Genomic DNA, 53231 nt, shown 5'->3' on the forward strand with positions numbered 1-53231 from the left:
GAAGCAGGTTCCCGGCCGAGCAGGGAGCCCCACGCAGGGCTCGATCCCAGGACCCTGAGACCATGACCCGAGCGGAAGGCAGAGGCTTAACCCACTGAGCCACCCAGGCGCCCGTGGGCTTTGCCTTTCAACACAGCTTGGAGAGCTCATCTTCTGATGAGTTAAACTCACTTCTATTTATTGTAATTTCTGCTACACTGGGGTATGTTTGAGCTGTTTTTCTGGTTTCTCTGTTTGCTCGTTCTATCCCGTCCCAGAAAAGAAAACTTGACCTCGCTGACTCATCTTGAGGGTTATACGTTCTACTTTTTCCCTCCTGGTGGCTGCTCCCAACTTAAGACCAAGGTTTATATGTTTTAAGAGTTTAATAAATTAATATCCTGCCACCCACCACCAAATAAAGCAAGGGCTTTGGGTGTCTTCAGGAACCTGCCCTGCTACACACCAGCCACCGCGGAAGGATCTAGAATTGCAGTGACTTGTCCGTGTGGAGGGCTTCATCATTCAGTCGGTAGCAGATCTCATTAGGCCTTCCAGTGACTGTGGGGTTTCCCGCGTGTAGCATCTAATTTCTCCCTTTTCTGCCCCGCCCAGCTGGGGTGCCAGAGGATCTCCTGTCCCTTCCGAGACTCTGGACTTGGAGCATGTTTTTCCCCATTGATGTCAGTGATAGTTCCACTGGATGTAAAATTTGAGTATTTTTTCTTCAACACTTCGGGCCGTCACAGTCCTGTCTTCTGACGCTGACCTGACTTCTCAGGAGAATTTCCATTGTCTTTGTCATGTTTTGCATGAAAGAATCTAAGGGTGTCGGGTTTTTTGGTTTTTTTAGAGAGGGGAGGGGAGGGTCAGCGGGAGAAGGCGGGGGGCGGGGGAATCTGCAGAGGCTCCGGCTGAGCGCAGAGCCGCCCGTGGGGCTCCGCCGCGGGGCTCCGTCTCCAGACCCGGGGAGCATGACCTGAGCGGAAACCGACCCAGACCCGTCACCAGCTGAGCCCCCAGATGCCCTCTAAGCTTGCATTTTAAAAGTCAATCCCGTTTGGGTTTCGAGCCTGCAGTGCGAGGTCTCAGGTCTCCTCGAATTCTCTGATTTCTAACACGACGCGATTTCCGCGCTCCGCAGCCCTCGTCCTCTTGCCCCCGTTTCGTCGTGGGACCCGCCGGGACACCGACACTCACATTCTCTCTTTCTCGTCCCATCTGAGCCCCGGGAGACGCCTCCCCACGGATGGTGCCGCCCGGGTTCCGGGGTGTCCGAGACGGCCCGGCCGCCGGCCTCTTGTCTCGCGCCCTCGCACGGGGCTGCGCCGCCCCTGCTTTACCGCTGCGAGCCCCGGCCCCGCGGCGCTCCGTCCACGCTCCCCTCTCTGAAGGCGCCGTGACCCTGGTGAACAGGGAGAGCGCGCGTGTGCGTGGCCGTCTGGAGGCCGCGCCGTCGGCCCGGTCAGCCTCTCAGCTCCCCGACGCTTCGTCTCCCCGACCCGGCGGCCGTGGGCGCGTGTCTGTGTCCGGGAGCGCGTGAGTGGGAAGGTGAGCGTGAGCCCGCGTGTGTGTGGAGGCTCTGGGTGCTACCGTGGCCTCACGTGGACTCGTGCAGTCAGCCACGGGGGAGGGCACAGGATCGCTGTCCCCAGCCCGCTGACTGGGCCGCGGCAGATCGGGGCGGGCGGGGCGGGGAGCCGGTGCCCTCTCCTGCCTCCCGGACGGAGCAGCCCAGGGCGGGTGCCTCACGTCTGCCCCCCACCCCGACAGGGTCCCCCTGGCCGAGACTTCACGCCCGGGGAGCCAGCCGCATGGCTTCTACTCACGGTGAGATGGCGGCCCCCACACTTCTGTCCTCAGAACCTGCCCTCCCCCGCCCAGACCGCTCCCCCCAGGGCTCAGCCTCCTGCGGGCAGCTCCGACCTCCGCCCGCCCTCATCAGCTCTGTCTCCGTCCCTGAGGTCTCCCCCACAGCCCGTGTAAGAAGCTCAGGAGCCCCAGAGGCCTCCTAAGTCGAGGTCCAGACCCCAGCCCACCTGCCCCTGGCCCTGGGCTCCACTTTCTCTGTCCCCCCGCCGTTCCAGGTGCCGCGGTCCAGGCCTCCACGCTGCGTCCCTGCTAGAGCCTTCTGCCAGCGTCCACTTCCCTCGTGTTTGTCTCTGCTCAAATGTCCCCTCAGAAGCCTTTGTGGGAGTCCGCATCTAAAGGAGGCCTGCCCCGAGCTCTCCCGAGCCCCGGGAACGGGGGCGGCCTTGACAGGCTGTGGCGGGTGTGGCCCCAGACCCTCTGCTGGGAAGGTCTCTCCGTGAGCAAAAGTGGGACATGGCTGGGGTGGGGCACGGCACCAGCTGCCCTATCCAGGCTGCTGGGCGGGAGCGGGGGGCACTGGCCCTGACAAGGCACGGGGCCAGCCGGTCAGGGTCCCCATGAGGCCCGAGCACAGAAGAGGTGAGCCAGCCGCTCCCGTGTCAGAGACGGCCTGCTTCGGGAGGTGAGGATCCCCCAAGACTGTCCAAACCCCACACCTGGCTGGGCACCGTGTTTGAAGACCCCCCACCCACCGTAGCTCAGAGTGCAGCTGAGAAGTTGTGTCCCGGGGCACGGAGTCACGCCGTAACGGAGACGGTGGGACAGGGGTCCTCAAGGCCATGGAAGGGTGACACTTCTCTCTGAGGGCCCAGGGTGGGGAGCCCTGGCCTCGCCCCGGCAGGGATGGGCTCCAGGCCCCAGGGACACCCCTCCCTGGAGAGAGCAGCCCCCCTTGGCCAGCACGATGCCATTCATCTGAGTGCGGAAAACAGTACAAAGGAAAGGCTCCCACCACCCCCTTCGGCCCCCAGGTCCCCCCCAGGACTTGCTGCTCCTGCCTCTTCCTCCCGCCCGCACAGCCGTTCTCGGTGCCGAGTCTGGGGGGGGCGGTGCAGGGTCACTGTGGGCAGCATGGGGGCCATCCTGGCAGGAGAGAAGGGGGGACAGGTCTGAAGGAGGTGGTAGGCCGCAAACACCCAGCCCACCGGGCACCACAGACTCGAGCCCCCCGCCCCCCTGGGTCTCGGTGGGGCCAGCGGGGCCAGAGGGTGTGCTTCTCATGGCACCACTCGGACGTGTCCCCCACCCAGGGCACTTCACCCACTTGGGTCAGGTGCCCACTGCCGGGCACGGGTGGTCTGCACTCCTGACATGCCCACCCCTGGCTGGGGCCTCCCTGGGCTCCCCTGTTGCCCCCACATCTGCCCTTGGGCTGGTGAGACCCAGGAAGCCCCCCTAGTACCTGTACCTCAGCCAGCCGGTAGGCCCTGCTCCTTGGCACCCGCACTCCGCCCGCGCTGCCCCCGGCGCGCACCTGCTCCCCAGGACCCCCTCCTCCCACAGGTGGGGGCTCACCTGCTCCCCCTGGGCGTCCTGGAGGCTTGTTCCCTTCCAGCCCCGGGGTGCCCATGTGACTGAGGGCTCCGGGTTCCCCTGGGCAGGAGAGAGCTGTGTTAAGCTGAGAGGTGCAGGAGGTGACACTCTCCATTCTTGGGGACCCTGTCCTGACAGACCGGAAGTCGGGAGCCTGACCCCCAGACAGACACCAGCTCTTGGCTCCGCCAGGTCAGTGGTGTGGTGGGGCCCCAGCGGGGGAGGCTCGGTGGGGGCCCTCATGACGGCCTGGGCCAGCCTTGTCAGAGAGGGGGTGCTCATCCCGCAGGCCGTGTCTGGAGAACCGGGATGGGCTGTGGTGGGAAGGGGCTTCCCACAGCGAGGCCCTCTCCCCAACCCGATGTGTAGCCGGGGGTGGGAGGCAGGGCCCCTCTCTGCCGCTCCCTTCTCCCTGTCCAGGCCCACGGGCTCTGTCTCCCCGTCCGTCCTAGCGCTTGAGCTGTGACCAGCGGTGCAGCCCCAGTCAGGCGGAGGGACATAGGACAAGGTCATTAGACCAAGCCCCCTGTTGGGGCGCCTGGGTGGCTCAGTGGGTTAAAGCCTCTGCCCTGTTGCACCCGAGCACGTGAGGAGGACAGAGGGAGAGATGGCAGGACCCTCTGGGGACCCCAGGAAGTCCATTCCTGCCCCAAGCAAACTCGGTGTGTGCTTCGGGGCCCCAGGACGATGGGGAACCGGGCCCACAGGAACCCCAGCCCAGTACAAGGGGAGGGGCTGCAGTGCACCTGACCCTCCCCACGGAGCCAGTTCCTCTGTTCTCGGGGCGCAGGCCGTCGTCCCCCGCTTCTCCAGGGAGCTTCACCGAGTGTGCTGGGGGGCCCGGGGGCCTCCAAGATGGGTCTGGGGGGCCTGGCGCTCTCACGGAGGAAGGAGTGGTTCGGTACATGAGCTGGGGTTGGGGCGGAGGGGGCATCAGCAGGGTGGGCGTGGAGTGAAGGGCGCCCCACATACTTTCCCCCTCACTCCACGGTGCGTGGCCAAGGAGAATGGCCACGCCAGGCTGGGCTTGCTGGCGACGAGGGGCCCAGGCTGCTGTGAGCACAGAGGCTGCACCGGAAGCCCGGGAGGCTCTGGGGTCCTCACAAGGAAGCTGCACCACTCACCCTGGATGGCAGCCTCGCAGGCCTGGCCCAGGAGCTGGTAGATGGTGGCCAGGGACTGTGGCTCGCCCTGCAAGGGAGAGTGGGCCACATGGCCACGAGCCACGCCCAGTGGCTCCGCATACTCCCCAGGAAGTGCCCAGACCCCAGCGAGGGGCCGACCCCTTCTCGCTCCCCTGTGGGTCCTGGTAGGCCCTTAAGCAGAGGAAAAGGAGAAAGTGACAGAGAAGTGAACTAACAGCAGAGGAGCCACGTCTGGACCCCATCCTGGCTCCCCTCTGGGCGGGGTGCCCCCTGACTCTGCTCCCAGTGGGGCAGGGGTCCCACCCATGTGGGGGGAGGAAGACCCGGCAGGGCGTAGCCTGATCCCAGGGAGCCGCAGGGAGTGCCCCAGGGACAAAGGGCCTGCCCTTAGCAGGCAAGCGCGGGACGAAGCCCAGAAACCCACGGGCCTGTACAGAGCATGTCCCCACCCGTGGGCCTGGTTTCCTCCCCCTCCCCAGCTGGAGCCCACCCCGGCTTATAGGCCCCGTGTGCCCCCCACCCTGGAGCCCAGAGCCCCCATGTCGGGACGCTCTGTAGGCGGCTCCGGGCCCTCTCTGCTCCGGGTGAGCCCCAGACCCAAGCGCTTTGCAGGCCCGGCTCTACGAGGCGGCCTGAGGCTTTTGCTCACATTTGCTCCCTGCCCCCCAACTCCTGGGTGGGACTTACCGTGGGCCCCACGGCCCCCGGGGGTCCTCTCTCCCCACTGGTGCCCCTGGCCCTGGCCGTGCCATGGAAGCCCTGCAGAGGTGCGGGGTTAGCTGTCCGCCCCCCAAGAACGTGGCTCCTCCCCCTCCCGCGCTGGCTCCCTGCAGCCTTGGACCAAGAGTGGATCCCTTAACGGGTCCTAGCCTCCCATCCCCACCGCGGGGCTGGTCCACGCCCCAGGCCCAGGGCAGAGGCCACCTGCCCCACCTCTCAGCCCTGATTCTTTCCTACAATATCCCTTGACGCTATTCCAGCTGTCCTGACTCCCACCATCCCTGAAGGGCCCGTGGGGGAGAGGCACCAGGCTGAGCCTGCCCTGCTTCTCCACCCCTCCCGCCAGCCCCGCTCAGAGCAGCAGGGACCCCGCTGGCTGGGGAGGGCAGCCGAGAAGGAGAAGGGGCCCCGGTCGTGTCCTGCAGCCTGCCTCACCCCCCCCCGCCAGGCCCACCTGAGTCGGCTCCCACCACGTGGGTCTCATGCAGGGGTGCCTGGGGCTGTCCAACCCGCCTGGGGAGGTGGGAAAGGCCCTCGCACGGTGCTCGACGGGCCCCGGGGACCTCTGCAGGGCTCCGGCCCAGGAGAAGAGGCCTCCTGTCACCCCCTCCAGCGGGGGCCCGCTCTGTGTTCAGCCCCAAGCCCGGGCAGGGGCGGTGGGGTGAAGGGCTGGGGTAGAGCGTCGCAGGGCACATGGTGCCTACCCTGGGGCCTGGAGGTCCAGGCAGGCTGGCGCTCCCCTCAAGGCCTCGCATTCCCTGAGTGCAAAGGAAGAGGCAAGCTGGGGCAGGAGAGGGACTGGCGGCCCTACACGCCATCCCCCGGACGCCCACGTGGTCGCAGACACGACCGGTCCCCGGGAAGGTGGCGCGCTCCCCTGTGCGTCACTCAGAGCCGAGGCGGCCAGCCCAGCTCAGGGCCTGCCTCCCCGCCCCGGGGCACTGACCGCAGCCCCCTCCCTGCAGGCCAGGCCACCACCCCCACAGCCTCTGGCCAAGACCCCTCCTGTGGCAGGCTTTTCTCCCACCTTTGGTCCCTGGAGGCCGACCTTCCCGGGGGCGCCCTGGTGACCAGGGTGGCCCTAGAAGGGAACATAGATGGCTGGCCAGGCTGAGGCCAAGGTCTGAAGTTGGGGAGGAGGCCCGGTTCCCGAGACCCACGTCCCCAGCCTGTACCCTCCCCGCCCATGTGCCCCGAGTGGTCTGACCCCACTACCTTCAAGCCTGGAAATCCATGGTCCCCTTTCTCTCCTTTGACCCCTGGTGGGCCCTGGAGAGGAAAGAGACTCGGCAGGAAGTCTGTTCTGGAGGAAGGGGGAGGCAGCACCTACTCCAGGTCCCCGCACGGTTCGGGCCTCAGTCCCTGGCGACCCCTGCCGACCTACCTGCAAGACCCTCAGGTCCCATCTGTTTGGGTGGCCCAGGCTCTCCCTGCAGACGTAGGCAGGGGAGGGGCTGAGAAGGCCTGGGGAGACTCTAGCAGCCCCTCCCTGGATCCTGTCCCTATTGGTACCCCGGCCCTCCAGCTGACTTTGGTACCCAGACCCAGGCTTGTGCAGAGACGTCTGCACTGCACTGCCCACCCCAGGAGGGGTCCTGCGGCGACCCTCTCTACAGCCAGGAACGGACCGAGGCCACGGCTCCAGGTCCCAGAGCCTCGGAACCTGTCCTTCCTTTCTGACCTGGAGGGGCGCAGAAACGGCTGGGGCAGTGCCGACCCGGACAGGCAGTCGCAGCCTCCAAAGCCCAGGCCCCAGACTCAGGCCTGGCTGGAGCATCCTTCCCAGACTCTGAGGGACACGGGGACACCCACTGCTTCCACTGCTTGACATCGCGGGGGCGGTGAGAGGATGCTCTCAGGTAACGCTCGTGAGCCAGGCGTGGAAGGTACCGACCTCCACAAAAAAAAACGGCGGCGTGAGCTTGTGCGCACGCAAGGCAGCCCAGGATCCGGCAGGACACTCAGATCAGTCACCAAACTAGCAGCTCCAGGACGAGAGGTTGTTGGGCTGTGTCCACAGCAGCGAACCTGATTTAGCACCCACACTCGAGTTCCAGTCTAGTAAGACAAGACGCGCAGACGGGGCAGCCACACCCCAAAGCCTCTGTGCCCGCCCCGCACTGGGTCTGCACAGCCACGGGCGGTTAAACGTGGTCAAGACTCAGGCACATGGTAGTTTCCACAGAGCGTGAACGCCCCCAAGAATTAGTAAGAAAAGCGACCCGGTGGAAAGGGTTCAAAGGACATTTGTCCGACAAGAAAATTCCAGCAACTTCCACAGGGAGCTGGAGCTGCTTTAGGAGAAAAGCCTGTTAAACCGGCAGCAACAGGGTCCCCTGGTCAGAGCGCTCAGGGTCAGGGTCATTTCTGGGGCTGGGGTGGGGAGCTGGCCCCTCCCTGGGGAGGGCACCTAGCTTCTAGCGGTGGGGCTCCCTCTGCATTCTCAGGAAAGGTAGGGTCCGGCCCCATGCGACTCCCCACTACTCACCCTGGGCCCTGGGAAGCCCTGCTCTCCTGGGGCTCTGTTCCTTCCAGGGAGGCCCTGCAGGGCACGGTAAGGGCTCAGCGCAGTCCCCCCAAGGGCCCCACAGTATTGGCCTGGGCTGCAGTCCCCAAGTTTAGGTGGAGAAGGGGAAGTGTCTTCCAGGACAAGAGAACCCCAGCCTATCCTTCCCTCCCACAGCCTCTGCGTAGAGCAGGCTCCCGTTCTGGCAGGTCCTGTTTCAAATCCTGACCCCGTCTGGTATGGGCCACAGAGCCCAGAGCCAGTGCTTGTCCACCAACAGTCTCACTGCAGGCCCCGCCCAGTGGGGGATGGCCCAGGGCCTAGAGAGTGGCCTCCCAGGGTCCCCCAGCCAGAGTACCCAGGACAGAGGCCGCCCACGTGGCTGTGATGCATGGCCAGGCCTTGTCACACTCACTGGTCCCCAGCAGTACAGTGCTGTAGCCCCACGGGGAAATTGGGGATATGCTGGCCCCCACACCAGAGAGGGCTCAGCTCAGGGGAGGGCAGCTGGGGGGAAGGAGAGGCTTGCCGGGAGGGGTCGCACGAGGCAACTGGGGGGCGTGAGAGCCCGTGCGGCCGGCTGGGGCCGCTGCTCGGTGCTGTGACCATGGAATGTTGCCAGGAGCCCCTGGTCACCCCAGGGGAGGACTCACTGGAGGTCCTGGGGGCCCTGGGGGCCCAGGGGTCTGCGAGGAACAGGTGCAGGCAGAAGAGAAGGCAAGGCGGTCTCTCCATCCTTCTGGGAGAAAGGAGACGCCACTCATTAAGTGCATCCTCAGCTGTTCTCGTCTGAGCTAGAGCTCAGAGGAGCCAGACTCTGGGGTTCTAGGACGCCTGGCAGGCTGGGAATGAAGGGCAGGGACCCCATCCTGGGTGCCGCCCTTCAAGGCTGCCCTGCCTGGGCCATCTCACGGTCCCTCCTAAGTCCCGAGCATGGCCAAGCCCAGGGTGGGTCCAGTGCGAGGAACCCGGCCACACTTGCAAGGTGTAGAGGCCGACCAAGTCTCTGGTGGTCCCTCTGGCTTTGCCGGCTGAGCCCCTTCCTGGCCCGCAGCGTACACCCCAGCTGTGCCTGCAGGAAAGGGCAGTGGGCACCCCTGCAGCCGGGGACTTCCTGACACATTCCAGCCTGCCTGGCCCCCAGGGCCTTGGACTGCCCAGGGTGCCGGCTGTGGCCCAGAGGCCACCTTCTCCAGGAAGCCTGTCCTGCTCTCCCCCAGCCCCATGGTGATGGACATGCTGCCTACCCCCAGACTCTAGGAGCCTCGGCAGGCGCGGGGAGCTCGCAGCACACGTCCTTCCCTGCCAGGAGTCCCTGCACACGAAGTGCAGCAGCTGGAGCTGTAACTACAACAGAGAGGGTCAGCCAGACCAGGCCGGGTTTCCGTGGCCCCCTCCGGCCTGGCCCGGCAGGACAAGTCCCGTGCTCACTGTGGCTGAGCTGCTCCGGGGGCCCCGGGCCTTGGCCAGCCTCCCCAGCATCACAAAGCCCGTGGCAGGTGGGCTCCCGGCCTCCCCAATAGGCCTCTCGGCCACCTTCTGGCAGTCCACGTAGAGCCTGACCTTGGAGTGGCCCACGGCCACGTGCACCTGCCGGACACCAGCACGGGTTCCCCTATGGCCCCAGCCAGCCAGGGGGAGCAAGGGCCCGTCACAAGGGTGGCAGGACCCTGACTCCACCTCAGGTCTCATGGGACACCCCCTCGTGGGGCCTCAGTTTCCCCTTTATAGAGGAGACTGAATCGCACCGTCCCAGGGGAGGGGTCCAGGAAGGGCTGGGATGCTCTCGGACCCACGTGAAGACATCTGTCGAGAGGGGAGTGCGGGGCAGAGGCTCAGACAGGCCAGACAGGACTTTTCAGGAAAACGGGGGACGCAGGGGCGGGCCGCGGTGTGTGACGGGGGCTGCGGGTAGCAGGCAGTCACGTCCTGCGTGTCCTGTGGGGGCCTGTCCCCAAACTCAGGGACAGTCACGTCCTGCGTGTCCTGTGGGGGCCTGTCCCCAAACTCAGGGACTGGAGGAGGGTCTTGGGGGAGGCACACTCCAGTCGTTCAGGAACCTTCCAGGACCTTGTGGAAGCTTCCAAAGAAAATCTTCCTCACTTCAGGCAGGTCAAAGGTCACCTCTTGCAGGGTGGCCCTGGGGTTAAGTGGTTGAAGTAGGTCAGAGACTTCCTGCCAGCTGCAGGGGAGGGGGAGGAGCGCATGGGACCCCCAGAGCAGAGTGGGGCGGCCCCAGGCAGGGCAGCACGCCGACGCACCCCAAGCCTCAGGGGCCCGAGCATGGACGTGGCTCTGCCTGGGGCATCCTGGGCTGGTGCGGCACAGAGCTCCTCCGGATGCACAGACCCGGGCCTGGCACCCTCCCCACGGACTGACCGTCCAGCAGGACCCCCGGGATGGGCTGCAGGTCCTCAGCCGTCATCTGCTGTAAAGCAAAGGCCTCACGGGGAGTCTCGGGCAGCGCGCGCAGCAGGAAGACCACCGTGTGCTCCGGCGGGGGTGCAGCCAGCTGGGAGCCGCTGTGGGGGCACAGGTGGGGGTGACTGCAGGCCCAAGAGCAGTGGGGGGGTCCCACCATCCCCCAGACCCACGGCGCTGCAGTGCGGGGGTCTGCGACCACGCTAGGCCTCTCCTGCTCCATCCCCAACAGTAACATGCGGTCTGTGGGGGACAGAAGCGCCCCAGGCTGGTGGGGGTTCAGCCACACATGCTCTGTGGCCGGGACCAAAGCTCACCCTACCAGAGTCAGTGTTCACGACACTCCTGGGCAGGGTCCTCCAAGACCCCATTCCCTGGGGGTGCTACAGGAGCAGAAGGGGGCAGGTCACGGGGGCCTGGCAGGAGGGTGTCGGCCTGTGTCCTGGGGTTAGGAGCCCACAAGCCCACAGGTGGCTCCGCCCTCAGGAGTCGCCCCCGCTGACCCGAGCTTGTTGGTGTGCTCAGAACAGGCAGACAGGGGGTGTGTCTGTGCCAGCGCCCAGTGGCGCCCGCTGAGGGGTGGGAAGGGCAGGGAGCAGGGTGTTAGGTCACCCAGTAACATTGTTCCTGCAGGCCTACAGCTTCGCTCTCTGCCCTTCGTTTGCTCTTAGGATGACCAAGAGCCCAAAGAGCCAGCCCTGCACATTCTTGAGGTTCTCTGAGTAAGCGGACCCCAGGGCCTTGGCACAGGCTGCTCCTTCTTCCTCAGTGCTTTTCCCCTTCCCTGTTGTCTCCCTGGTGGCCCTTACTTGTCTGCCACTTCCTCGGCAGGCCTTCCTGACCCTCCAACTCTTCCCAGCCTGGAGCCCCACTCTGGCAGCTATCACGGCAGGGGGCACTTGGCGCTGGGTGACCTCGCCTGGGGTGGCTGATCGCATCTGGGGTGGGGGCCACACCGGCAGAACCGTGAGCTCCGGAGGGTGGATAGTGAGGGCCTGAGACAGTCTGTCGCTTGCAGAAAAGGGACAAGGATGGCAGACCAGGCGTCGTCCAGGGAGGACAGCCTCAGGGTTCCGGACACTCCGAGCAGCCCGCCCTGATAGAGACCCCAGATTCAAGCTCGGACGGGAGGAAGGGGCCACTGAGAAAGAGACCGGCTTCAGCCACCCACACGCAGAGGAAGACCTGTCACCCCCTGAAAGAAACGTTAGCGCGGGAGCAGCTGGGGTGGGTGGGAGTCAGCGGGCGCTGAGGGAGCGCGAGCTCAGGCGGGAGCGCGGCGGCCGGCAGAGCCGCACCTTCCACAGCCGCTCCAGGCCCCCCACCTGGCCCAGCGGGTCAGCCGAGCGTCCTTCAAGAGCGTGAAGGTCCGGGCACCGCCGGACGCAGCACACTCCATGGCAACGCCTCGGAGGGACGCGTGCTCCTGCCCCACCAGCCCGAAGGTGGCCACGAGGTCGAAGCCGGCCACGAGGTGGAAGCCTGGGTGGGCGTGGCCACAACAAAGCGGTGATCAGAGACTCGGGAAGGAGAGAAAACACCAGGGGTCCAGGGAGGGCGGAGAGGAGCAGCCCAGGGCACACAGACGGGAAGACGGTGACTGCGAAGACCATGGACCGACGCACCCTTGGGGCCCGCGGTGGGTGGGAGTCGGGCTGGGTGACGCCAGGGTGACGCCACCCCTGGTAGCGGCAAGGGTGCCCCCCCACCGCACCTGGGCCGACTCAGCTCACGGCGTCTGCGCCTGCTCTGACGTCAGGGGCACGAGTGAATGTGACCTTGCCTCCCTGGGTGTCCAGTGTGGCCCTGGGCCCGGGGCGGGAGCAGGGGGAGGTGGGAGAAGCCACACCTTACTGCGGGCAGATCTGCCACTCACATGTCAGCCCCGTGTCAGGGGCCGTCCCTGGGTGACCCCGGCCTTGGCCCCTCTCCCAGCTCCCAGTTAGCAGAGAGCCTGCGGGAGGCCGAGCAGGACCCACGGCCCCGGCCTGGTCTCTGCATGGCCACGTCCTCTCTGTAACCTCCATAGTGACATGAGAAGAAAGCACCAGCTCATGGGGACCCCCTGCCTCACTGCTTCTAGTGACCCCATGACCTGGTGCAGCCACTGCCCCTTCATGGCAGGTGGAGGTCCCCGGCTGCCTTCCCCACGAGGACGCAACAGGAGGGTCAGGTGGGACATGGGAGGGTCCCTACCTGGGCGGGGCCGTCGGGGCTGAGGTGGGGCAGGCTGCCGGGAGGGAGTCAGGGTCGGTGGTGGGTTCGACTCCATCCGGGGCCCCTGGTGGTCACCGTGTCCTCAAGTCCACAGTGCATGGGAGCCACAGCCTCATCCATACCAGCTTACTGCTCTCCAGGCCTGGGGGCCCCACACCACGGAGGCGGGACAGAGAAGGGACAGGGACGGTATCCTGCTCCCCTGGTGGCCACAGTTCCAGCCCCGGAAGACAGTGCCCGGCCATGGGGGCTCCGACTGGGTGCTGCACCCTGACACTGGCCACCCAAGGTGCCAAGGGGCCAGGAAGATGCGTGGCTGTGGGGATGTGCTAACCTGGCCATGCAGGCTTCCTCCACGGCCAGGGGCACGGGAGGTGCTCTGAAGTGGTCCGCGGGCCGGTAAAGGCACCACAGAGGGAGGACACAATCCCGAGGCATTCAAGCGAAAACTGGACGGCCCTGTGGAGGGCCACAGAAGGAAGCTGCAGTGGCTGAGCTGAATGGCCTCTGAGGGTCCTCTGTTCTGAGTGTCTGATTTTCCAAGGAAACCAGCAACAAACCAGAACCAGCAGGGTCCTCGCCTGCGGGTGGCAGTCCCCCAGGGACCACTGAGGCCTTGTCCATGAACTTGATACATCAAGGGAGGTGAGCCTGGGCCTCTGCAAGTAGTGCCCCTGTGACCATCACCTGCCCTCTCTGTGATCTGCATTCGGCTGGCCCAGGACTCCTGCCAGGCTGGATGTCTGCCCTGACCTCCTGGACACACGTACAGAACCACGAGCCCACTCTGCAGTTCCGAGTAGCTGCGGGCAAGGGCTCCATCTGGCCCCCAGCCGCACCAAGCCGCACCCGTTATATTGGACTGATACGGTCTTAACCGTGGGCTTTCTGTCCCCGCTGCACAGCAGGGAAGGTTTCCATGAAAACCCCGGAGCGCCCTTCTGCTACCTCTGCTGCTGGGTGACGTGCGGAGTGCAACAGACAGCACGTCCTGCTGGCAGGTCCCCAGGGCCCAGGCGTCCAGGTGCCTGCCTGGGTCTGGGGCCTGCCTGGGTCTGGGATCTGGCTGGGTCTGACTGGGGGCTGCCTGGGCATGAGGGTCTGGGGTCCAGCTGGGGTCTGGATGGGTCTGGATCTGGCTGGGGCCTGGAGAGGTGTGAGTGTGGGGTCTGTCTGGGTCTGGTGGTCTTGGTGCCCACTCACTCATCCGGCCTGAGGCAGACACGGGCGCGTTCTCCCTTGCTCCGTAGACCGCCGAGACCTGGACCCTATATTTGGTGGCTGCCAGCAGGTCGGGGAGCGTCACGTGGTTCCTGGGTCCTGGGACAGAGATCTGGGAGGGGGACACGTCCCCTGAGCCCCCACCCCAGACCATCTCTGCTCTCATTTGTCTGTGTTCTGCCACGGAAGTGTTGCCCCCCTCCACAGACGGGGTGGGCTCGCTCCCCGCCACGGCGCCCGGGACCTGGGGGCCCATGGGGAGCCTCCCTGCTCCGCCAAGACCCACCGACTTCTCTGGTCCTGAGCCTGAGTCCAGCACGTAGGTGAGCTGGTAGTGGAGGACGTGGCCACTCGGGGGCATCCAGGTGACTCGCAGGCTGCTGGGTGACTTGGAAGCCAAGGCCAGGTCGGAGGGCGGGCTCCGGCGTGCTGTGGGGTGGGCAGCACCTGGGGGCTCAGAGAGGGCGGCCTGGAGGTCGGCCAGCATGCCCCGCCGCCACAGCCCTCTGCCCCCTAGGCTCGGCATGGGTGGGGCCACTGGCACAGTCCTGAGGACAGCCAGGGATGTGAAACCTCACCAACCCCCACCCCGGAAACACCTGCCGAGGTGCTCAGGGAGAGCCTGTGGACGCAGTGGTCAGGCCACAGGGTCAGGGATTCAGGGAGCTGTCAACAGGTCTGGGAGTCTGAGGTCCTGGGCTGGGAGCTGGGTGAGTCTGGGGTCCCTCTTGGCTGTTCCTGGTCCTCACGCAGCTGAGGAGCACAGCAGGGTCACCTAAGGGGCGTGTAGTAGAGGGACACCGGGTCACTGCGGGCCCCGTGCCTGTAGAAGGCCACGATGGTGATCTCGTACTCCAAGTGGCTTCGGAGGCCAGGCAGGACCGCGACGCCCAGGCTCCCTGGGACAGAGATCTGTGGAGAGAAGGGACAGGCTTGCGCCCTGAGGACAGGGGTCCTCATGCAGGGCTCTGCCCACAGGCTGCGGGAAGTCGGGTGCCCCTGGGATGAAGGGCCAGGGTCTGAGCGCCTCTGAGGGGCGTGGTCTTCCTCTCCCCGCCCCACACCTCTCCGGCCTTCCCATCCCCCACGGGCGTCCACTTGATCTGGTGGACGAGCGCTCCAGAAGCCGAGGCGGCCGCCCACTCCAGCTGCACCTCGTCTCCGGGGAGCTCCGTTGCTGAGAGCTTGCTCGGGCTGGGGACTTTCCCTGGGAGACAGAGCGGGGACACCGAGGCTGGGGCAGTGGGGCCCGGACGAGCAACGGCGCGAGGAGGGGCCAGTGCACCCGCCGAGGCTCGGGGTCCCCATGGTCCCACCCTGGGCAGCTCACTCGACGCCTGTCCCCGCGCTCTTGGAGGCTCCGCGGCTGCGGGATGACAGCTGGGGGACCACACAGAGGGGGGCCCCGGGCCCCCCAACAGCCATACCCACATTTCTCCCCTTTCCCCAGGGCCCGGCTGCAGCTTGGGCTGGGCTGCTTCTCGAAGGGCCCCAGGTCCTGCCCTCCAGGGCCCTGTGCCCCACATCACACCCGCCGTGTCCATGTGCTGCCGCCTAGCTCAGGACCGCCCACAGCTGCCCCTCAGCCGATGCGTGAGCTTGAACCAGCCTTTGGGGGAGAGATAAAGCCGGCCTAGGGACCCCGGCCCGACCTCGGTGCACTCACGCGTGGTCAGCCGGCCAGTCACTGTGGAGGAGCCGCCCGCGGGGTCGAGGCTGGTGACGCGGACGGAGTAGGTGGTGGAGAACAGGGGACCCAGAGTGGCTGAGGTGGCCTTCCCAGGGGCCTCCACCTGTGAGGCAGACAAGACACACAGGTGCAGGCCTGGGGCCAACTCCCCACGCTGGGGAGGGGTCAGATCTGGCAGGAGGGGACCCCGGCCCGGGACGTGTCCTGGAGGGGGGAAGCTGCCATCCAGGCAGGTCCTCCTGGGCCCCCGCCTGCTCCCACCCCCTCTCTCAAAGAGCCCGACAAGCCTCTCGTGAGGCCCCGAGACCTGCAACCCACTGCCCGGAGGTGGTTTACGGGCCTGCGTCTGAGTCCTGGCTCCACACCTGTCCCTTCCCTGCGCCTGCAGCCTGGGGCTCCCAGAGGCCGGATGGAGGCTGCGGCTTGCTGTCCCCCCACAGCAGCCCAGGCTGGGGTCCGGGGGCTCCTCCAATAGCCAGCAACTGTGAGCACAGGTGGGGGGCTGGGGGCTGGCCCCTGTGTTCACCTTGACCCACTGGACCCCAGGGCCCCCAGGTAGGGGCTGCTCTCACCTGCCCTGAGTGGCTGCCCTCACTGGTGACAAAGCCGACCCTGAACAGGAGCACGGGCCTTGGGACGCCCTCCCAGAATACACGGGCTGAGTCGTGACTCCCGTCGGAGAAGCCAAGGTGTCTGCGCGCGCCAGGGTGGCTGAGGGACACATTACAGCCTCAGGGACCGGCCGGCACCCACTCCCCAGCCAGCAAGGCCACCAGAGGGCTCTGGGGACCAACACCTGGAGGAAGGGGCACTTGTCCAGGGGGCAGCCATCGGGGGGGTGGACGCTTACCAGTCCTGGCACGGATGCCCTGGGCCTCGCTGGCCTCTGGCCCTTGCAAGCTCTGCACCTGGACGTCGTAGTCCGTGCCAGGCTTCAGGCCATCCAGCAGCACCTCTGGCTGCCCCACCTGCACCTGCAGGGGTGCGGCAGGCAAGCTGGCCCCTGCCCGTGGCGCTGCCCAGCCCCGCAGCCCTCAGAGCACCCTCCTCTGCCTCCCCTCCCGGTGGCTCGGGGAGGCTGGCGAGCATCGCACCAGGTACTGCGTGGCCTCGCGGATGGCCGCCAGGTGAGGCGGACGGTGGTGGGCGTCCCTGCAGCCAGGGTCAGTGCCTGGGGCGGAGGCAGAGGCGCTGGGGGCGGGGGGACATTTTAGGGACGCAGCACCCTGCAGAAAGCATACGCACACACACGGGGGGGCCTCACTCAAGTGACAGAGGGCCCTGGGCCATGCCGACCTTGCGGTGGGTCTCAGTGGAGACGGAGGCGGGAGGGTGGGGGCACCCACAGACCCCTCCGACTCTGTCCCCAGACTTCGCTTTGGGCCGTGTTTCCAGTGGACAGCTCTGCGGGTTTCTGTTTAAGACTGCCTGCCCTGAGGGTGGGCGTGCCCGGCCCCCAGGTGAGAAGCCCCTCGGAGAAGCCACACGGCGTAGGGTCCAGAAACGGCAAATCTACGTGGACCGCCGCAGACAGGGGAGTGCCAGGGGCTGAGGGGCTGGGGGGCCGGCGGCAGCAGCTTGGGGGTGAGGAGCTACTCTGGTGAGGAGCTATTCCACAGCCAACTGTGGACAACGGCAGGACCCACGGAGCCTCACACCACACGCTGAGTTGTTGCAACATGGGAATTACGTCTCGAGAAAGCTTCTAAGGGGGCTCGTGGCCGCCCGAGATGGCAGGAGACCCACAGCAGGCGCGAGCAACTCAGAAGAGGACACCGAGGGTCAGGAAGGCCCAGTGACACCGCGGGCGGGCTGAGACCAGGCCAGGCTCTGCACCACCCCTGCTGGCGGGGGTGACCCCCAAACCCCAGCGTGATGCCACCCTACCCACCTGTGGTCACGAGGCCCCCCAGGCCCTCGCCGACCCCGGCCTCGCTGACAGGGAGCACAGACACCAAGTACTCGGTGCCGACGGTCAGGTTGTGAAGCGTCATGGACAAGGCAGGCCCGTCCAGCACCACCTGGAACAGGAGCCACAGTTGAGCCTGTGGGGTGGGCAGCGCAGGGGCGTGGGGCACAGGGGTGCAGGGTGCAGGGTTGCGGGGCAGTGCAGGGGTGTGGGGCAGGCACACAATCAGCTCTGGTGGGGCTGAGGTCAGTCCTGGCTTCCCACGGTGACCTCGGCCACCACACAGCCACGGGTGGCGCAAGGACGCACGCCCACTCCCCCTTTCCACTCGTGCTTGTGGACCACCCTCACCGTGCCCTCCATCCTGCAGGACGGCTGCACACGCGTGGCCCCGACGCTGTCCACGGCCGGCAGAGAGCCCGTCACCTCCTGTGGGGGGCCACCCCGGAAGGCCGCCACGTGACCAGATACTTGAGCCGCAGCTGGGGGTCTGGGGTCCAGGACAAGTGGATGCTGGAGGGGGTCACCTGGGTCAAGGTGAGTCTGGTGGGAGTGAAGACGTGTCCGGGGCCGGGGTGGCCACAGCTGGTGTGACTGTGGGAGGGAAGGAGGCCGGTCAATGGCCCAGCAGGTGGCCTGCATTAGCAGCTGCCCTGCTCTCCCCAGCGGCCACTTCCCGGAGGGACAGTTGTCCCCCAGGCTGCAGATACCCTCAGATCCCTAGAAGCCAAGGGGAGGGGGGCTCAGGGCGTCCCATCTGGGGGCCACAACCACCCTCTCCCTCTGCCCAGGGGTCCAGGCAGGACTGTGGCCAGTGAGGGGGACTCTGCTCACCAGGGCCCCGGCTCCTGCCTTGGACCTTCTGGCAGATGAGGCGGCTGAGCAAGCTGGCCAGGGTGCCAAGCTGGGGGAAGTCCTGCATGCTGTGGACGGTGATGTCCAGCGGGGGGACTCCAGGAGCCGCAGCTCGGCCTCGTCTGCGTTCTGCCCACCTGCTCACAGGGTACAGCAGCGAGGACTCCCCCGGCCCCACCGCCCCACGCTGCTGTCCCATCCGGCTAGCACGACCAGGGGCCCCTGGCCTGAGTCACCCAGCGGTCTCCTCCAGCCCAGGGCGGAGGGTGGGAATGGAAGCTGCCCACCCGGCCATGAGAAACCCAGCCGAGGACGGGGGCTGCTCACCCACAGCAAAGACAGCGACACCCAGGTCCTTGAGGACGTGGCCAGCAGCACGGGCATTGTCCTGGGATTTGTCGTCCATCACTAGGACCACCACCTTGGCTGCCTCTGGACGGGGCCCCGCTCCCGGCTTCAGGTTCTGCTCCCGCACGTGAGTCAGGGCCAGGCCTTGGGCAGTCAAGAGTAAAGGCGTGTGGCCCAAGCGACCCTCCTGCCCGACACCGCTCCGCCAGCCCCTGACCCCAGCACAGGGCCCACCGAATCTGTCCCGCCACGTCAGTGGGGGCTCCAGAGGCAGGACCCACCACAAGACCCAGGGGGCTGCCTGCAGGACACGCTGCTTGGGGGCTGCTTCCACGGGCGGCCCCTCCCGGGAGCTTGCACCCATCAGAGGAGCCACTCGCTTCCAGCAAGGCCGGCTGACAGGAAGCCCCGTGTTCACCCGAGGTCATTAAGGGATGATCTGCTCTCTACGAAGGTGTGAGTCAGACTCAGCACCCACATTGCCCTCGGCTTCAAGTCTGGGAGGCTGCCCTGTGGGATGGAGTCGGGGGGACTCTGGGACAGAGACCTGGACAGACCCCCAAGGCTGGGACTGCTGGGGGCCCGGGCGTACCCGTGAACGTGTTTCCCCCTTTGTAGCGGAGGCTGCAGACAGCTGCCAGCACCTTGTCCTTGCTGCGGAAGGCGCTGAGGTCCCACTCGGTCTGGGGGTCTCCACTGTACTGAGTCAGGCCTGGGCAGGGGCAGTTCTGGGTGCTGAGCTGCCCAGCGCACACACGGCCTCACCGGGACATCAGGCAGGGTACACGTTTGCACCCGGACAGGTCACCAGATCGTCCCCCAGCCCCTGCAGGAGCCCCCACCTGCCCGGCCTGGGGGGGGGCTCAGCCTGTGGGTGGCCAGGGACCACAATCGGCAGGGCTGTCCTCCGGGTTTCCCAGGAGGCTCTGTGCCTCCTCCCCGACTTGCCGTTTCTCAGAATTGGGCCTCCCCTGGGTGGGGGTAGGACTTGTGGGGACACCTCGGGCAGGGTGGTGGGGCAGGGGGTTGGTACCCACCGACTTGGACTTTATTTGGTCCGATCTCAAAGGGCTCAATGATGCTGGCCAGGAAATCTTTGACCTGCTGGAAATGACTATGGCCCATACTCCAGGACCCGTCCACCAGGAAGAGCATGTCCCCGGGTGTGGGGGGTGTGCCGCGGAACTGGGGGTTGGCTGGGAGGGAGGAGCTGGGCCAGGGCCGCACCACTCTAAAGCCCCTCCTGAACGGCTCCAGGCTGTGCTCCAGCCCCCAGGGTCTCCTTCCCTGTGTTGGTGGACAGAGAGGGGCCATGGGGCTCTGGCCTCAAGTAAGGCAGGTGGCCAGGTCTTGGGGACCCTCACCAGACTCAGAACACCCTGTGTGAACCCTGGTCCATGGTGTCAGCCCTCTGAGTGCCCTCAGGAAGGGCTAATAAGACCCCTAGGTGCCCCAGCACCTCTGCCTTCCAGTGGCCTCGGCAGGGCTGGTCCCCAGGTGTGGCTGTCGATATGGGGACCAGCGGACAGAGACCAGCCAAGGGGTGTCGACTGGGGGGTGGTCAGCATGGCCGGCAGCTCTGGCTTCAGGCCTCACTGGCTGGGACAGTGGCTTGTCCTGATGACCTAGGAGCTCTTTGGACACAAAGTCTATAAACTCCGTGCCTCTAGGCCGAGCCCCGGACCCAGGCCAGACCCCTTATGAGGACTCCTGGGTAGGGTGAGTACAAGGAAATCCCATCTGATGTGGGGCACAGCCCTGCTCAAAGCACTATGTGGCTGCGGAGACCGTCCCAGCAGTCACCAAGCCCACTGGGAGACAGCGAGGGCGAGAGAGGGGACGTGTCCACCTGAGGAGAGAGATACCTCTTTCTGTCCCTACTGTGACTGACGGGGACACAAAGTCAGGGACATCCTGGTCTGGTGGAGGAGGCTTGGCTGGCAGAAACACCACAGCTGTCTGCCCTGGGTCACACAGCGCCGCCCCCGGCACCCCCCGACCCCCCCGGCCCCCCCGGCCCCACCCCCGGCCCCCCCCGGCCCACAGAACCAGGTGTCCCGGCAGCTGTCCCGGCATTTACCTGGCGTCTCTGTCGTTCCCGCAGAGCCCTGGCCTGGCTCTCCCGCTCCGGGTCTGTGGAGGGCTGGGAAGGGGCCTTGCCCCCTAAGCCCCTGGCTGGACGCTGCTCCTCGCCAGGCAGCCCTGCCGAGGTCACAGCCGGGTCACTTCCCACCGGCCACACTCAGGTGGGGCAGCAAGGGGCATGGGGGCCCGAGTGCACCCCCAGCGGGTGGCCTGTCCCCGTGAGCTGGGGTGAGTGCCGGAGGGCGGCCGGCTGGCTCAAGGAGAAGCTGGGACGGGAGGGCCGACCCGCGGGAGAGCGGGAGCCGCGGAGGGTGACCCTCCCTCTCCCCATTCTGCGCCACCAAGACTGGGGGAGTCTTGACCTGGGGACGAGGCAACTCGGGGCTCAGGGCCTGGGCTCCCCGCATGGGAGGGTGTGGGCTCCACGGCCGCCTGCGGGGGCTTCCGGCTGCTCCCGCTTGCCGCGTGACTCTTCAGGTCCTGGACTTTAGGGGGACGCGCGGGGCCGGGAGCGTCCCCCACCCCCGGGGCCTGCTCCTCCCACACAGCCCCGCTCCGCGGCCAGGTCCCCTGTGCAGGTCACAGACTTACGCACAAACTCCCTCTGCGCCAGCAGGGCGTTCCCGGAGCCGGTGAGCTTGAAGATCTGCACGGTGTAGCCCTTGGAGGGGCTCAAGCGCCCCACTGGGCCTTGGGGGTCTTGGTGGTCAGAATCACCTCCTGCTCTGCGTCCCCTGGGGCGGGGGTGGGGAGGGAGACTGAGGCCGGGCGTGCGTCCAGGCGCACGTGTGTTCGTGGCCGTGCACATTGCGGAGTGGGGAGGGCCTTCAACCTCTAACATTTAAAAAGATTCCCCACGACTGCTAGTTCACGTCGCCTCCGTCAGAAACCAACACAAGCTTTTTCTGAAGGAAGACAGTGTCACGTACGGTCCTCAGGTACTTCCGTGAGCTTTCACGGCGGCTGCCGCCCAGCGACGAGCAACCAGGGTGCCAGGAACAAGGGGAAGGCCAGGGACTGAGGAGAAACAGCAGGGGCGGCAAGAGACCCGCCGGGCGTCCAGACAACGGCGCGCGCGGCTTTAAGTGAGCTGTGCCACCCACTTAGGAGACCTAGAGATGAGCCTATGGATTCAGGCACCAAACTAGAAACAACCAAAAAGAAATCCTAGAATGTGAAAACCAAACGGACATTTTCCGATGGAAATTCTAGAATGGGAGAACAAAACCTGAACCACCTCTGAAATGTCAGTGAAGACAAGCAGTGGGATGCAGGCCAGGATAGAAAACGAGGAATACGGCGTCTGCGGGGCTCAGCAGCGAAGCGTCTGCCTTCGGCTCAGGTCAGGACCTCGGAGTCCTGGGATCGAGCCCCGCAAAGGGCTCCCGGCTCAGCGGGGAGTCTGCCCCTCCCCCTCCATCTGCTGCTCCCCCTACTTGTGCGCGCTCTCTAATAAATAAATAAAATCTTCTTTAAAAATGGAGAAATAAAGGAATTAAAAATACAGAAGAAAGAACCAGAGGCAACGGAGCGGGGAGGGCCTTCCGTGCGAGCTGACGAGGGGAGCAGCGGCGCCTCACGGGCCTCGCCTCCCGCTCCTGTCCACGCTGCCCTTCCCTCCCGTGGACACCCGGGTGCTGGGCTGGAGGAGCTGGGCCCAGAGCGGGGTGCCAGCCGCCGGCCCTGCCCGAGCCCCGTACCTGCCCCAGGAAGCTGAGGCCGCCTCCCTCCGCGTCGTCTGCAGCCGGTCCTCGGGCAGCACGGCCAGCCTCAGGCGGCTGCTCGCTGGGGACACAAGACCGGGGGGTCAGCGCTGACCCCTGCACAGCACCCGGCAGCCGTGGGGGCCCAGCCCCACCCACCGGGGGACACCGGAGAACCTGAGGCCTTATGGGGCTGGAGGGGGACTGGGCCCTCCGAGGGTCCCAGGTGCCAAGGCCGCCTGGTGTGTCCAGTGAAGAGACGGCCCCCACCCAGGGAGGCCCGCACGGCTCTGTGAGGGGCGCCCCTGCCCTGCTGACCGGGGCCCAGACTGGCATCCAGAATCAGTAGGAAGAGCCCTGCTGGGGTGCCGCGCCTGTCCTGGGAGGAAGAGGGGGCGTGGGGGCCTGAGGCCTGGGGCACGGCCTGGCCATCAGGGAAGCTTCCGGGAGGTCCGTGGCAGAGTGGGTATTTTTGGAACAGGGGGACAGAGATGGGCTTCTTCTGGCTGCCCCAGTGAGAGCTGGGTCATGAGAGCAGGGTTGGGGGCGCCCGGGGCAGACACAATGACCAACGGTTCAGAGGGGGAAGCAGCTGGACTGGGCCCCCGGATGTGCCCGGCAGCTCCCGGGAGCACCAGGCTGAAAGGCCGGAACGTCTCATGGTGGAGCCATGAAAAGCCACTTGTAAGCAGGACCCTCCCAAGTCCGTCTCACGGTGCCTCTGACATGTTGGGGGAGACATTCCCAGCTGCCTTGGGGCTCTGCATGTTAAGGGGCCTCGGTGGGGCACAGGGCAGACGGCCGGGGGCCTGCTGGTGGGAAGCCTCCCAGGAACGCCCCCTCAGCAGGGCCATCCCCAGGGAAGGCAGCCCGGACCTGCAGGACCCCATCCTCCACCCTCCCAGGGTCCGGGAGACCCAGGTCTGCCCAGAGTCTGCAGGGGCCCTGCTGAACCCGGAGCACAGGGTGTCCGTGGGCTCACGAGCGACTTGGCCCCACCATCGCGTGAACCTGTCAGAGCCACAGGGACCCGGGGACATGCCCGACGACCACGGCCAGTCTGCATGCCAAGCCAGCACCGAGGAAGAGCGGTCAGCAGACCTGTGCCTGCCACCACGCGAGGTGTGGCCACACGGTGCGCCCCTCGGGCCGGGCACGCGTTCTCAACAGAGACTGGGAGTCAGACACAACAAGACTCCGGCGGTCGCCCAGGAGTGGCATCTTCCAACGGGAGAGTCGCAGTCTCCTGCCCTCACAGGACTCACTGGGAGTCGCCCGGGCTGGGGGCCAAGCCAGGGCGCTGGCAGCCACCTTCCCAGAACAGTGCAGGCCAGTGCCCCTCGTGGGGAGCTCAGCGAGGACGCAGCCACGTTCCGCAGCCGCATCCCTTTTGGGCTATTCCGAAGACACGGCGATGAGTGTCACAAAGGTAAGGGCCGTCAGACTAGTCACTCAGCCAGCCCGGTAGGAAGCCCTCAGTGTGGGCCGTAAGGCGCTGCAGGCAGGGCTGGGCAGCCCTGCGTTCTCCCTGTGCTCAGAGTGAGCAGGGAAAGGGCGAGAGCAGACGGCAGAGAACGCCGCTCTGCGGGGAAGACAGGACGGAAAGGGGGCTCTACTCCTTACTCCGGCTTTCTGCTGCTTGGAAATTGTACACTGAAGAGCTGTCCTGACGCGGCGCCTGGGGGCTCAGTCACTATGCGTCTGCCTTCGGTCCAGGTCATGCTCCCAGGGTCCCGGGGTCGAGCCCACATCGGGCTCCCTGCTCCGTGGGAAGCCTGCTTCTGCCTCTCCCACGCCCCCTGCTTGTGTTCCCTCTCTCGCTCGCTCTCTCCGACAAATAAATAAATAAAATCTTAAAAAAAAAAAATAAAGAAGTGGTGTCCTGAAATAGTGCAAGATAAAGCATGGACATAAGACAGAATTCAGGGCCACGTGTGCTAGTAAGTGTCAGAAAGCACATAGCAGCGTCCCCACGCGGGCCTGACAGATAGCAAGTCTGAAGGTCCAGCAAAAGCCGCGGGTGGCACTTGGGGCAGAGGACACAGGTCCTCGAGCACACATTCAACTCAGAACTCCAGGGGATACAGGAGTAGGCGGCAGAGACCCCTCCTGAGTGGGGCCTGTGCCCTGCCCTGGGGTGGGGCTGGGCACTGACCGGTGCCGCATCCCCAGGAAGCGCCCCCCCCCACGTCCTTACCTTGTCCCTGGCCAAGTCCCAAGGCGACACCCAGCCACAGCCAGAGGCAAAGCCCAAGATGGGGGCGTGTGAGGGCACTCATGGAGCACGGCCTGTGGGAAGAGTCCGCTCGGCCATCTTCCGTCTGTCCGTCCGTCATCCACCCATCAGTCCAGCCAGCCAGCCACCCGTACCAGGCATCCCACATGCCGTGATCTGGAGCTGCCCCCTACAGTGGACCTGTGTCCCGCACAGCCCGTGCAGGTGTTTCCCTGGGTGAGTGGTCAGCTGCCCTTCCCCTGCACACCCTGGAGGCATCAGGCTGTCGCAGCCTCTGGTCCTGCATCCCGCTCTCAGGACATTCTCACGGGCCGGCCCAGGCCCTGACTGCTGACCCGGCCACGCACTCGTCGTTAGGACAGACTGGGACAGCTTCTGCCAGGGCCACGGGGCCTGGGGAGGGAACAGAGCCATATAGGGCCAAACCCTGTCTGCAGCCCGAGGGGCATCAGAGCTGGGACCTCAGTTTGGGCACAACCCGTTGGGGGCAGCGCAGCAAGCCCTCTGCCAGCCCCAGGAGGGTGTGTCCTGCCTGAGGACTGGCCCCAGTCGGCCTCTCGGCTGGGAAGTCCTTGCACAAAGGTTCAAGCCCCACATAGCCTGGGGGGCTGTCTCTGTGGACAGTGCAGAAGGGACGCCCAGCACAGAAGCTCAGGACCCCAGCCACACCCAGGGAGGGGGGCACCAGCCCCACAGAGTCGAGCTGCTGAGCTTGCGGGCATCTTCGGGGCTGCGAAGGGCTGGGGGCCGGTGCATGGGCTCTGGACTCCCCCAGGCCCGAGTCCCCTCCTGATCCACATTCTGAAGCCAGACCCCCTGCTCCCCAGAAACTGGGCTTGGTGGGACCCTCGCGGGCAGCCCTCCGCACTCTGCTCTCCCTGCCCCAGGCCTCCCGGAAAAGGCAAGATCACTCTCTGATCGCGGACCTGGGCAGATCCCTGGTGGCTCTCCTTGTCCACCACCCAGCCCCCAGGACCACAGGCGAGTCACTAACCTCCTCCTGGGCGAGGGTGGCATCCCTGGGCCCCCACGCACTCCCCCACTCCGGTCCTGCTGCAGCCGCGAGAGCCGGGGTTTATTAAGGTCCCCGACCCTCCTCCCCTCCACGTCACTGCCCACCCCTGGCCTCCTCCCCTGGCGGGGCTCTCTCCCCGTTCCCAGCTACAGCCCCAGGGTAGGGGTATAGAGTTCCTGCGTGAAGGACAGCCGCCTCAGGGCGGGGTCCCACAGCACCAAACACCTTCACCCCTCACTCCACATGGTCGGCCCCAAAGTGGGGATCACGGGGCAGGCACCTCAGGGACCAAGGCCACTGTGTGCGGACAGATGACGGGCCGGTGCCTCTGGTGGCCAGTGGCGGGGAACACTTCCTTCGGGCTCCCCTATCTTTGGCCCAGTGCCCAGGCCCACACTGGCCCCGCCAGGAACCCTTCCTTGCAGTAACGGCGTCTCCACTGCCCTCTGGGTCTACAGAGCCACACAAGTGTGCAGCCCCTCCCAGCCACCAGGACAGCCCGAAGCCTGCTGCTTGGGCGGGGACACTGGCCAGACCAGACCCCATTCCAGCCCCAGCCCTGGACCTACCTGACTTGGGATCACCCGCCCAAGGTCACTGAGGGCTGAGGGGAGCTGACTACCAGGAACCCCACAGGGCTGGTAGCCTGTGCTGACCCCAGATTCTGGAAACAGGGGCGCTTTGGAGGGGCTGGCACGGCAGGGGCTCTCGGGCTGGGAGGCCACAGTTGGAGACACAGTGCGTGCTGGAGGCTGGCAGCCTTCAGTGGGCAGAGGTCTGGGTCCGGATGCTGCTGGGGGAGGAGGGCCCTTACCCGACTCCTACGGGAGCTCAGCACCCTCCCCACTCTTGTCCATAGGGAGGACACTGCCTCGCCAGTGATAGTCTACCAGCCCCAGACCTGGTAACACTGCTGGGCGGTGAGGGTGCACGGTCCCGGACCTGGGCCAGAAGACCAAGATGGCCCTGCTGTAGGTGCCACAGCGCCCCTCTGTGCACCCCGCTAGCCCGCCCCGCTAGCCCTGTCCTGACCGCTTCGTGAGCCCTGCTCTCTCCTGGGCAGACAGTGCTCCTGTGGCCAGGAAGGGCCTCAGGCCTAGGCCAGCTGGGGCTCCGTGACTTGCCAGAGCCTGAGGACCCATGACTGGACACCAGGACACCAGTGCTGATGGACGCAGAGCTCGGGGTGCTGGGCACCTGCCCGACCCTGGGACCTACACCGCAGCCAAGCCCCACATGCTCATGTGCACCAGCAGAGCCACAGACAGACACTGGACACACCGCGTCCACCTATGGCTCGTGGGCACCGGGACACACACGCACACACTCACACGCACCCCACTGGGGTGCCACCCTCCACACACATAAGTCCGTCAACTCAGCACCCCTGGCTGGGCGCTGTCCACCCTCCCGTGCGTGCTCACCCTGGAGTCCTGCAGAGCCTCAGAAGCCCCAGAGACTCATTAGCAATGTCAGGGCTGCCCCGGGTCACTGAGAAAGAACAGGACGGCCGCACGTGCTGGCTGGCCTTCAGCCAGCGTGCAGGCAGGGACCCCGTGTGCACCCCGAGCACAGGTCCCACTTCCCCAGTCCCCAGCTGATGCAGGGGGGTGAGCCCCCTTGACCGTATCAGTTGGGTCAGACCCAGCAGGACCGGTGGGATGGGGGTGGTACACCCCAGACCGTGCAGAGGGGAGGGCCCCAGGAAGGCCCCAGCTCCGGGCGTGAGGTGCCAGGACAGTCGCAGCACCAGGGCTTGGAGGCACAGCAGCTTGCTGGACGACTGAACGGGGTGGCAGAGGCCGACCTGTGTTAGGGGCATGGCCCAGAGGAAGTGCAGAAGCTCATGGGGAGGCCCAGAGAGAGCAGGGCTGGCCTTCTAGCACCTGCCGGCCGGCCCGTGCCAGCACCCTCCACGAGGGGTCTGCAGCAACCAGGGACCCTCACCGTATGGTGGTCGTACAAGTCCCTGGTCGGCCCAGTATCCTGGAGCCGGGGTCTGGGTGGAACTGCATGCACAAGGCCAGAGGGCTTGAGGGCAGCCTCTTGGCCACTGGCCCAACTCCCCGCCAAGCTGGCCGGAAAGGCAGAGGGCCGGCTAGCCAGCATGGGTCGGTGAGGACCCCTGGGATCCAGCCAGAACTGACCCTGGGACTGTCCCGTGTAGGACCCAGCCCCCTTGGGCCCACGCCCCACCCAGATCTGCCTCCCGAGACCAGATGACCCACGGGAGACCACCCAGAAGAGAGCTCTGGAAAGTGCACTCAGCGTCCCTTGGCTCCGCGTCTGACTGCTCCCCCGCGGGGGCCTTCAGCAGCGCGCGCGCAGGCTGAAATGGACGGTGCGGGGCTGCCGAGCATTTCTGCCCAGGGCCAGGTGAGCTGCTGTGGGCACTGGGTCCCAGGCAGACACCCACTGGAGACCTCCTTGCCCTCCCACCCGCATGTCCGGGAACCCCCGCCCCTGCAACCGCGCTGGAAGCTCACCTGCATCACTGCGTCGCTCTGTCATGACCCTGCCCAGGAGAGGACCAGGGAGATGCTCGAGCCTCAGCTCCCCACGCGGGGCCCCACCCTGGACCCCACCTGCACAGGAGCACCTGTCTTTGTCCGCGAGGGGCCTCGGAACGCCACGTCCCGGCACCCCAGAAGAGGGTGCGCAGAGCACAGTACCCCTGCCCGCAGACATCTGAACACTCCACCACCCTGGCTACTGCATTTGGTATTGAAGGGGCTCCCAGGCCAAAGGCAGCTCACTCCCAACGTACCACGGCCTCCAGGACGAGAGACTACAGAAGAGAACGCAGCCGGGGCCCCACTGAACCCACCAGAGCTGCAGGCAGAGCCAGAACTCCCACCCCGACGGGCGAGGGCCCCGGAGTGGAAACCAAGCCCTGACTGACTGGGGGCGGACACCTGATGCTCCTGCTCCCTGGGCACCGTCACCCTGGGATGCTCGGCCACGGGCTGGCAGACTGACCTTGGGTTCAGCTCTCTGTCTGCCCTGGGGGCCTCTCCCTTGGGACCAGCAGGCTGCCAGCTCAGTGACCGAGACTCTCAGGCAGCAAACGTGCAGCTGCTCCACGCTGGGTGTCCCTGTTCCTCCAGGGTGTCCTCCAGGCAGAGCTGTGGGCTACTGCACTGGTCTGGACAGCCCCTTGGTGACGGCCAGCTCAGACACACCGCAGACTGACCCTTCTGCTGCTGGCACCCATGCTGGGAGGGCCTGTCCTGGGACGTGAACGGCTGGTGGCAGCGGAGCTCGTGGTGGGCACATCTGGCACCTATCACCTGGTAGGACCCAGGCACACGCACCGCCTGGTCCAAGAGCAGCTGACAGTAACGCAGGGACCAGAGGGAGGGGTGTGGGGATGGAGGACCCAGCACGGCTGCGGCTTGCGAGCAAGTCCATCAGACTGGTGGGGGAAAGGCACCTTGTCCATACTGGACTGAGACTGTGAACAAGGGGGCGGTGGCACAGGGGGCGCCAGGTGGTCTCTGGGCACACGAGGAGACCCACGTCACCACGAGCCAAGCCCTGGGAGCAGAGCACAGTGCTGGCAGAGACGCAGGGGTGGCAACCCAGCCCGACGGAAATGTTCCTCGCTCTAGACTGGTGGGAAGGCCTGGACACCATGGGGCTCCTCAATGAACCCTGGGGAGACCACCCCGCTGACCCGCACCCTGACCTGGGCTCGGGAGACACGTGCTGGCCGGCCTCCCCCTCCCGTTTCACTTTATGTCCCCACTTCTCAGCTGTCTGTGGTGTCCTCGGCAAGCCACCTTGGCTCCGGTAGGCCCGTGCTTGCACGGACAGAGGGCCCGGGTATCGGGGGCCTTGTATGGCCATGCGCTGAGATCTGGAGAGGCAACACAGGAGAGCAGCCCGGCGGTGACACAGAGCCAGGAGGGCCCCGGGCACATCCCTCACGCAGAAAAGCTGGCCCGGAACGAGCCTGGGCCTGACCTATCAGAGCACACGTGCCTCACACCCAACACAGCACGGCTGCACGGTGACCACTCAGAGGGTTTATTAGGGAGAGCATCACGGGAGGGATGGCTTAGGAGCAGACCTGGTCCCCCACCCCGTGTCACCCCGGCCAGGCTTCCGCAGGGGAGCTGGGACATGGACCGCGGGGCAGCATGAGGCCTCCGCTGCACCGTGGCCTTGCAAGGCCGGTGTCCGTGCGAGCTGGCACCCTCCCCCCAACCCCCACAGGTCCCACCCAAGTGCCGTCTTCACGGGACGGCTGGTTTCTGGGGTCAGACGGGAGGAGGTGGGGCAAAGTGCGGAAGCAGGGGCTGGGGCGCCGCAGGCCTACCAGTCCTGGGTGTCCCAGCCCTCGTCCACCGGCATGACGGGCGGTGTGGTCTTCTTGGCCGTCTTGGCTCTGCCCTCCCCGCTGCCCCCCCAGGCCTCCCCAAGATCACTGTGGTCACTGTTCTTATTGGTGGACGCAGAGCCCGAGCCCCACACATCCCAGCTGTCCGAGCTCCTCTTCTCGGCAGAGGCGTCCGCGCATGTCCAGCTGTCGCTGCTTGGGGACCTGTGGCCCTTGGTGGACTCGGCACTCCCGAAGGTCTCCCAGAAGCTCTGGTCCACGGTGCGGTTCAGGGCATGGTCCCCACCACTGTTCTGGTAGCTCTGGCCCTCCAGGGGTCTTGGGAAGACAGAAGGTCACTGAACCACAGCCCGAGCCACCAGGCTGTCCCTCAGTGTCCTCCCCTGACCCTGACGCCCACGGGGCTGGGAGATGCTGTCTGCTTGGGCTCCATGCCACTCCACCTCAGAGCCAAGGGGCACAGAACCTGCTGGAAGCACTCGGGCCTCCTGCCACCCTAGTCTGGTGGGGTCAGTCCCACCCCAAAAAGAGCTTGTCGTGAAGAACAACGTACGAGGCCGGTTTTCTGCAGTGACTAAGGGAAAAGGGAGCCCTGAGCGCGTGGGCCCTGCCTGCGCTGAGACAGAGGGGGCCCCGCAGAGCCCCTCAGTGGAGCCGTACCCCGGCCAGCGCAGCCACAAGGCGTGAACCACTAAATGCTGTGCCAGGAAGCCGTGGGGCCCCCTGAGCACAAGAAATGTGTCCCCTCCCCACCCCACCCACGCTGCAGCTGGTAACGGGAAACAGCCAGACCAGGCTTCCCGCAGACAAGCCAGGAGGCAAGCCCAGAGCGGACGCTGAGCGTGAGCGAGGGGACAGGGCTGCTGAGGGCCCCGCGGGCCCCGCCCGCCCAGACCGGAGACCGGGGTCAGTGCAGGCACCCTCCTTCCCAGGCCTCCTCCCTGCCTGCCCTGGGCAGCAGCAGTTACCACAGAGTTGGCATCTCCAGGGTTCTGGGGGCTGCGGGGATCCCTGTTCCCCAAAGGGAGGACGTGCCTGTCCCCCGGGGGAGATGCCAACTGCCTCCCAGAGACCTCGTGCGAGGAAACCCAGGAAAACGGCGTACCTGTCGGAAGGGTCCTCTGCTCTCCCAGAAAAAAAAGTGGTGACGTCCCGCCATCCCCTGCTGCCTACCCCCTGGACCTAGAAGGGGACAGGAGGTGGCAGCTCAGGCCGGGTTCTCACACACGGCACACACACGGGGTCCCGCGCCAGACCCGGCAGAGCTGAGAGGCACGAGCAGCACGGCCGGGCTCAGGCACGCGGCTTTCACAGGCTTCCCCTCCCTGTGTGCACACGGCCGAGGCGGCAAGAGGCTCTGGGACTCAGTAGCTCGAGGAAACAGCTTGTGCGAAGCCCCTGCAGGCTTCCCCATGCAGACAGGGACGGGCTGGGCTGCAGGGGCCCGCGCACACCCAAACCCGCCTGGAGGAAGGCAGCAGCCGAAGCCCGGCCACCCCCCGCTCGTCCGAAGGCGGCACTCACCAGGGAAGAGCAGTGGCAGCAGAACGAGGGTAGAAGAAAAAGAAGCGACAGTGAGCAGACGGGACAGACCCCCGGCCAGCTGTCCCCACATTCCCCAGGCGCCCACGGCAGCGTCTCACGGCACCTCCTCAGCACTCTGCGGGCCCTGTGGCCGCACGAGTGCGTGGGGACGGAGAGCCCGGGCCCTGGAGTGTGGACACTGGCTTCCGGCCGCGCCCGAGTGCCAGGCGGGCCTGCCCTACCTTGGACGCCAGCTGTGAGACCCCACTGGACACATCGTCAAAAAGCCTCCCCTCTTTCACCTGCGTGGGTTGGAACAGCGCCGTCAGCCGAGCGGCAGAAAGCCCCCGTGGCCCGTCCGACAGAGGCCAGCGCTCGCCGCACAGACCCGCGGCGGCAGCTGTGTGCAAGCCCGTCGCCCCACGAGAGAGGAGGGGCCGCCGACGCCAGCCGGGGCCACTGTAGTGCGGCATCCTCCGCGGGGGTGGGCACCACCTCCTGAGGCCACGGCCCGCCGGGGTCCTCCCTGGCCCCACCAGCCACCTCCACGCTGCCCACACCCGCCCCACCCCGAGGGACAGAGCGCAAGGCTGGGCCTCCCAGAGCCAGGGGCGGGGGCCCTGCGGGATGCACAGCCCTGGCGGGACTTGGAGCTGCTGGAAACCCCCCCAGCACCAGCTGCTCCCCTGGAGCGCGCGCCTGCGGGGGTGGGGAGGAAGAGGGGGCACGGCATGGGGCTGCATCACCTTCTCCTGCGCAGGTTTGAGGACGTTCTCGTTCAGACTCTGGCCCAGCTCGGAAGCCTGTGCGAGGAGACGTAAGTCAGGCGAGCCCGAGTGGCGTGTCGCCCCGGATGCGGTCAGCACGGTGGCTGCGAGTTTGGCCGAGCCAGGGAAGGCGGGAGACGGTGAGCAGCCCACCGGCACCCCTTCACCCCTGCGCTCAAGGCAGCCGCGGCACCCAAGGCCCCTGGCTGTGGGGTGGCCGGAGACCACGGCTCCAGGCCTATTCGCTCCGGAAGGAAGGAGCCCAGAGCGGCAGTGGACCCGGCGGCCACCTGCGAGTCTTCCCGTCAGCGCCCACGCAAGCGCATCGCACGAGCACAGCCACGTGCCGGCAGGGCACATGCCACCCCCCTTAGCTAGGGCGCAGGCAGCTGCATCCCCGGCCGCCGGAGGCAGTGGGAGCCCAGCTGCCCTCCAGCAGGCACCTGCCTCAGAGAGGAGAGGACAGAGCCGAGGGCTGGGGCAGCGGCAGGACAAGGGGGCGGCCGAGGAGGAAAGCGCCGAGCAGCAGCCTCAACGGACGGGGTGCCCGCACCTGCCGGCGCCACGCCACAGGGATGACCCTCCTTCTGCTTACTCAGCCCGAGCTGACGGAGCCGGGAAATGAACCTCCCGCCCCGCAGGAGCCATGCCCCCCGGTTCCGGACCCCGGGCCCCTCGTCAGGGTCTCAGGTTCCCGAGCAGCACAGATGGGCCGGGTGGGAGCCCAGCGGGCCGGCAAGGCGCTCTGAGGGTGAACACGCGTAAGCGAGGACACACACAGGCCACGGTCCAGGGACGCTCAGGGCAAAGCATGTGGTCGGCACAGAGTCGGGGAAAGGCATGCACGAGAGCAGACCTGGGCCTTACCAGCTCGGGCTGCTGCTTGGAGCCCCAAAACTTTACCCAGACAGCAAGGGAGCAGGTTGGGGCGGAGGAGGGAGAGAGGGAGTGAGAGAGGTCACGAGCACAGACAGCGGGAGCGGCGGCGGGCGGCAGCTTCCTTAGCCTCACGCTCCCGCGGCATCACCCCAGCAGGTGTCCTCAAAAGGGACCTCGGGTGTCCGCTTACTGCCACGCCTCACTGCTTTCCACTCCCAACGTACAACTTCCAAAACCACACACGCGAGCAAGTCAGGGGCCCGAGACAGGGACAGGCCAGGCTCGCACACCAGCTGCCACCCCCACCCCGGGACAGCCTCCAGGGCTTCTGTCTCTGGCCTTAGCCCAAACACCGACAGGGCAGGACTAGAAGTTCCCACAGCACGAGACACGAAAGCTTCCTCTGTTACCTTCTGACTTGCTTGAGATCCAAATTTGGTTGCCTGGAAAGAAACATGGGGCTTTGAGATCGCCAGTTCCGATACCAGACCCCCGGCTGCACATCCCCAGACCCCGACAAATGCTGGGCCCTAGGCCCGTCCCCTGCCAGCCACCCCCTCCCAGCAGCTCCGAGGGGCCCAGGGAGCTGCACACGAGGCCACGCCCGCTGGAGGAGCAGCCCCGTGGCACACAGATCCAGGGGAGCAGGTCCAGCGTCAGGGGCAGCCACCCTGTGGCCCAGACCACGCCACCTGCTCGGCGCCCAGCAGGTCCCCACCCCACAGCTCCCCGTAGCACAGCACCCCCAGACACTTTCAGAAACGAGGAAGAAGGCCCACCCACAGGTGCTCCTGCGGAAAGGCGCCTGGACCTCCTGGCCGGGGCCCTGCAGGATGAGGCCCAGAGAGAGCCGGCAGACGCCATGTGCCAGAGTGGTGGTGCCACTGGGCCTGGTGCCCAAGGCCGGGCTCCTCCGGGCTGGCAGGGGAGGATGCAGGGGACCAGGGCCCACGGAGCGCACGGAGAGACGTCCACAGCGCCTTCGTTCCCGCCTGGAGCCGGCCCCGGGCCCTCCCTGCTCCGGGTCACCTTCCTCACCAAGGCCACCCAGGCCTGGAAACCTGCTGGACGTCCCCGACAGGGTCCCTCCAAGCTGACGTCCCCAGACAGGCTTCTGCCTCTTCCTTTCCAAGGTTCACGCCCCACCTCTGTGTCCCGACTAAGCCCCCGACCCTCCCTCGCCTGGGCGGAGGAGACGAGGGGCAGAGAGCAGTCCGACTGCCCGAGCCCTGCCCCATGCCCGGCAGCAGAACCGGAGGGCCGCGGGACCACTCAGCCTGCAGGACCGACAGGCCGCACCCAGGCACAGAACCGGAGGGCCGCGGGACCACTCAGCCTGCAGGACCGACAGGCCGCACCCAGGCACAGAACCGGAGGGCCGCGGGACCACTCAGCCTGCAGGACCGACAGGCCGCACCCAGGCACAGAACCGGAGGGCCGCGGGACCACTCAGCCTGCAGGACCGACAGGCCGCACCCAGGCACCGCCAAGCTGTCCTCTCAGGAGCCGGCCCTCTGCACAGCGCTCATCTCCAACGCGGACACGGACGCCCGGCGTGGAAGCAGCGCGCGGCGCCCTGGGATCTGCCGCAGCCTCGGGGACTTAGGGGAAGCAGTGCGCGGTCCGGGCCCAGGAGGAAGCCCTGAGGCTGGGAATGGCCTCCACCCCTCGTTAGAGCCCCTTCAAGACCCGTCTGGCCCCGGAGCCCTGACCAGCACAGCCCATGTGGGCCGCGCGGGCAGACTGCTGGACTGGGCTACTCACCCCCTCCTTAGCGGCGGAGGCAAACTTGCTGGCTCCGGTGGTGAAACTGCTCCAGCCCTGAGAAGAAGCCACAGAGAGGCCACGTCGAGGTTCCATGGGTGACCATCCAGGCAGGCCCCGCCTACCGTGCTGTCTGCCACTCAGTGAGAGGCTGACGGGTTCTGCACCCACGCGCTGCAGAAAGGCCACCTCCGGAGTCCCTTCCCACAGCGGCAACCCCACCTCCCAAGGAGGACAGGCCCCCCCGCCGTGGGCACATCCGAACGCTGCGGCAGCCGGGACAGCACGCGCATCCGTGCCGTGCTCTGCCTGACCACCCAGCCGGCCCCACGTGCACGCTCCCGCTCGTTCCTTTGCCCTGGGCCCTCCACCTTCCCTTGGAGGAGTTGGGGCCTCACACCTAATCTGCAGGCAAACCTATTCTGAGTTTGAGATCTTCCCCTAAGCCCCCAAAGCCAACGGAAACTACGAACACCCATACACGTCTCCCTCAGAGCCCAGGTTCCCAACACAGCCCCCCCACCCATGACGAATCAGAGGAACCTTTATGCTTAGCAGACAACCACGTTCGGCTTTTTCGGTGAATTAAAGACCCACAGGAGGGGAAGACCAACACAAACTCGCTGTGTTTGGTGGCACCTGACTTCATAAACTCCCAGGCAGCAGGCTCAGGGCTGGAGGCGAGCCCTTCCTCCCTGGAGAGGGGAGCCTGGCCATCCGGGGCCCCAGGAGGCCTTCCAGCAGCCGCCACCACGTGGCTCTGGAGTCACGGCCGTAGCTTCTGACGAAGTCCTAGCACTTCGGGAATAGCGCGTGGGCACGGATTAGAAGGGACAGCCGACAGTGGCGCTCAGTAGATCCCCTAACCCGCACTGGGGACGCAGAACCCTACAGCAACAGCGGACACACGGGCACTCCCAGTGCTTCCTGTTTCCACCCTCCCATCTGCTCCGTCTGCATGTGCGTCCCCACAGTGCCCCGAAGACCCTGTCCTGTGAGCGCGGACGACGTCTCCTCGCCTTCTCACAGGCGCGGCACACGGCCGGGACCGCTGCCGGACGTTGCCAGCCACAGCCCTGGGGCTGCAGCGGGCCCCACGGACAGCACAGCAGTGAGTGCACGTCGTCTAAGGCCACAGTAAGTTGCCTTGGAAAACAGTGGTTTCACCTGAAGCACTGGGGGCAGGGGGTGGACGGGGGACAAAGCGCAGGGCCGCGAGCGCCAAACCCAGAGGGTGTGACAGCCCAAGCGTGCAGCTTCGAGAGCTCGCCGGCACGGAGCTGGCGGGCAGAGGGCCCGGATCGGCTGTGCCCAGTGCTCTCGCAGGACGGGAGGGCTGGGCAGGTCCCTCACAGGAGTCGTGCTTGGAGGACATGGGCCCAGTTAACCGGCAACGTACGCTCTATAATGAGGTCACCGAACAAGTACACGTGCGGGGGCCAAGCGAGTGCGTGGGTCGCAGAGACGACTTCCCGAGGGATGGGGAGGCGTCCCGCAGGCGGCCAGCCGGCATGCGCCTGTGGGGCAGGGCGCGGTCCTCACCGAGCACAGGGATGACACAGCGCTGCTGAGGAAGTCCTCTTCCCTCTTTGGGGGCGGCACCGTGTTCCCAAACCCCACGTAGCGGTTCTCCTGGGCCCTGCAGGGGGACAAAGAGCAGCTCGCTCCTGAAAGCCTCATGGCGGGAGGCACCCAGATCCCGGGCCGAGCTGCGAGGGCTCCGGGGAGGACGTGCGGCCACAGCAAGGCGGGCACACAGGTCAGGCTCTCCTCCGGGAGCTCTGCATTTACCCAGGGAACCCCGGCAAGGCCCAAAGCCGACAGCCGGCTACCATGAAAAACGTCAAAGAGATCCAGTCTGACGGCTCTGGGAACAAAACCCGCTTGCAGGTCAGGCTGTTCCCAAGAAGGAAAACTATTCTTTCTTCCCCTAAACGTTAGGTTTCTTACCACTTAAAACCACTCTGCAAACCTGGGCTGGCTCAGGGATGCCACAACCAGCCCCGCATGATGCACGTGGGCTCCGCGCGTCCTGCTCACAGAAAGCAGGAGACCCCCGCCCCGAGGGCCCGAGCCCCCTGCTGCCCGTGGGCTCACCCCTGATAGGAGCCCAGGTCATCGTTAAGCCAGTCTTCAAACGCCTTGTCTGAGGAGGAGGTCGAGTTCTGCGGGTGGCCAGGGGCTCTGAAAGGGAGAGTCAGACGTCAGGGAGGCCAGCAGAGGATGGACAGGTGCCCGAGGGAGCCGTGCGGGCCTGTACGCTGTCACGTCCCCCTGGTCACACCTGGGCTCCTCCAAGAACAGAGAACTAAGGGCAGCGGCCTCCAGGTCTGTCTGAAAGGTGGCTTAGGCTCGGCTGGCGACAAGCGCCTGCCCAGGCTGGCAGGGAGGCAGCAGAGAGGCTGGAGGCATGGAGGCTGAAGCCAGCACACGAAACACACGGTGCGGGGGTGCGGCGGGGTTCCCTGGGCACCCATCGTGCACACAGGGAGTCTTCTCCGGACCAGTCACCCCAGAACACCAGCCTCTGACACGCGAGAGGATGCAGGACGTCCGGCACGGGGGTCAGCCAGTCCCCATCATACCTGCGGCAGCCCCGGGAGCGGGCAGCACTCGAGAGCACGGGGGGTGAGCGACGCTCGGCCAGAGCGTTTCCTACAGAGACGCATGCGTGTCACGGGGCTGGTCTGGAAGGACCTGCACCGACGGGGCTCTGGAGGAACGGGGCGGCCCTTCGACTCAGATGCAACTTACAGGCAGCATTTTTACGGAGAGCCTGTACTGCTCTAATGACCTAGAGAGCCGTTCCCATGCCAGCACGAGGGTCCTGAGCTATGGCTAAGATCAAGGACAGGGCCAGGCCCAGAATGGTCTGGGACCAGACCAGAAGCTAGAGGAGTAGCTACCGGTGGGCAGTGGACGACAGTGTCTTGGGTTGCGGTGGGGTCCAGTTCTGGGCGGGCGAGGACTCAAGAGACCATTCTTTGCCTTCAGCCAGAGTAGCCACCTGCCAAGGGGACACAGCCATCAGACGGCCCGGGACTGTGAGGAGCCATCAGTGCTGTCACCCACCCTAGGGCCCCTAGGCTCAGAGGCCACGGGCTGGGGGCTCTCTGCCACAAGTCAAACCCGAGACAGGGTGTCACTCTGAACAGCAGGGCTGGCGAGTTCCCGGTCAGCGGCTCCAACCCCTGATGACGTGCTGCCGCCCTCGGTGCAGGACGCCAGCCGCCAGGGAGCCGGCATGCAACACCCCCCGGGGGACACGCCTGCTCTTCAACCCCGCTAACCCAGCGCCCACCTGCTTCCCCCGCAGTGGGACAAGACGGCCCGTGCGTCCCATCTGGGGACAGACTGCACAGCCCTGCGAGCATGTCAGAGCCCAAAGGAGAAAGCCAGCTCCCAAAGCCCTCGGCACCGCCAACGGGCAGCGCCTCGGCACCGCCGCTCAGCCAGTCCCACCTTGTCCCTGAAGAGTGCCGCGGCCTTGCTGTTGTACTTGTCCTGCAGGGACCAGCAGGGGTCGTAGTCCTCCTGAGACTCCAGGAACTCGCGGAACTTGGCGTTGCCTCCAGCCTTCATCTTCTCCAGCTCCGCATCCTTCCACTTGTCCATGGTCACAGAGCGCACGAAGCTAGAAGCCAGAGCGCCAACTACGGATCAGCACCGGGCGGCCGAGAGCCCCCTCCCCAAGCAGGCCGTGACTCCGGCGCATGCACTGCCCGCGACACCCCTGTGGGCACGCCGAGCTGACACAGCAGCATGTGTCACCCTGTCACCGTGCCCTGACAGGAGGACCTCAAGGCACGGGGGGGGGCAGGGCACTGACCTGAGGTGCACCCCAAGCCCGCGGTGCTTCCCTGAGCACTCCAGGCAGATCCAGATGCCATAGGTCACGCTGACCCACTGAGGGTTGAAGGCGCCACACTCGAAACACACCTGTGGGGACAGCCACGTGCGACTCACCCAGGCACTCGGGCCCAGGGACCCCAAAGACCTGACGGATAGCCCCAAGAGGGAGCAAAGGAGAGGCTGGACCCCGACTGAGGGCACAGGGAGGGTCTCAGCGGTCTGCAGAGTCTCAAAGCGGCCGAGCCGACGCTTACGTTGTTCTCATCCTGCACTCGGACTTCTTTCAGAACTTTCCTCGTTCTGGGGCTGGCCATGGCGCTGCAGAGGAGAAACACAAAGTTGTGAAACTCACCGGCAGGCTACTTCACAAGAACACGGAGCGCGATCGCAAGGCCGCACGGAGTCTCAGGGGAATCCCCCGCGGCAGCCTGGAAGCTGGGGGGTCACGCCGCAGCTCACTACGCAGCACCGGGGAGCCGCTCACGGAAGGCATCTGCCTGGGCGCCTGGGGGCTCAGTCGCTGAGCGTCTGCCTTTGGCTCAGGGCGTGATCCCACGGTCTTGGGATCGAGCCCCGCATCGGGCTCCCTGCTTGGCTGGAGGCCTGTGTCTCCCCCTGCCACTCCCTCCGCTGGTGCTACGGCTCTCGCTGTGGCTCTTTGTCAAATAAATAAAATCTTAAAAAAAGGAGAAGAGGAAGAAGAAATCTGCCCTCCGTGTGCGAAGAAAAAAACAGAGCCATCTGCATGGTTCCAGCCAAAGGCAACGCAGAAGTTAGGAACATCGTAACTACTGGTGTCCCCTTCGTGCAGGCCTCCTGCGCCACCCGCACCGCACAACTGACAAGACGTCCCAGTGCGTGAGGAAGCCTGCAGCAGGGAGCGGTCTTTCTACAATGTACACAGACTGGCCGCTCAACCTCACTGCCCATCTGGGAGGCCAACACGTCAGACTGGGGCCACTAAACTTGGAAGACACGGAACCCCAGTTCTCTGCGCGCTACTCCTCCCTTCCACTCTACAGCCTGTGGCATGGGGACAAAGCGGTAGCCCCGACCACTACGTGCAGAGCCTGGTCTGTGAGAGGGTCTGCGGGGCGGCCTCCGCGGGGCCATCCTGGAGGGGGAGGTGGCAGACGGCATGAGCACAGCAGGGCACACCTGCCACCATGCCTCACAGGGACACTGCTGGGGCACCACATCCCCTAACTCAGGCTTAGGAGAAACAGCACTTCTGTCCTTACAGAGCTCCCGGTTCTGGCAAAGCTCAAGTTCAACCAACAGCCCACTGGAGTCACGACCAGGAAAACCGATACAGTGGACTGAAGCTGGAGGAGGGGGTGGGAGGCAGCACAGGGCTGTCCTGTGCACACTGCCGCCACTCGGCCCTGGGCCCCAGGTCACTCTACCGCCACCAGGACACAACCGCGCACGTGCCCCTTGGGACCCTGCCCTTCCCTCACTGGTGAACAGAGCCCGTGAGCTGCGGCCCTCATGGGTCTCATGGCAACATGCGCCTGCTGCACGACACGTGGGGACCCTGTAAGTGGCTCAGGACTGGGTGCCCGCCTGGCTGCTGGACACCTCATGGGGCCAGCCTCTCCGCGGAGTGAAGCTGGAGCCTTCTGTTGACGCGCAGCGTGAACGTTCCCAGAGGATCTCTGTGCTGCACCCCACCTGCAACCTCAGTCCCCAGAAGGAAGTCGCGGGCAGAAGCCCTGAGTCTCGGCACAACCAAACTTTCTCCGTCTGGAAGGCCAGGACTCCTGCGTTCATCAGCCCACACGGAAGCTAGCTGGAGGAAACGACACATAAACCTCGGCTCGGTTTTCTATAACTGAGGGACCAAACCCGGAGTTCACCCGCACCTCCTCTGTGCTCTGCAGTTTTCTGGGCTACGTGTGACCGTCCACCCAAACCCCCGGATCTCCAGGGCAAACACCCGAACACAACACCCTGGCCAGACGTGGTCTAGCGGGACAGTTTCCTCACACTGAGGTCCGTGCCCGCGCGCGAAAGGCATCAACAGGTGCACACACACGTGCAGACGTGGGGCTGGGTCTGAATTCACAGAGCGGTCCCCACAGGCTCATCTGCCCGCGGCCACCGGAGAGCCCCTGGGGGCTGGTGGGTGGCCCCGCTGCCTCTCCAGAGAACTGTGCCCTCCCTCGGAGGTTCACATCCCGGTCAAAGGGCGCCGGCAAACAGAAGTCAGACGGGGCTGAGCATGCTCCGAATTTATGATTGCGTCAAACGAAATCAGGCAGACGGGCGGTTTGCAGGAGCAACAAAGTAACGTGTGGCAAGGAACCCCCTGGGGACCGGCGTCCGGCCTCGGGGAGACGCGCGGCGCATCTTCCATCTCAAAGCCACAGGTAACGGTCTGTCGTGAAAAACCACCCAAGAACTCTTCGACGCTTGAAACCGAGATGCAACAACGCGCCTCGGGCGAGGGCGCGGAACTCGGCAGCCGCTGAGCCGCTGGGGCGCATCTTCTTGGTTCACCGCCTAAGCCCCCTGTCAACCGCGCGGCGCTCGGCCCTGACCGGGGCTCTGTCCGCGCCTGGGCCGGGTACCGGGGATGGCTGACGGGCTGCCCCCGTGGGGAGGGCGTCGGCAGCCGCGGAGCCTCCAGAGCACCGCCCTCCTGCGCGGACGCACGGAGCTGCGGGGAGCCTGGGCGGGCGCGTCCCGGAAAGCAGCCCGAAGCCCGGCACCCCGGGCCAGCACCGCGGGCGCACGGTCGCGGCCCGGGAGCGGCAGGAGGCTCAGGCCTACCCCGAGCGAGCCCCACGCCCTCCCCGCGCCTTGGTCTGCGGGGGGGGGGGGGCCCGACCGGGGACCGAGAAGGGCCGCTCGAGCCGCTGCCTCTCCGACGGGGTCGCCCACCGCGCCGGCCGCCCCCGCCCCCGCCGGACCGAGCCCTCGCTTCCCAGGGCGGGGGCCCCTCAGCCTGCAGCCCCGGGCCGTCGGTCTGGTCGCCGCGCCCCTGACGCCCGCGGAGCGGCGCGGCGCGCGGGGCCGCGGGCGCCCGACGCTTCCATGCACCGAGGTGGGGGCGGCCGCCGAGGGGAGAGGCCGGGGGTCCGGGGGTCCGGGGGTCCGGGCGGGGGTGTCCGCCCCCAGCGGGCCGGGGGCCTGGGGCCACGCGCTTACCCGGCAGGGCCCGGACTCGAGCCCGCGCGCCGAGGTCCGCCGGGGTCCGCCGGGGTCCGCGGGGGGGTCGGCCGGGCTCGGGCGCGCCGCGAGCTGCTCCGGGGACGCGCGCCGGCCGCCCGCCCCGCCGCCACCAGCTTCCGGCTACGTTGCGCCTCGCGGGGCATCCCGGGAAGCCGGGGTGGGGCGGGCGGCGGGGGCGGGACTTCCGCCTTCGCGCGTCGGCGGGAGCGCGGCCCGCGCCGGTGGCGGCGGGGGCGGGGCTGGCGGGCCGGGGGCGGGGCCGGCGGGCCGGGGGCGGGGCCGGCGGGCGCGGAGGATGCACCTGCTGCCGAGCGCACGGCTCCGGGCTGGCTCGGCCACCGGGGGCGGATCAGGAAGGCGCGGCGGGGACCGGGCTCCCAGGGCGGGGGAGCTGGCCGAGTCCGGCGTGCGGTGGGGGCGATCCGGCAGGGGAGGGACCGCCGCCCCCCACCGCACGCCGCCCTGTGCGGGGGCCGAGCCCTCGGGGCAGGCCGCCGGGGAGCGGGGGGAGCGGGTGTGCGGGACGGGCGGGGCGCGCCGGCCGCAGAGTGGGACGCGCGGGTCCCGGGCCTGACCGCGCCTGCTGCGGGGACGCAGTTCGCGGGGCTGCCCGGCGCGACGGCGGTCGCGGTGGTGGACGGGCCGCTGGGCGCTCTCCGGGCGGTCTGTTCCGGCGCAGCTGCGGGAGCGGCCTCGTGGGACGTGCTTGAGGAGCAACGCGGCGTCCGTCGAACGTCCCACTGACCGGTGCAGCCCCCGCAGCCCTGCCCCCGAGCCAGCGCCGTCCGGCCTGGTCCTCCGGGAAGTGCGTGCGAGGGAGCGCCGCGGGGGTCTGTCTCGCTGCAGTGTCCGGAGGGCCCCACGCTGGGTGCCGGCCTGGCCCCGGCGCCTCGGACCGACCGGCCGCGCCCTTCCCTCGGCGCCGAGTTCTCCGATTAGTGCGTGTCGCGGCCGTCAGCAGGGGAGCCTCGTGACCGCGGACGACACCCGCTCGTGCAGGGCCCGCCTGGCCGGACGCTGGAGCCACTTTGAAGGTGTGGACGCCGGGAAGGAAGCGGCCTTGAAACCCGGGCGCCACTCTCGGGCGCACTGTTCGCTTCTCTCGCTCCGGCGCCAGGAAGTTAGGCGGCTGTGCGGAGGGTGGGTGTCCTCTGGACTCCATGCAGAGCTGCCCAGCGGCCCTCCAAACGGTGGTGCGGCTTCCTGCTTCTGCCCGCGGAGAGTTTCAGTTGCTCCACAGCCTTCACACTGGGGACTGCCAGTCCCTTCAGGGCAGCCGACCCGGTGGGCACAGGTGGGGTCTCTCTGCGTTTCCCTCCATCCTTGGCTGAAAGCTGCCCTGTGTGCTCGTCTGAACTTCCACCACGTCCAGCCTGCCTGGTGTCCGGCTGGCCGTGATGACCGTCTTGCAGCCGGAGGGAACCCTCAGGAAGGAGCCGCTGGCGTTCACGGAAGGAATGGGCACCACTAGGGTCTACACGGTGTCAATGAGACTAGATTTCAGCACAGGAGCCTGTGGTCAGAACTGTAGGCTCCACAGGTTCACACAGAGAGAGCTGTGTGCTGGATTTCCAGTGGGCTTCTTGGAGGAGGTGGGCTGGGAGGGGCAGAGGGTGTTTAAAAGGAGAAGAGGAGAAGGGAAGGCCCTTCTGGGAGGCAGAACTGGAGCCAGTATTTGATGCCCACGGGACCAAACAAGCAGGGACGGCGGAATGTTCAGGTGCCTGATCACCAAGCAGAAGAGTTAACCACCCGCCCTGCCCCCACTCTGGGAGGCCTGGGGCTGTGGTCATCCCCAGAGCAAGGCAGGTCCGCGGAGCCGAGACCAGAGGGGTGGCCTTCCAAGGTCAGGGCTAACACATTCCCTCCCGGAGTCTGGAGCTGTGGCCTCTTTCCGCGATCTGAAGGCTCTTGCAGTGTCCACGCAACAGGAGAAGACACGGACAGCAGCAGAGTCTGGGCAGGGGAGTGGTGACGCGGAGCTGCACACTGACCGTGTTCTGTTACTCCGTCGGCACTGTTCAGACTTGTTCCTTTGGGGCTGCTGGCATCGGTTAACTTTCAGTCGCAGTAATACGGTGTTGGCTGTGGTTTCCTCCCCAGGCTGGGAAGCTCTGGATGGGAAAAGAACTGGAGGGAACTCCTGGGGCAGTGCAGTGAAAGCCCCACAAAGCTGCAGGGCGTCAGGCTGCCACACAAGCTGGGCAGAAAGGAAGTCACTGCGAGCCAGGCAGGAGGGCAGGTCACCTGTGAGGCCGCTGTGGGCCCTGGGCCCCGTCTCCCGGCTGATGAACAGTCTGCGATTTCCCTGTAGGCCAGGAGCCCCCACTTCCTGAACACTCTCCAGAGGCCAGGCCCTGGGTTTGATCAGGACCTTGAAAGCGGCATAGCCCCCATGCTCTGACGTTAATCCATTATTCAGATGAAAAAACCAAGGTATGGGGGCACCTGGGGGGCTCCGTTGGTTAAGTGACTGCCTTTGGCTCAGGTCATGATCCGGGAGACCCCGGATGGAGTTGGGCATCAGCTTCCTGCTCGGCAGGGAGTCTGCTGCTCTCTTTAGCCCTCCCCCCACAGCGTGTTCTCTCTCTCATTCTCTCTCTTGCAAATAAAATCTTTTTAAAAAGTGAAAAAAGGGGACGCCTGGGTGGCTCAGTTGGTTAAGCAGCTGCCTTCGGCTCAGGTCATGATCCCAGCGTCCTGGGATCGAGTCCCACGTCAGGCTCCTTGCTCCGCGGGGAGCCTGCTTCTCCCTCTGACTCCGCCTTCCACTCTGCCTGTGCTCACTCTCACTCTCTCTCTGACAAATAAATAAATAAAATCTTTAAAAAAAAAAAAAGTGAAAAAAGAAACTGAGGTGCGGAACAAAGAAGCCATTTGCTCCCGGTCCAAAAGGCAGTTTAGGGGTGACACGGTGCGCACCTCACTTTTGTGCCACCCTCCTCCGCGTGCAAGAAGGCAGGGGTGCGGAGCTGGGTATCTCCAGGGGGCAACCAGGTGTGTCTTTGGATCAGGACGTCCAGCACCAGTCTCGGGGGCCTTGTCTGGACCCCAGAATGGGGTCTCCAGCCAGCGGCCCGCAGGAAAGGCAGGAAGGAAACAGCTGGAGCTCCACACGTGTGCACCTGCGTAAGTGTACGCGTCTGTGAGCGTGTCTGCGTTTGCATGTGTGTGCGCCGTGCACCCGTGTTCGTGGGACGTGCATGTTGCCGTGTGTGCCCTCAGAGCTGTGTCGTGGAAGTGCCCATGGACGTGTGTGCCGGCGCGTACGCACTTGTACACATGTGTACGTGCACACGTGAGTGGGGCAAAGGTGTGCGCAGGCAGGCTGAGCGAGGGTCTGTGTCCGAAGGCCGGGTGGGCTCAGGTTCTCCGTAGCGAGCCACCCAGCTGCAAAGCGACAACAGATGCGGCTTGGGGAGACGGCCAGGGCAGGGGCCACAACCAGGGCTTCCTTGAGAGGCAGGCCCCGCTGTGTCCGCGCTGCACAGCTGCCCAGGCTGTGACGCAGTGCCCGACCCCGGCCCGCGGCGGCAGCTGGCGGACACGGTCCCAGGCCGCTCGGACCCCAGGGGCCCCGGGCTCAGCCGCAGTGGAGCGCTGGCCGCTGAGCCCGGCGGCAGCCCCAGCCGCAGGCGCACCCCCGCAGCACTCGCCCAGGGCTCCGGACCAAGGCGGGAAGTAAAGGCTGCCTCAACCCTCCCTCGGAGCGCGTCCCCGCAGCGCGTCCCGGGTGCAGACCCGCGCGTCCGTGTGCCGGACGCCCCGCGCGGACCAGGCGCTTCCCGCCCGCGGCCGCCGGGAGGCGGTGTGGAGCGGCGCGCGCTCCCGCCGCGCGCTCCCGCGCCAGCCCGGACGCCCGCCCTGCCCTCCGCGTGAGCGCCGGCCTCCTGGGAAGCTCACTGCCTAACCTCCGAGGTTCTGCCCGCGGGCGCGACGGCCCGGAGCGTCGGGGAGGGGCGGGAGCAATGCGCATCCTGGAATGACGTTCTGATCCCATCAACGGGGGGGGGGGCTCCAGGGCCCCCCCCCGAGAGGTAGTGCCGGCCTCGGGGGTTCCAGAGCCCACAGTATCACTCACTCTCCACTCGCCTTATCTTGGAAACCTCCTGGGTCGGGCCCAGCTGGGGCGCAGGGGTGTTTCCCACACCTGCCAGGGAGCCTCTGGGCCCGCAGGCCCTCCCCGGCGTCCAGCTTAAGCCCCTCTTGAGGACACCAGGGCCCTTGCTTGTTCACCGGAACTGTTTTTGAGGAAACATGGCCGGAGGCTGAAGCTCAGGGGTTCCCGGGAAGGCCTGGGGCCGGGCCCCCCTGGGCTTCGACACAGGGAGTCTCCCGTTGAGCAGGGCGGCCTGGAGCGGGGAGCGGGGCCGTGCGCAGGCCGCGCTGTGGCCTCTCAGTGGAGGCAAGGCGAGGAAGACAGGCCCAGCAGTTTCTCCTCTCTTACCTCTCCCGTGCTCTCAGTCACCACCTGTGGGTCACACCGTGTCACCCTGACCCCAGCCAGGAAGAGCCCCACACCATGGTGGGCCAGTCCGGGGCTCGAGAAGGGGCGGCAAGGCTCCGTTCCCTGTGGGGGCCGGGCCGCTGCCCTGTGGTGCTCCCTTCTGGCCCCCGGAGTGGGAACCATTCAGGGGAGAAGGCAGAGGCTCAGCGTCACACGAGGTCACACAGCTTGTGCTCAGGGCCGTGGGACGAGACCCGGGTTTATCTGGCGCAGAACCACTGTGCCCTTTGTCCTCTGGGCTCACGTACTGCTGTCAGGCATTCACTCACCACTTCCTGCCCAGGCCCCCCCCAGGCACCGTGAGTCTCCGGGATAAAGTCCAGTTGTCTGGACTTGGCACAGCTGGCCTCCCAGGAGCTTGGGCTCTGGTCTGGTGACTGCCGTGCCACCTGTTCCTCCCTGCTCTCTGCTCGCGGGGATCACACCCGCTCTTCTGCGTCCTTCTGCCTGCTCTGCCCGCCCACGCCCTCCTCCTCTCCCCGTCAGTCAGTGTCCCTCACCCAGAGGTGACTGGAGGAAAGCTCCTGAGGCCCAACTGCCGGGTCCCACTTTGCCACCAAGAACACAACAGGTTCAAACCACAGTGGGCAGGAACGGGCTGAGGCTGGCCGTGGGGGGGGGGGGGTCCATTCACCCACGCGGCCAGGCAGGGACATGCGGAGCTGGAAGGACGCACCCCTTGCCCCAGGATGCCGTGCGGGGCCTCTTGGGTCCCGGGGCTGGCCCCTCCAGCGGGTTTCCCAAACCAGCCTACGAGCGGCACCTCCCTCCGGGGCACTTCTCCCTCATCTGCCTTTGCAGCAGGACCTCATTCCTCCGCAGTGCAGACCCACGGTGGAACTCCTCTAACCAGCCCTGTACTGCAAACCGGGTTCTGTTGTCACCACGATCGCTTTGTCACCATTCTGCTTCACCCTCATGGTTTACTGGATGTCCGTGTACAATGGCCTCTCCGCGGCTGCGTCCGTGTTTTTATGGCACACATCTCTGGATCTGCAAGCCCTGGGGAATTCTGACAGATTCTAGCCAGTCACTCCCGCTCCCAGAATCTTCGCACCGAGCGCCCTGCCGTGAGCGCCTGTTTGTCACGCCCTCTCCCTGCTGCGTTCACGGCGCTGCTCACCTCCGTCCTGCTGGAAGCATTTGCACTGTCCCTGCTGTGCTGGGTGGCCAGACCAAGCCCAGGTGCGTCGGACAGGGTGCATCTCCTCCCGAGGACTCCCTGTCTGTTTTCTCTTCTCCACCACCAGGTGCTTCCTGGAATGGCTTCATCCTGCATCTGCACAGAACACCATGAGCTGGATTTGGGGCTGCTGGGCTCTGGCTTCTGGCCTCTCGGTGGCAGGACTCAGTCCCAAGGGGAGAAGGACCTGGCGGACCCAGCCCCAACAGACTCCCTAGCATTGCCTCTGAATGATGTGTGGGAGGCACTGGGGCTGGGTTCTGAGTGGAGCAAGGGAGGAGCTGGGGCTGGGGGCACAAGGAAACAGAGGGGACGGCAGAGCGCATGGCTGTGCTGATCTGAGATGCTGTGTGTCACAGCAGAGGTGCCCCTGTTCCCAAAAGCCCGGAGCAACCCTCTCATTCCCAATTCAAGGAGCCTGCAGCTGCACGGAAGCACACGTATCTACATGGGATGAGGAATCACGGCTACGAGTGTGTTGAGATGGGGCCAGCACCTCGGCTTGCCTGGTTCCTGGAGCCGGACAGTAAGGACCCCATGCTTTGCCTCAGCCTCTTCCATGCCTAGCTCAGTCAAGAATCTTTCTAGATGCTAGTTGCTAGACACAGGAAATCCAACCGGAAATGGTTTAACAACAAAGCAGGATTATTGGTTCATGCGATGAAATGCCCAGTGGTGAATTGGCTTTCAGGCAAGGCTCGATCCAGCTGCTCAACAACACTGTTGAGAACTAGGGTTTTTTTTACCTGGGTTTATTAGTTTATAAACCCAGTTTATAAACCAATTTATAATAAACTGGGTTTATTGCCCTGCAGTCCCTTTTTTATCCTAGGGTCCCAAGGTGCAGCTTCCAAGGCTGCAAACTCCCTGGTTCACATCCACCTTTGTACCAGCATCCCAGCAAGAAGCCTGGCATTCCCTTGGATTGGACAACCTTGGGTCATGCGTCCACTTCTAAGCTAATCAGAGGCCCAGAGGATGGTCTGTCCAGCCTGTGGCATCGGAGCCCCAAGCTCTGGCCCTGGAGCCTCGGGGAGGTGGGTTCCCCAGGACCAGAAACCTGAGGAGGCAAGACATGGGAGGGCGACCAGTCCATGTACCCGCACCGCCATGCAGCCCACCTCAGGGCCCACAGGGGACCAGGCCAGCTGCCCCCAGGAGAGGTAGAGGCAGGATGTCGTGCTCCCCTCCGTGTGTCTAGGGTGCGGCGTGAAGCGGGAGGGGACGGCGAGCGTGATCCACAGGCTGGTGGCCGGTGGGCGGGGCTCGGCCTGTTTCTCTGTTTTCTCGAGGCCTGGCTGCGGCAGGAAGGGAGAGAGACTGGCGAGGGGGACGGGTGGATTGCCAGGAGAGGTGGGACCTTGGCCTTGGCCTGGTGGGGGGGAGCGTGTGGCCCAGATCGGGGCATGTCCAGTTTGGGGCACTCAGGGAGGCCCAAAGGGCTGACTTGCAGAACAGGAACAGCACCAGGGACCTGGAAGGGAGAGGGAGCAGAGGCTGGTGACACCCCAGGAGGGACAAAGAGCCGCTAACTGACCCGCACCGACCCTGAGGCCAACAGAACCTGTGAGGTGTGGATCAGAAGCATGAAACACAGCCCAGTCCAGATGGGGGTGCGGAGCAGGCTGCCCTCTCCCCGCGGGCGCTCAGGGAGGCCTGAGAGCCTGCGTTCTTACCTCCCAGACCTGCGCCAGCCATCGTGGACGGACGGAGCCTGCGGGGGCCAGCCTCCTCCCAGGCGCCGGGGGCTGCTCCTTCCAGCTGCTAGCGGCAGGGGTGAGGGGGCACCTACACTGCCCCGACCCCCAGGCTCCTGCTGCAGTTACACAGGCCTGGAGTCCAATCCCGTCTCTGCCATTTCCGGGCTGTGGCCAAGTCCCTTGACACCCTTGAGCCTCCGTTTCCCCATCTGTAAAATGGGGACATGGTCAGGCCCTCCCTCGAAGGTCCTGGGATGGAAGGGAGCCTACGGCAGCTCTGCTTGGGCAGCTCCTCTGTGCAGGGCCTCCCGCCACTTGTCACCCTGGGGACAGTGGGAGAGAGAAACAGAGGCTTCTCCAGGGGCTCTGGAGAATAAATAGAACCAAGGAAGTGAGAGGGTGTCAGCTGGGAGCGGAAGAGAGGGCTGCTGAGTCCTGCCCGATGGCCCCCAGACACTGACTTCGTGTGACGCTGGTGTGCCCCATGCCAGAGCCTCCGCTGCGAGAGACAGACGGACGGAGACAGACAGAGATGAGGAAGGGAGAGAGAGCACATGCCAAGAACTAGACGGAGGGGGAGGCCGCTGGCCTCTGCAAGAGCAGTCGGGCCTCGCAGACCTGCTTTCCTTCTCCTTGTGCTTTTCCTGCTTGTTCAACGAGCTAAACGCTTAAGGGAGGAGCCCCAGCACCCGCCCCTGCCCTGCTTTCTCTCTGCAATCCCCCAGTCACCGAGAAGAATGAGGAGGTCCCCAAGGAGACCCCCGTGCGAATGCTCTCCTGGGGACCATCCGGGAGCTGCAGACTGGGACTGCATGAGCTCTGTGTCCGGGTTGGGGCAGGTGGCCGGCTCGTCCTGTGTGTGACCCTGGGCTGAGGCTGGCCTCCCTGAGGCTCCTCTCCCCACAACAGGAAGCGTCACCTGCCCGGGGTCCCCGGAGAGCACTGTAGACGGAGCAGACAGTGGTGCATGGGGTCCCCAGCTTACGTATGAGCCCAGCCACACTACCCGAGGGCCTGGGACACTGAGATGGTGGCACGCAGGCCCGGGGACGTGCATGCTGGGGCCACACTGGGGGATGGACAAGGCAAACTAGGCAGCCCCCGGAGATCTGAGCTCCAGATTGGGGTTGGTGTGGCCCAGAACCCACTGCTGCCCCAGGCCAAGGGAGGAGACCCCAGAGCCCCAGCCACTCCAGGGCTGTCTCCTCGGTGTCTCCACCGTGTGTCTCCGCGGTGACACACTCTCCAAGTTTGTTGCAGTTCACGACGCCCTCTTCCTGGAGGCTGAGGGCTGGTGGGCAGAGAGGCTGCGCCAGGACCCCAGGGACCCCAGAGCACCAGTCACCGAGGCCCGCCGGCTCTGGCTCTTGGCTTTCTGTGATCTGCGGCCGGCAGAGCTGTGCGGGACACAGGTGGGGCCAGCCCAAGGTGCCAGGCCAGGGAATTGGCCTGGACCATGGGGCCAGAGGGGAAGGCGATGGGTTCCCCAGCGAGGTGTGGGGAGTGTCAGTGCACTGGGAGGTGGAGGAGGGCGTCAGTGGAGGCCGCTGGAGAAGGTGGGTGTGTGCAAGGCTGTTTCCCCGGATTAACAGCCCCCTTGGGGGAGAGATGTCCCATTTGAGGTCTTGTTCATCAACGGCCCTGAGTCCGGCCCGGGAGCTCCGAGATGCTGGAGCAGAGATGCCCTCTCACCCGAGGGGCGCAGCTCTTGCCTCTGAGCCTTGGGCAGGGACCTGCTGAAGGGCAGGGCTCTGTGCTTCCCAGCAGCAGAAACCCGCTGGCCCACCTGAAGCCCAGGAGCTTCTCCAGGAAGGACAGGGGAGCCTGGGGAAGAGGCTCGGCTCACAGACCAGCAGCTGCTGGCCGCAGGGACCCATGCTCAGCTCAGCACCTGCAGTCCCGTTTGAGCGTCTGACCGGCCATACTCGGCCTCATGCCGCCCCGTGTCTGAACCGGCCCAGGTGGGAGGGTCCACGGTGCACCCCAGGGGCCCCATCAGCGTGTCCCCCTGTGTGCTGGTGCCCTGAGGTTGTGTGTGCACAGCCCTGTGGCTTCATGGACGCCCCCATCTGTGTGACCCCTGTAAGGACAGGCGACCCCCAACAGGAACCCAGGTGCTGTTGGGAAAGCAGGCCCCTCCAGGAGGGCAGAAGGTGGGGGCTGGACATGGGTTCAGGCTGAGAAGCTACCAGAGGCAGTGAAGGCATCACTGTGTGTGCGGCCAGGGTCGGAAGGAGGCCACACTGATGGGGTGTTTGCGTCTGGATGGAGCCAGGATTCCAAGGATCCTGTGGTTTGGAGGGGGCGTGGTGGCATCTACTGCGGGGGACCAGGGAGCAGGAACGTGGCTGGGGACATAGGTCGGGGGGTTGAAGCCCCCATGGGGGAGAGCTGGGCACCTGGAACACCTGAGGAGGCTCCCAGGGGCTCACACCGGGCTCCCCTGCGGGTCAGGGACACAAGCCCCCCCGCACGGGAAACACATCGCGTGCTGTTGGGGGGTGGGGGACTCTCCTCTCCGGGCGGGGGCTGGGCACAAGCGGAAAGGGGCTCCCTCTCTCTACTGTCCTGTGATCACCCGGAGACCGGCCAGTGCCATTATCTCTCGGAAGAAGAGCAGAATGACCACGACCCACTGGACGGCCTCGACCCCGTCAGGACGCAGGGGCCAAGCTGCCTGCTCTGCGTGGTTCTGGGGATCGGCCTCTGTTTTTCTGGGAGTCTCTGTTGATGGTTAGAAATTTCTCCCAGTTTCGTCTGAAAACATTTGCGCACGTGGCAATCTCCGTGGCTCCGGGCGGGCGTGTTCTGATAGTGAGGGTGAGCCGACCCCACACAGGCCTGGGCGCTTTTCCCGTTGTTTCTGGTGCAGGGCGGGAGGGTCCAAGAGAGCGTCCCGGAACCTCCGTCCGGCCTCTCCGAGCGCAGCCCTCAAGCCGTAGCCCCAGGAGACGACGTGTTCCTAACGCCCGGAACCTGTGAGTGTGACCTTTCTAGGAAAAAAGATCTTTGTAGATGTGATCGAATTAGGGCCCCCAATATGAGATGGTCTTGGGTTCCCCTGGGGAGGACTTACGTGGTGTCACAAGTATGGTCCCTTATAGGGACATGCGGGGCAGAGACATAGAGGAAATGCCACCTAGGACAGAGGGGGAGGGACACGGCCGCCAGCCGCCGCGAGAGCTGGAGGTCCTGGCCGGATGCCCCCTCGAGCTCTGGAGGGGGCACAACCCCACCCACACCTTGATCTTGGACTTCCGGCCTCCAGATCTGTGTGAGAATAAATTTCTGCTGTTTCAAGCCCTTCAGATGGTAGCAAGTGCTCGTCTGAAGAGCCCTGCTGCCCGGCAGCTCCCTGCTGGACACCCTCAGGAAGAAACGGCCCCACATGCGTTGAGTGTCCGGCTCTCCCCTCTGGAAGTCAGGGGCGTCTCCCTGCCCCCGTTATCCTAGCCCTGCCCCCTCCCCATAGCCCCAGCGACAGGGCGGTGTTGACATTTCCAGCCTCACCCTGGGTAGGTGTTGGGCTCCTGGCCACCCCTTGCCCCTTGCCCCTTGCACAGGCCGGCGGGGTCTGCAGGCAGCCTGTCTCTGTGCTTTGGTTACAACTCACCGTAGTGCACTTTCTGGCCGCCCTGATCTGGCAGGGCAAGGCAGGCCAGGGGCTGGGACAGGTGTGTTCACCTTGGGCGTCCGTGCGGAATGAGGCTTGGCACCACTCAGCTTTCCGGAACTGTGGAGCTCAGCCAGCAGCACGTAGAGTGAGGAGCGAAATCTCACCGCCTCACGGTGGCTGGGTCCCAACACTGCACGGCACTGCCCACTGTGTGACCGGGCTGCGTCGCAGCATTCTTGTCCACGGGATGGGTGACTCTGCGCCCTGGGGGTCCCGCTGCCTGCCGCAGCAGGGGGCACACCATCAATCCCAGGCAGACCCCACACGTCCGAGCTCAGGGTCCCAGGGGCTTGGGCCGACCCCAAGCCCCTCCAGCGAGGACTTGGACTCTGGAACAGGTGACGGCTGCCAGCTCTGACACTCTGTGGTGCTGCCAGGAGGAGGCTGGCCTGATCCCACCCTCGC

The 53231-nt window shown here is 65.8% G+C and overlaps 2 protein-coding genes across 7 annotated transcripts; both read right to left on the bottom strand.

Annotated features, from left to right (window-relative positions):
* Window positions 1-2335: 2335 nt before the first annotated feature.
* On the bottom strand, window positions 2336-24503 carry COL20A1 (collagen type XX alpha 1 chain). The gene is given in 44 exon segments (XM_032352605.1): window positions 2336-2373; window positions 2804-2934; window positions 3326-3444; window positions 4136-4294; window positions 4489-4575; window positions 4668-4700; window positions 5217-5288; window positions 5954-6007; window positions 6277-6330; window positions 6465-6518; window positions 7738-7791; window positions 8409-8476; window positions 8479-8494; window positions 9026-9060; window positions 9063-9102; window positions 9187-9345; window positions 9826-9903; window positions 9906-9937; window positions 10135-10277; window positions 11502-11658; window positions 12024-12041; window positions 13597-13726; window positions 13901-14061; window positions 14379-14526; window positions 14679-14821; window positions 15281-15407; window positions 15877-15997; window positions 16133-16278; window positions 16348-16415; window positions 16418-16495; window positions 17196-17325; window positions 17640-17662; window positions 17665-17798; window positions 18044-18164; window positions 18167-18205; window positions 18396-18560; window positions 19009-19128; window positions 19454-19612; window positions 20497-20505; window positions 20849-20986; window positions 21093-21188; window positions 21191-21235; window positions 22173-22286; window positions 24402-24503. Coding segments are annotated over 44 exon segments (4098 nt in total). The 5' UTR covers window positions 24484-24503.
* A 4958-nt stretch (window positions 24504-29461) lies between these two features.
* Window positions 29462-41881, bottom strand: ARFGAP1 (ADP ribosylation factor GTPase activating protein 1). Of its 6 annotated transcripts, XM_032353558.1 has the most exons (14): window positions 41737-41881; window positions 38838-38901; window positions 38561-38670; window positions 38194-38365; window positions 37638-37738; window positions 36829-36915; window positions 36274-36370; window positions 34732-34788; window positions 33378-33410; window positions 32956-32985; window positions 32068-32124; window positions 31564-31623; window positions 30903-30979; window positions 29462-30115 (listed from the first exon to the last, which is right to left on the bottom strand). In XM_032353558.1, exons 2-14 carry the CDS (start codon window positions 38895-38897, stop codon window positions 29773-29775), a joined length of 1284 nt encoding a protein of 427 aa, XP_032209449.1. In that variant the 5' UTR covers window positions 38898-38901; window positions 41737-41881; the 3' UTR covers window positions 29462-29772. The 6 variants fall into 6 exon arrangements, with proteins under 6 accessions (XP_032209449.1, XP_032209452.1, XP_032209451.1 ...); XM_032353561.1 differs by lacking the exon at window positions 31564-31623 and having other exon boundaries at window positions 30903-30973; XM_032353560.1 differs by lacking the exon at window positions 31564-31623.
* Window positions 41882-53231: the final 11350 nt, after the last annotated feature.

Source organism: Mustela erminea, chromosome 7 (genome assembly GCF_009829155.1).
Source record: "Mustela erminea isolate mMusErm1 chromosome 7, mMusErm1.Pri, whole genome shotgun sequence".
Lineage (NCBI taxonomy): Eukaryota > Metazoa > Chordata > Mammalia > Carnivora > Mustelidae > Mustela > Mustela erminea.

Excerpts from the sequence above, each read along its gene's own strand:
- ARFGAP1 (XM_032353558.1), bottom strand. The coding sequence starts at position 38,897 with ATGGCCAGCCCCAGAACGAGGAAAGTTCTGAAAGAAGTCCGAGTGCAG. Across the intron at positions 37,739-38,193 it reads CGGCACTCTTCAGGGACAAG|GTGGCTACTCTGGCTGAAGG; the intron begins GTGGGACTGGCT and ends TCCCCTTGGCAG. Across the intron at positions 36,371-36,828 it reads GACCTGGGCTCCTATCAGGG|GGCCCAGGAGAACCGCTACG; the intron begins GTGAGCCCACGG and ends GTCCCCCTGCAG.